General features: G+C 41.7%; 1 protein-coding gene across 1 annotated transcript; it reads left to right on the forward strand.

The window, feature by feature from the left end:
• The first annotated feature begins 27,721 nt into the window (after positions 1 to 27,721).
• Rbbp6 (RB binding protein 6, ubiquitin ligase) lies at positions 27,722 to 59,623 on the forward strand. The gene is given in 18 exon segments (XM_036191356.1): positions 27,722 to 28,994; positions 34,146 to 34,245; positions 36,630 to 36,666; positions 41,035 to 41,079; positions 43,113 to 43,201; positions 43,319 to 43,415; positions 43,759 to 43,898; positions 46,674 to 46,846; positions 47,843 to 48,284; positions 49,660 to 49,756; positions 49,882 to 49,960; positions 50,048 to 50,102; positions 52,253 to 52,321; positions 54,014 to 54,376; positions 54,665 to 54,766; positions 55,575 to 56,469; positions 56,471 to 57,333; positions 57,651 to 59,623. Coding segments are annotated over 18 exon segments (5,373 nt in total). The 5' UTR covers positions 27,722 to 28,828; the 3' UTR covers positions 59,212 to 59,623.
• The last annotated feature ends 1,325 nt before the right edge of the window (positions 59,624 to 60,948 follow it).

A 60,948-nucleotide genomic window follows, 5' to 3' on the forward strand; every position in this document is an offset into this window, starting at 1 on the left:
GGGACAATTCAATATCCACACGCTGATGAATGAAGTTGGAGGCCTGTTTCATACAACACAAAAATTAATTCAGAATGATCAAAGTTATAAAGGGCGAAAACTATGAAATTCTTAGGGCAAAGCACAGGGGTAAAATTTCATGGCCTCGGGTCTGTTAATTGACTCTTTTAGTGTGTATGCCTGTGTGTGTGTGTGTGTGTGTGTGTGTGTGTGTGTGTGTGTGTGTGTCTTCGTGCACATGCCCATGTCCTGGCATGTTTGTTTGCAGATGTGAAGGTCAAAAAATAACTTGGTGCCAGGTGGTGGTGGCACATGCCTTTAATCCCAGCACTCGGGAGGCAGAGCCAGGCGGATCTCTGTGAGTTTGAGGCCAGCCTGGTCTACAAAGTGAGTTCCAGGAAAGGCGCAAAGCTACACAGAGAAACCCTGTCTCGAAAAAAAAAAAAATAAAATAATAATAATAACAACAACAACAACTTGGTGGCATCTGTTGTCTCCTTTGACTAACTTAGTCCCGACTTAGCAGCAAGTGCCTTTACTCTCCCTGCTTGGGCCCTCTCAACAGCCATGTCCATTGATGCTTAGATAACTATGATAACTAAAGCACAAAGCACAACAAAGGAGATAAATTCAACTTTGTCCACATTAAGAACCTCTTCGTATCAAACTGTCTTTAGTCCCAGCACTAGGGAAGCAGAGGCAGGCGGGACTCGCTGGCGGAGGGAGAAAACTAATCCCCACAGGTTTGTGCCCTGACCGCCACACACATGCCAGGACGCATGTCTGCCTGCACATATGTGTAGTTAGAGTTTTCCTGCCTGGCCCACAGTCAGGACAAATCTCTCTCACCCGCCAGTCCCATAGTCGCTCAGACCCAACCAAGTAAACACACAGAAACTTACATTGCTTACAAACTGTATGGCCATGGCAGGCTTCTTGTTATCTCCTTCTTCTATCTTAAATTAACCCATTTCTATTAGTCTATACTTTGCCACATGGCTTGTGGCTTACCGGTGTCTTTACATGTTGCTTCTCATGGCGGCGGCTGGCAGCGTCTCTCCCGCAGCCTTCCACTTCCCAGAATTCTCTTCTCTCTTGTCCCACCTATACTTCCAAACATCACTTTATTTATACAGAGCGATATCCACAGCACATACGCACAGACAGGAATAGTGAATGAAGGAATTTTAGAAGCAGCAAATCCACAGTGAGATAGCAGTGCACACCACGCCCCGTGTATAGATGCCTACCCTAAAACAAAACAGAACAGAGGGTAGCAAGAGCTGTGGAGCTGACAACGAAACCACAGATGGGACTCTAACACAGTACAGCCACCATGGCACTCTAGCCACCATAGAAGGCGGCTTGGTAGTTTCTCAGAGAGGTACACAGAGTCCTTGGCATAGCTCATTTTCTTGTTACCTGTATCAGCTACCACCTAAAGAGGTGGGGCCTCGGGTTGAGGATAAGACTCCATCACTCCAAGCGATATGACGGCTGAACTTCTGTGATGCCCAATATGAGAACCATTAGCCACAGGAGACTGTTTAATATTACTAATTTTTTAAAACAAGGTCTCGCTGTATAGCCCTGGCTGGTCTGAAACTCACTATTTAGATCAGGCTGGCCCCGAACCTGGAATCCCCATGCCTTAGCATCAGTTGTGCTGGGATTACAGCTGTGCACAGCTTGCCCTCACTAAAGAGGTGTATTTTAAGTAAAGAGCAAAATAAGCCACGGTAAACTCCCCAGGAGCCTCATTTCCACAGCTCCATGGAGTTCATCAAGATGCAGAGGTCAGCAAGGCCAGGGACGATGGCACCTGCCTTGAATCCCAGCACTGAGGAGCTAGATGCAAGAGAATCTGTGAGCTTCATACTAGCCATACATATCAAGTTCCAGGCCAACCAGGACTATATTAACAAGACCAATCTCAAAAAAAAAAAAAAAAGGTGCAAATTTGGGCATGGTAGCATGGTAGCATATGCCTTTAATCCCAGCACTTGGGAGGCAGAAATGGGCAGAACCCTGTAGTTTCGTAGCCAGCCTGGTGTACACAATGAGTTCCAGGACAGCCAGAGCTACAAACTATGCAGAGAGACCATGTCATAAAAGAGAGAGACAGAGACAAAGAGAAACAGATAGATAGACAGACAGACAGACAGACAGGGAGGGAGGGAGGGAAGGAGGGATGAAGGGTTGGGGCGGTTGTTTAGTTTTATTTATTTTTTGAGACAGGGTTTCTCTCTCTCTCTTTTTTTTTTTTTTTTCTTTTTTGGTTTTTTGAGACAGGGTTTCTCTGTATAATTTTGCACCTTTCCTGGAACTCACTTTGTAGACCAGGCTGGCCCCGCCTGCCTCTGTCTCCTAAATGCTGGGATTAAAGGCGTGCACCACCACCACCCGCCTGAGACAGGGTTTCTCTATGTAGCCCTAGATGTCCTGGTACCTCGGTCTATTAGATCTGCCTCCCAAGTGCTGGGATTAAAGGCACGAGCCACCCTTGCCTGGCTAAAAGAGTTTGTTTTGTTGTTTGTTTGTTTGTTTGTTTTTAAGATTCAGGGGTCAAAGCTGGGTATGGTAGCACACACCTTTAATCCCAGCACTGGAGAGACAGATGGATCTCTGAATTCAAAGCCAACTTGGTCTCCACAGAGAGTTCCAGGCAGCCAGGGTTCATGAATGCCCATAGTATTTTCTTTTAGGGGCATGAGAATGGGCAGCATCTCTTCGGGAAGGACTTTTAAGTCAACCCTAACCCTAATTTGTACCCTTGTAACTGAAGAGTTAATTCTTCTGGGCTGAGATGGTCTGTCACCACCCTGAATGTGGGTTGCAGATTTAACTCGGAAACCCAGGGTAGGGACAAACCACAGGACAGAACCAAGGAAATGCTTTCCAGCAAGAAAGAACCAGAGATCCAGGAGATCCAAGACCGATGGGAGCAATCTTAAGAGCGTCCACTAGGGGGCATCAACAGCACCCACTTAAGAGCGTCCACTAGGGGGCATCAACAGCACCCACTTGTAAAGGTTACTTAAAATCAAATAGAAAAATGCCAGGAGCCCTGGTCCCCTGTCACCAGGTTACCCATCCTAAAGGGAAATGGAGAGTACCTGGTAAAAGACACAGGCTGCTTTAAAATTTCAGATTTTCCACTTACTCGTGTTGCTCATGAGCACGGCCACACGCAATACAATAGCACCTCCCTGTTGTAGGAATCTTAAAATGGTCTTTTTTTTTTTTTTGCCAGAGCTGAGGACCGAACCCAGAGCCTTGTGCTTGCTAGGCAAGCGCTCTACCACTGAGCTAAATCCCCAGCGCCTTAAAATGGTCTTTTAATAAAAACCTGGAGCCAGATATTGGGGTAAATGCTGAAAGATCAGAGAGACAAAGGAACAAGCTACTAGAGAAATTTCTCACCACTACTGAATCCTCAGGCCAAAATGGAGGTGAGATCTTGTCTCCATGAATGGTCAGACTGAAAAAAGCCTTTGAGTCCTGAGCCGAAAGGCTCCTGCTGAAAAAGCTTTAGATCCTCTCTCTTCATGCTTTATATACCTTTCTCTGCCCAGCCATATCACTGCCTTCCTAGTAATAGCAGGATTAAAGGCATGTGTGCTTCCCAAATACTGGTAGCAGAGGCATGAGATCTCAAGTGCTGGGATTAAAGATCTCACATATAAACCTGAATGACAACAACCCTTGCTTTCTGGGTGTCCTGAAATTTAGTGACGTGGCGCTATGGTGGCCCACATCAACGTGGCATGAGAGGCCTATGAATAAGGCCCATTGTTTCCCGTTCTGTTTGACAGAAAGGCAATGAGTTTGTGTGGTTTGCTCAGTTGCCCTTACAGAGTATGTGGAGGGGTTAAAGACAGGCTGTGGCACGTGTGACCTGTATGGTGGTTATTTTGTGTGGTTTTATTTGTTTAGTCGGTTGATTTGAGTTCTTTGAAACCGAGTCTTGCTATGGAGCCCTGTAGCTGAAGTTTTCTGGTCCTGCTTGGCTCCTGAAGCCCTGCAACCACTTGGATCCAAGTAAACACACAGAGGCTTATATTAATTAAAACTGTTTGGCCATTAGTTCAGGCCTACCACTGACTAGCTCTTACATTTAAACTAACCCATAATTCTTATTTATGTTTAGCCACTTGGCTTGGTACCTTTTCTCAGTTCTGCCTTCACATCTTGCTTTCTCTGTGTCTGGGTGGCGACTCCTGACTCTTCCCAGAATTCTCCTCTCTGTTTATCCTGCCTATTCTATACTTCCTGCCTGAATACTGGCCAATCAGCATTTTATTTATCAACCAAATCAGAGCAACACACATTCACAGCATACAGAAAAACATCCTCAGCAGAACCCGTTGGTCTCAAACCTCTCATCTTCCTGCCTCCACCATCAAGTGTGGGGATTCAGGTGTGTGCCACAGTGCCCAGAAATGGGTGGATTTTTATCCTAGCTGTGTATCAGAATCCCATAAGCATCTCAGCATCTTACAAAGATGGGCTCCCTGGGAGTCTCCCACCTCTGTTTGGAAAAACTGCCACACCTTGGCATGGAGTCCATGCTGAAATACCAGTCTTCCTCTCCTTACCTCTTAGTCAGCCTCTTCTTGACTCATGGGGGAAGATTGCTCACTCTTTCTAACCCCTCTGGGCCCAAGACCAAGTGTCAGGCTGAGCTTGTCAGGGTTGCCTATGACCCAGTCCTGACAAGTCTATGTCACTAGCCTGAATGACAGGTGGAACAGGCTAAGGAAGCTACAGGAAGCCAGCCACAGCTGTCCTTAATGTCATCCTCCTAACTGTCTGAAGCCCTACCCCAGGTCATGTGTTACTGCCAAAGATGCTATGAGCCATGGTGTTTATGTCACCTTGCCTCTGTCTTCTAAATAACCACACCTTGTAATTTGGCACTGCCTTGGCCCCTGTGAGTTCCTGGAGCCTCCTGAGGGTCATTAGAACTCACTGGCAACCTGAATGTCTTGGGAACCCATGGTACAGTAACCAGCTTGGGCAGAGGGGAAATATTCTACAGAGACACATGTGCCCACCTTGACTCTCAGGCTCTTAAACAAAGGACTCTGAAGTCTTAAAATTTCCCCCAAGCATCTCTGGGGAATACTACTAAAGCCTTCCTGCCTACTAGAGAAGGAATTTGCCTCCTAGGAAGAGACTTCCTACAGTTCTGTCAACCTGTCAGACCACCTTGTAGGATAGACCAGAACCAAGACAGAGCTGAAGGGTCAATAACAGGCAGGACCACGCCTCAACCACCACAGCTTAGAGCTGCAAGCCTCTTGCTTTTTATTTAAACCTAAACCTAATGTCAGTGCACAAAAATTAGACTTGTGGGCGTGACTGCTGGACATCTTTGTTTGTTCTTCTTCCTAACATGGCCACAATGAATGAATGGCCGCCATTCTCTGCTTTTTTATTTTGTCTTATTTGTCTTAGAGCTTTTGGGGTTGGGGGTTATTGTTTGTTTGTTTGTTTGTTTGTTTTTGTTTTGTGGATGGGCATTTTCTCTACATGTATGTCTGTGTACCCTTTGCATGACTGGTACCAGAGGAAGCCAGAAGAGAGTGTCAGATCACCTGAAACTGGAGTTACAAACAGTTGTGAGCTGCTGTGTGGATGCTGGGAACCAAACTGGGTCCTGTAGAAGAGTAGCCACTGCTCCTAACTATTGAACTATCCCTCCAGCCCCCAAGGTGATGGTGGTAGTGGTGGTGGTAGTGACTGGTTGGATTTTTGTTCTTGTTTGTGTTTTGTTTTGTTGTTTTGTTTTGTTTGACAAGATCTCACTATGAAACCCTGACTCTCCTGGAGCTCACTATGTGGACCAGGTTGGCCTCAAACTCACAAACTCTGCCTGCAAGTGCTAGGATTAGAAGTGTATGGCAGTCTCTTTAATTAGTGTGATGAAGACAGGTAGCCAAACCTAGCTTACTGGGGATGCTAAGGTTGAGGCTTAACCTAAGCACAGGGGAGGCAGCTCCTGACAGGAGAGTGAGGACTGATTGGAACCCCCGGCTCCCACACTACCAGCTGGGACCTTGGGCTCATTTCTGGGGAGTATAACATGCAATGCTGTTTGTTGAGGCTCCGTGTTCCTCCTCTGTGAAACAAAGAATGAGACCTCTCTCCAAGCACCATCATGGGTATAAATGGATACACTCATCCCTCACTATTGGGGGATTGTTTCCAAGACCCCTCCCCCACACTCAGATCTGCAGATACACAAGAGGCCCTTGGTTTATGGATAGCCAATGTGTACCACCTGCTCTCTAGGCAAGCATTGAACCCTCAGCCCTCTTTTCACTTTTATTTTGAGACAAGGTCCCCACTAAGTGACCCTGGCTGCCCTTAAAATGTCATCCTGCCTCAGCCTCCCAAATAGCTAGGATTACAGGCATGCACCACCAGCTATGGCTCAAACATGACCTATTTCTTTTTATTCTGTTTCTTGGACTGAAGAGACGGGTCAGCAGTGATAGTCACTTGTTGCTCTTGCAGAGGCCCACAGTTTAATCTCCACAACCCACATCCAGCAGCTCACCACCACCTGTAACAACAGTCCCAGGGAGTCTGACTCCTTATTCTGGCCTCTGGGGGCACCTGCACACATGTGAACATCACACACACACACACACACACACACACACACACACACACACACTGTGTTTCATTCCTGCACTTTGGGGATCAACCTGTATGCTAGGCAAGCACTTGACAACCACTGAGCAGAATGCCCAGCTCCCACCTATATTCTGTAAGTGAATTCCAGACAACTCAGAATCTCTCATCCAAGGTAAGGTATCTAAAAACACTTGTTATGCCATATTCCCTAGGGAATGATACTAGAAGAAAAGTTCATACACGTTCCATACTGACACAGTTTCACTCCAAATATTTTCAGTCAGCAGTTGGCTGGATTATGAGTGCAGAACTGCAGCTGGGGAGGGTGGGCCTCAGCAGGCATTGAGCATGGATCTGCAACCCTGAACAGACACAGAGTCGGGGGTGGAGGCTGTGTGTAAAGGTGAATGTCACGAGGAGCATCACACCACACCCACAGCCTAAATAAACCACAATCCCTGTAAACTAAGCGTCCCACCTGCCAGGCCTTGAGGGAGGCTGGGGACGGAGGAGGGAGAGACTCAAAGCCACGGCTTTGCTTTCATCTACCAAGCTCCTCGCTGCTGGAGAAGCCAGGCAGAACCACTTATCAAGAGTTATTTCAGGGTTTCACAAACAATTACCAACAATTATACAAACCTTGCCAGGTGCCTCGGGGCAGACAGATGGCACACACAAGGTCAGTGCCCTCTGGGAAGTTCATCCAAAAGCAGAGACAAGTTTAAAAAAAAAAAAAAAAAAAAACAGTAAAAATAAAAACAAGCAAAGGATTTTCTTCTGGCATATGGCCAGGCTTGCTGTTGGCTCTTCTGCTCCTAGGGATGGGATGTCCCTTCTTAGGGCTCCTCCACAGAACAACTCAAGCCTCCTGTGGGAGCCAGTAAAACATAGTCCATGGTTCTGAGGCTATTCTTCCCAGCCAGGCACACTTCACACCGTGTGAAATCAAGCACGTGACCTCACTCACCTCTCTGAACTTCACTGTCTGGTTTATATAATGGGGATGATATTGAGACCGACTCACAGGGCTGATGATTTAAGGAGCAGATTCAAGAAAAGTATTTGGCATAGGTGTGGTGAGGAAAAAAGACCTGGCCAACACCCCTTGATGCCCTGATGTCTATCTGGGTTACAACTGTGTCCGAAAGATATCTTCCACTGATGGCCACTTATTACAATGCCCCAAATATTACAGGGTTCTTGTGCACCCCAATATTCAGTAACCTTTTCTTTTCTTTTCTTTTTCTTTCTTTTTTTTTTTTTTTCAGAGCTGAGGACTGAACCCAGGGCTGTGCACTTGCTAGGCAAGTGTTCTACCACTGAGCTAAATCCCCAGCCCCTGACTTGAGTTTCTTAAGCATCATTTTACTAGGAGCCAGTGAGATGGCTCCTTGGGTAAAGGACTTGCCTCCAAGTCTAGTGACCTGACTTCCATCCCTGGAATCCAAATGGTAGAAGCAGAGAACTGACTCCCAAAAGTTGTCATCTGACTTCCTCACGTGAATAGTGAAATATGAACAGTCACACAGAAAGAATAAATAAAATGAAAAAAGTAAACATTATTTTACTATTATTTTAGTCATTATAATTTGTCATTTTAATCATTTAAAGTGTACAGTTCAGTAATATTAAGTACAGTTACATTGTTTTGCAATTCTGTGTGTATATGTGTGTGTGTGTGTGTTGTACAACTGTATTCATGTACTGAATGTACATGTGCGCACATTGTCAGAAACGGGGACAAATGGCTGACTGTGGTGCCTATTAGCCTACCAAAGTGCATGCTGGCTGCCAGGCTCACTCAGTACCCATGGCTCCTCTCTGCTCTTCTCACCCTCCAAACCTGCCCACACCCGCCCTCTACATTCAACCTCTCCAGCCTAGGAGCTTCACGTCCCTTTCCCCAGCCTCTGGTTTCTACATAACCCTGCCATTCCAGCCACATGCTCTCTTGGGACTCCCTTGGTCCTCTGCTCTGGGCTCCTGGTCCCCTCTCTTCTCTTCCTTTCTGGCTCCACTCACCCCACCCTATGGCCTGGTCTATTCTGCTGGCCATGTTCAATCTGCTGCTTTCTCTCTCTGCTCTGGACTCTTCCAGATCCCTGTGGCTGAACTCTCCCTCAGATCTGCGATAGAAATCTGCTCAGCCACACCTTGGAGCAGTCATGTCCTCATTTTCATCCCACGAGTGCATGAAGGCCAAAGACTGATGTTGGGTATCTTGCTTTCAGCCTTACTCTTCAAGATAGGATCTCTCAATGAACCTGGACATCATTTATTCAGCTAAACGGATGGACCAATGAGCTTCAGGGATCTGCCTGTCTCTATCTTTTCACCCACCCCTCCCAGCACTAGGATTATAGGTATGTGCCTAGATTTTATCCTACCTGGGTCCTGGGATCAAACTCAGGCCCTCATACTTGTAAGGTGGGCACTTTATTGTTGGGCCATCTCTCCAGCCTGTTTGTCATCTTTTTAAAAACATCAGTGCCTTTTAATATTATTTTGCTATCATTTTTATATATTACATAATTTGACATCTGAAGTGCAATCCTAGTTAGTCTTAACAATAAAAACCCAGAGTCAGATATCGAGGGTGAAAGCTGAAAGATCAGAGAAGCAGAGCAGCAGCCACTAGAGACCTTACCTCTGCGATATCTCAGACTGAATGGGTTGGGGTTGGGGTGAAATCCTGTCTCCACCCACTTTATTGTCATGTCTTCTCCTCCACATGCTGGGATCAAAGACATGAGCCTCCCAAGTGCTAGGATTAAAGGCTTGAGCCTCAGATTTGCTGGGATCAAAGGCAGGATTCTCCCAAGTGCTGGTATCTAAGGTTTGAGACTCCCATGTGCTGGAATTAAAGGTGTGAGCCACCACTGCCTAGCCTCTATGGTTAACTAGTGACTAGCTCTGCCCTCCGATCTCCAGACAAGCTTTACTTGTCAGAACACAAACAAAATACCATACAGCAACCATCTTAACCATTTAAAGTGTACAGCTCAACCAAATGTGGTGGTGCACATATTTAATCCTAGCACTCAGGTGGCAGGGACAGGCAGATCTCTGAGTTCAAGGACAGCCTGGTCTACATAACCAGTTCCAGACCAGCCAGGCCTATACAGTGTGATGCTAAAATTAAAAGAAAAAGGTGCAGACCCATACTATGAAGTATATTCACAGTGTGAATATAGACGGCTAGAAAACTTTCATTTTCATTTTGCAAAAATGAAATTGAGCACCATTTCCTTGTTTCTCCCTTCCCAGCTCCCTGAGGCAGGATAGCAAGGGGAGCAGGTTAAGGAGACATAGAAGGGAAAGATGCCCCTTAACAGAGGCTCTGGCCTGCATTCCTGCTGGCAGAGAGCCAAGAAGCTTCTCGTGCACGATAAAGTCAAAATGGCATACAGAGATAGCAGTTGGCTGCCTAAAGACATCGCAAACATGGTTGGAAAAGCAACCCATGCTGACTCGGGGCCAGGGTGTTGGAGGCCTTGAGTTGAACTGTCTTAACACCCCTCTCCCACTCTTAAGTAGTGTACTCACTTCATAAACCACCTTTCTATTTCACTTACCAAAGGAAACCCTTTAAGAAAAACAAGTAAACCAGGCTGCATTTTTTCTTTTCTTTCTTTTTTTTTCTCCTTTTGCTTAACTTTACTTGTTACTAAGTTTTAAATGTTAATCTCTAAACCGAGTTATAAGTTACAACCTTTGAGCAATGCTACCTAGAAAACCAAAGAATCATACCCGTAGCCATTGAGAAGTCAATTCATGTGTTGTTTTCCCTTGAGAAATCAGACAGCCTGAGTTTGTTTCCCTGGGACACACGAGGTAGGAGAGATCTGACTCCTGTAAGCTGTCCTCTGTTCTTTACACACACACACACACACACACACACACACGGTGTACACGCACTGTGGTACACATAGACATGCACACAAAATAAAATGTTTTAAATGCTAAAAATTAGACAATAGATGCCCATGCTCCTCTTTGAGACATGCCCTGTGCCTTGTCGCTACTTAATCAACTCACTAACTTGGCCTTACTCTGGCTTGTTCTGGATCCTTCTTTTATTTCAAGACAGAATTTCTTTGTGTAGCTCTGGTTGTCTGTAGACCAGGCTAACCTCAAACTCAGAGATTTGCCTGCCTCTGCCTTCTGAGTGCTGCGACTAGGGGCTTGCACCATCGCGCTGGACTTGTCCGGGATTCTTTTCTGCAGCGTAGTCAAGGATCCAAGTTTACTTGAGTGGAGGTCCCTAAGAGGAAAGCAACTCCTCAGGCTGTTGGCAGAAGTGCGGGGCTGCATCTTCCTATCACCACTGACAAGCCCGGCCCTTGGGAACCACCACACTAGTCTCTGTTTCTAAGAAGAGACTATTTTAACCCTACAGTACAAATCCAAAGAACAGGGTCCACAGCCACAGCGGCTGTAACTGCCCCAAGTAGAGCTGCAGGAAATCAAGGCAGTCAAAATCCCAGCATGGGTGGAGGAGGGACTCAGGAAGTTCCACCTTAGATGAGTTGCTATTGGCTGCTGCTGGGGAAGAGAGCATCAGTTTTCTTCTGGGAAGTGCTCCAGTAGACTGTCCTACATCCATGTACATATAGGGAGCACTGAGTGGATTCAGTGGGTTAAAAAATAAGAACATATGAGGTTGGGAAGGAAAAGGGTGTTTGGGGAGGGGCAAGAGAGGAGACAATGGGGATGGATTTGGTCAAAAACATTACATGTATCAATGAAATTCTTAAACAATAAAAACAAAGAAAACCCCAATATTAAGCAATAAAAACAGCCGGGCGGTGGTGGTGCATGCCTTTAATCCCAGCACTCGGGAGGCAGAGGCAGGCAGATCTTTGTGAGTTCGAGGCCAGCCTGGGTTACAGAGCGAGATCCTGGAAAGGCACAAAGCTACACAGAGAAACCCTGAAAAAACAAAAACAAAAACAAAAATTATCATAAAGGAAACCAGGACCCACAACATGGGGCTGGAGATTTGGCTCAGTGGTTAAGAGCATGGACTGCTCTTCCAGAGGACCTGGGTTCAATTGCCAGCACCCACATTGCAAAAAAAGAAAATCATCTAACTTCTTTTTCTTCCTACATTGGCTAATACGAAGCCGCTGATGCTCCAGGTCCCCAGAGGCACTCTGAGCCTCATGGCCAGGTGCTCTTTCTGATTTCACTATAAGCAAATGAGAACCCTCTCTTTTTTTAATTAATTGGTTTTAGTGTTTGCAGAAAATCAAATGGTTAGCTCACAGACGCAGTCTCAGCAGAAGGGATCAGCCACACCTCAGTCCTCCGTAACAACTCTGCTTAACTCTTAGTGTGCCACAGCCCCAAGGCATGGACACCAGGATCACTTTCCAGGGCCATAACTTTCGATCCTGTTTGTGCTTTCATTAAACTGCTGAACTCAGGGACTACCCCCTCCCCTCCAAGTCTTTAAAAGTAGGGCTGTGAACATGATTCAGTGGTTAAAGCCCACAAGTATGAGGTCTGTAGCTTGAATCCCCAGAATCCACATAAATGCGGGACACCACACCCACCCATTATCCCAGCCTCAGCAAATACAGACAAGGGCTCCTGGAGCAAGCTGACTAGAAAGACCAGCCCCATCTTCCAGCTCTGGGTTCTACTGAGAGAGTCTACCTTGCCAGGCGGTGGTGACACACACCATTAATCCCAGCACTCGGGAGGCAGAGCCAGGCAGATCTCTGTGAGTTCGAGGCAACCTGGTTTACAGAGCGAGATCCAGGACAGGCACCAAAACTACACAGAGGAAACCTTGTCTCAAAAAACAGAGAGGAGAGAGAGAGAGAGAGAGAGAGAGAGAGAGAGAGAGAGAGAGAGAAAAGAGAGAGCGAGCCTTAATGAGTAAGGTAGAAGAGCTAGGCAGGGTGATTCCCAACACCAACCTCAGGCCTCTATATATAAACCCACGCAGGGCACCCACTCATGTGCCTACAGACATGCAAACTTGTACACACACATCCATACCGTACTCATATGAAAGAAAAAGAATACAGCCTATAAAAGTATTGGGGTTTTCTTTGTTCTCCAAGTTGTTGGATCTCCTCTCCTAGCTTCTCCTAAGGCGAATGGCCTGCCTTACTAAAAAGGATGTCTCACTTGTCACTAATCTCAGCTCTTCTCTCTATAGAAGCGGGGTGGGGGAGGGATCTTTATTATTTAAAATAAGAACCGTATTTTAGGTCTGGAGAAATGGCTCAGCTGTTAAAAGAGCACATGCTGCTCTTGCAGAGGGGCCAAATTGGGTTCCAGCACCCACATGGCAGCTCACAACTGCCTGGAACTCCAGCACCAGGGAATCGGAGGCCCTCTTCAGAGACACCTGCAGAGAGAGAACTTAAAAGAATCACCTTTTTAAAAAAACTCACTATCAGAGCTTTATTAGGAGGGGACAGAAGAGAGAGACCAGGCCTGTGGAAGACACATGCAGAGAGAGAGAGAGAGAGAGAGAGAGAGAGAGAGAGAGAGAGAACATCACTCTTCACCACTAAGCCATCTCTCCAATACACAATACAAATCTCTCTCTCTCTCTCTCTCTCTCTCTCTCTCTCTCTCTCTCTCTCTCTCTCTCTCTCTCTCAACATCCCTCCTGCTGGATGGGCTTCTAGGAACCGGATGGAAAGTGAGGTGACCTCTATTGATGTTGGTCAGTGTTGAGTAAATCATGGGTTGAGCCAGTAAGGAGTCCATACATCTATGCATGTTCCCTCAGCCCAACCAGACAGTCATTTGTGTATTCAGTGAAGGGAACTTGTGAGCTACGTGACTCGCTCAAGATCCACCGATTGGGCCCCACCCTTACTGCCTAAGGGAAGCCGGCTTTTGTCTCCTAATGGTGTCCGGTCATCCTTGTTCCCTTCATGGCTTCCCAGAGTTTATTTTTCTTTCTCTTTTTTCTTTTTTTGGTTTTTCAAGACAGGGTTTCTCTGTAGTTTTTGTGCCTGTCCTGGAACTCACTTTGTAGTCCAGGCTGGCCTTGAACTCACAGAGATCCTCCTGGCTCTGCCTCCCGAGTGCTGGGATTAAAGGTGTGGGCCACCACCCCGGCCTTATTGTTCATTCTTGATATTCAGTTAAATAATGAATACTTGTGACCCTTCTCATCTGGCCAGGAGCAGAGCCTTGGTGTAACTCAGCTCCTGGAGGTTCCCCCACATCGTTATCATGAAGCTCAAAGGTAATTGCTATCCCAAAATGTTTTTAAAAGTTGTATTGAACGTGAACCCTAGAAAGTAATGCAGCGCTCAGTTTTGTATGTCTTTGGAATTTATAAAATGGTTATTCCGTAACTTGTCGCCTGGGGGCTGGAGAGATATCTCAGCAGTTAAGAGCACTTGCCGCTCTCTTGCACCAACAAGGCAACTCATAACTGTCTTTAACTCTAGTTCCAGGGCATCCAATACCCTCTTCTGGCAATGTCAACACATGCACACGAGTGGTACACATCAGATCACTACACATGCCTGTGTGTGTATACGTGTGCACATAATTTTTAAAAAAATTATCTAGCATCTTTCATGTATTTTTATTATTAGGCTTGTTTTGGTTTTTGTTTGCAGGTTTTATTGCTAGTGTTTTTATTTTGTTTTTGCTGTTTTTTTGTTAACTGTAGCCGGGGCTGGCTTCAGGTTTATAAGAACCTCCCAGCTATATGTTGCTTGTTTTTGGATAGAGGGTTTCACTACATGGCTGGAGGTAGCCTCAAATTTAGCATTCTCACCTCAATCTACTGATCAAAAGCATGTGCCACACCCCACAATATGCCGTCTTTTGATACTTGTTTGCATTTTGTTTCTAACTTAATTAAAGGGCACACACCTTTAATCCCAGCACCTGGGAGGCAAAGGTAGCTGATTTCCGTGAGTTTGAGGCCTGCCTGGTCTGCATGGTGAGTTCCAGGACAGCCAGGTCTAGAGACCCTGTCACACAAAAAAGACAAAAAAGAAAAAAAACTTGCACCATGTTGTGGCATAAAGCTGTATTTTTGTATTATCACAGCAATGTAATATCCCACCATCTGGACAGATCACAATAAGCTCCTCCACTCCTTGTTGATGGATCTTAGGTTGTTTTGGTCTTCTGTTATTAACCAAGGGGAGGGTCCGTAAATTTCTTCAACAGTACATTTTCTTGTATGAACAACCAACAGCAGAATTACTGACTTGTAGAGTACAGAGATGTTCATATTTACTGGAGAGTGCCAATCAATTCAAAGTGATTGATTGTTCGGATGAACACCTACCTGCAATGTATAAAGAACCCTAATATCAATGTTTCATGTATGACACTGTCCAACTTCTAAAATTGTGTTTTAGATTATTTTTGCTATCATGTGTATAAGTGTCCAGCCTGCATGCATGCAAGTATGTATGTATGTATGTATGTATGTATGTATGTATGTATGTATGTACATCACACATGTATCTGGTGCCCAAGGCCAAAGGAAAGCATGAGATCCCTTGGAACTGTAATTACGGATGCTTTGAGCTGCCACGTGGATGCTGGGAACCAAACCCAGGGCCTCTGCAAGAGTAGCAAATGTGCATAACTGCTGAGCCATCTCTCCAGCCCCGGGCTATGAAACTCTAACTTCTCCAGTGGAATGAGTGTTGGATTAATAGAGGATTGGTGAAGCAACAATGGCTCACTCACATCAACTTTTGAAGACTGTCTCTTCACACTGTCACAGGCAGCTTGAAATACAGGCTTGAGGAGGAGCTTCCATCAAGGCCAGCACAGAACCGGAAGTAGAGGGCAAAGACAGTGAGTTTGTGAAGTGAACAGAAAAGCAAGATACGCTGCGGGTGTGACTTCAGGAGAGAATTGTGCCTAAATGCCACAGTGGTAGCTGTAGGTGTGGTTGAGGGTTGGGGGAATCTGAAGCTACTTAACAACAGAGGCTTAGATACTAATGAAAACATGTGATGGCATAGTTATTTTTCCTTTATTAAAAACTGTTGGGGGTTGGGGATTTAGCTCAGTGGTAGAGGCCCTGGGTTCAATCCTCAGCTCCCCCGTCCCCCCGTCCCCCAATTAAGAACTGTTTTAGAGCCGGGCAGTGGTGGAACACGCTTTTAATCCCAGCACTCGGGAGGCAGAGGCAGGCAGATCTCTGAGTTCGAGGCCAGCCTGGGCTACAAAGTGAGTTCCAGGATAGCCAGAGTTGTTACAAAGAGAAACCCTGTCTTGAAAAACAAAACAAACAAACAAACAAAAAACAAAAGCTTAACTGTTTTATTGTTGTTGTTGTTGTTGTTGTTGTTGTTGTTGTTGTTGATGTGTGTGTGCCTATGAATGCAAGTGCACATAGAGGTCAGGTTCTCATAAGGCTGGAGTTTTAGGAGGCTGTGAGCCACTCTACCTGGTTTTGGCAATCAAAGTTGGGTCCTCTGGAAGAGCACTGAGCATTTTTAACCTCTAAGCCATCTCCAGGCCAAGTTTTTTCTGCTTTTTTCAGTTTTAGATTTATTTAATTTATGTGTATGTTTTGCCTGCATATATGACTGTGAACTACATCTGTACCTGGTGTCTATGGAGGACAGAAGAGTGAATCAAGGCTCCTGGAACTCAAGTTACAGACATTTGTAAGCTGCCATGTGAATGCTGGAAATTGAACTCCCGTCCTCTGCAGGAATAGCAAGTGCTCTTAACTCCTGAGCCATCTCTCCAACCTCAAGTTATTTTTCTTATCCACAAAATTCTGTCCTTGAACAGGAGAATGTATTGGTGTATTGTGCAAGTCTGCAGCTGGACAAGGGAATGATGGCAGAGATAAGGCAGACAAAGCAATGCTTTCTTTTTTTCATTGGTTAATTTTTTTTCAGACAGGGTGTCTAAAAGTCTAGGCTGAATTTGAAGTTCTGATCCTCCTGCCTCTACGTCCCAAATGCAGGGGGGTTAGAAGTTTATAATGTTCAAACCTTTCTTTTTTTATTTTATTTTTTTCTATCATCAGCTTGATACAGTACAAATTCTTATCTTAATAGTGTAATGTTTCATTGAGGCTTGCCCAGTGATTGAGTAAAACCAAAACTTATTATAAGCCACAGTCATCCTAGGGTCTCCCCTGCTATATATGTAGCCTGCATGATTCTTTGGGTTGCAATCTGATTGTTCTTTGCTTTATATCTAGTATCCACTTATGAGTGAGAACATACCATGTTTGTCCTTCTGGGTTTGGGTTACCTCACTCAGGATGATTTTTTTCTAGTTCCATCCATTTGCCTGCAAATTTCATGTTGTCACTGTTTTTCTCTGCTGAGCAGTACTCCATTATGTATATGTACCACATTTTCTTAATCCATTCTTCAGTTGACAGGTATCTAGGTTGTTTCCAATTTCTGGCTATTATGAATAATGCTGCTATAAACATAGTTGAGCATGTATCTTTGTGGTATGATTGAGCATTCCTTGGGTATATGCCCAAGAGTGGTATGGCTGGGTCTTGAGGTAGTTTGATTCCCAACTTTCTGAGAAACCGCCATACTGATTTCCACAGTGGTTGTACAAGTTTGCACTCTCACCAACAGTGGAGGAGTGTTCCCTTTGCTCCACATCCTCTCCAACATAGACTGTCATTAGTGTTTTTGATCATAGCCATTCTGACAGGTGTAAGGTGGTGTCTCAGAGTCGTTTTGATTTGCATTTCTCTGATGACTAAGGATGTTGAGCATTTCCTTAAATGTCTTTCAGCCTTTTGAGATTCTTCTTTTAAGAATTCTCGGGGTTGGGGATTTAGCTCAGTGGTAGAGCAAGCACAAGGCCATGGGTTCCACAAAAAGAAAAAGAAAAAAAAAAAAAAAGAATGCTCTGTTTAGCTCTTTAGCCCAGTTTTTAATTGGGTTGTCCAGTGTTTAATTGGATTGGATTTTGATGTCTAGTTTCTTGAGTTCTTTACATACTCTGTCAGAGGTGGGGTTGGTGAAGGTCTTTGCCCATTCTGTAGGCTGTCATTTGGTCTTATTGACCGTGTCTTTTGCCCTACAAAAGCTTCTCAGTTTCAAGAGGTCCCATTTATTAATTGTTGCTCTCAGTGTCTGTGCTACTGGTGTTATATTTAGAAAGTGGTCTCCTGTGCTAATGTGTTCAAGAGTACTTCATACTTTCTTTTCTATCAAGTTCAGTGTAATTGGATTTATGTTGAGGTCTTTGATCTACTTGGAATTGAGTTTTGTGCACGGTGACAGATATGGATCTATTTGTAATCTTTTACATATTGACATCTAATTATGCCAGCATCATTTGTTGAAAATACTTTCTTTTTTCCATTGTACAGTTTTGGCTTCTTTGTCAAAAATCAGGTGTCCATATGTGTGTGGATTAATGTCAGGGTTTTCAAATTGATTCCATTGGTCCATATGTCAGTTTTTATGCCAGTATCAGGCTGTTTTTATTACTATAGCTCTATAGTAGAGCTTGAGGTCAGAGATGGTGATGCCTCCAGAAGTTGCTTTATTATACAGGATTCTTTTAGCTACCCTGGATTTTTTTGTTTGTTTGTTTTTCCATATGAAATTGAGTATTGTTCTTTCTAAGTGTGTGAAGAATTGTGTTGGGATTTTGATGTGAATTGCATTGAATCTGTAGATTGCTTTTGATAAGATTGCATTTTTACTATGTTGATCCTGCCTATCCATGAGCATGGGAGATCTTTCCATTTTCTGGTATCTTCCTCAATTTCTTTCTTCAGAGACTTAAAGTTCTTATCATACAGGTCCTTCACTTGTTTAGTTAGAGTTATCCCAAGGTATTTTATATCATTTGTGGCTATTGTAAAGGGTGTTGTTTCTCTGATTTCTTTCTCAGCCCTATTATCATTTGTGTATAGGAGGGCTACTAATTTTTTTGAGTTGATCTTGTATCCTGCCACTTTGCTGTAGGAGTTTATCAGCTATAGGAGTTCCCTGGTAGAATTTTTGGAGTCACTTATGTATATTACCATATCATCTGCAAATAGTGAAAGTTTGACTTCTTCTTTCCAATTTGTTTCCCCTTGATCTCCTTTTGTTGTCTTATTGCTCTAGCTAGAACTTCAAGTACTATATTGAATAAATATGGGGAGAGTAGACAGCCTTGTTTTGTTCCTGTTTTGTTTGTTTTTTGTTGTTGTTGTTGTTGTTGTTCTTGTTTTGTTTTTCAAGACAGGGTTTCTCTGTGTAGCTTTGTGCCTTTCCTGGAACTTGCTTTGTAAACCAGGCTGGCCTTGAACTCACGGAGATCCGCCTGGCTCTGACTCCCTAATGCTGAGATTAAAGGCGTGCGCCGCCACCACCAGGCTTGTTCCTGATTTTAATGGAATCACTTTGAGTTTCTCTCCGTTTAATCTGATGGTGGCTGTTGGCTTGCTGTAAATTGCCTTAATTATGTTTAGGTATGTTCCCTGTATTCCTGATCTCTCTAATACCTTTATCATGAAGGGATGTTGGATTTTGTCAGAGGCTTTTTCACCATCTAATGAGATGATCATGTGTTGTTGTTTTTTTTCTTTCAGTTTGTTTATATGGTGTATTACATTGACAGATTTTGTATGTTGAACCATGCTTGCATCCCTGGGATGAAACCTACTTGGTCATGGTGGATAATTTTTTTTGATGTATTCTTGGATTCGGTTTGCCAATATTTTGTTGAGTATTTTTGCATCAATGCTCATGAGAGAAATTAATCTATAATTCTCTTTCTTTGTTACATTTTTGTGTGGTTTGGGTATCAGTGTAACTGTAGCCTCATAAAAAGAGTTTGGTAATGTTCCTTCTGTTTCTATTATGTGGAACAATTTGAAGAGTATTGGAATTAGCTCTTCTTTGAATATCTGGTAGAATTCTGCACTGAAACCATCTGGTCCTGGGCTTTTTTTGGCTGGGAGACTTTTAATGACTGTTTCTATTCCTTTAGGGGTTATTGGTCTATTTAAATAGTTTGTCTGGTCTTAATTTAACTTTGGTATGTGGTATCTATCCAGAAAATTGTCCATTTCTTTCAGATTTTCCAATTTTGTGGAGTATAGGTTTTTGAAATATGACCTGAATATTCTCTGGATCTCCTCAATGTCTGTTGTTATTTCTCCCTTTTCATTTCTGATTTTGTTGATTTGTGTTCTTTCCCTTTGCCTTTTAGTTAATTTGGCTAGGGGTCTGTCTATTTTGTTGATTTTTTTTTTCAAAGAACCAACTTTTGTTTCAGTGATTCTTTGTATTGTTCTCTTTATTTCTATTTCATTGATTTCAGCCCTCAATTTGATAATTTCCTGGCGTCTGTTCCTCCTGGGTGTGTTTGCTTCTTCTTGTTCTAGAGCTTTCAGGTGTGCTCTTAAGTCACTAGTGTGAGATTTCTCCAGCTTCTGTATGTGGGCATTTAGTGCTGTGAATTTTCCTCTTAGCACTGCTTTCATAGTGTCCCATAAGTTTGGGTGTAGATGAAATTCTAAATGGTCTTATTAAATAAGAAACACAGAGCCAAATGCAGAGTTAAAAGCCCAAAAGATCAGAGCACTAGGGAAGCCTTTAGCTTAGCAGTCGCTGCCGTTCTCCCACTGAGAGAGAGAGAGAGACCTCCGTGTGTGACCCATCTTTTTATTGCCCTTCTGTTCTACCTTCTTATTGGCTTTAAACTCAACCACATGATTTCCTCATCACTGCCTGTCTATACAGACCTCCAAGTCTCTATGGTTCATACCGAAATTAAAGGTTCCGGTCACCACTTGGCTGTGTCCTTGGACACCCAGAGACTCTGCCTGCCACGTGATTGGATTAACTGCAAGTGCCACCACCTCCGGACTTCTGCTATGGCTTACTTTTAGCTCTGACCCCCAGGCAACTTTATTTATTAACATACAAATAAAATCACATTTCAGCACAAATAAAATATCACCACATTTGGATATGTTGTGCTTTCATTTTTGATGAATTCTAGGAAATCTTTGATTTCTTTCTTTCTTTCTTCCTTGGCCCATTGGTGCTTCCGGTGGGCATTGTTCAGTTTCTATGAGATTTCTGGTGATCTGGTTTGGTGGCTGGGCGTTCTCAGGTCACATTTTGCTGGCTCATCAACTCCTCAGCTGACCTTGTGTCCTCAGACTGCAAGCTGAGGCTTCTGAAACCTCTCCCGAATGGATCTCAGCTGAGCAGGTTGATCAGTAGGGCAATCTCACCGGCACCTCCAAGTTGTTGGGTTCGTCAGGATTGGCAGCTGGGCCCTGGGTTGGCCTTGGGCAGAATGTTCGGGTCCATTCTCATTCACACCTTTCTTATGAACAGGTTGGACTTAGAGATGGTTCATCAGCCATTTTTAAAATCTCATTTGTATGCCCAGCTGTGGTGCTCACACCTTTAATCCAGCATTTGGGAGGCAGAGGCAGGCAGATCTCTGTGAGTTCAAGGCCAGCCTGGTCTACAGTGTGAGTTCCAGAACAGCCAGAGCTACACAGAGAAATCCTGTCTAGAAAAAAAAAATAGATGAGGATCTGCTTCTAATCTGGATCTGGAGGTTGGAAGACCCGCCTTTAATCTGTGTGACACCTTCTGCTGGAAGCCTATGTATATAAGGATGTGAAGAAGGAAACTTGCTCTTTGCCTGCTTGTTCTTGCCTTGTTAGCAAGTCCATTCCTTTGATGACATTAAAGGCTACTTTAGGATTCCTGCATCCCTGAAAACCGGTTGAGACATTGAGCTTTGTGGACTGAGCAACTTCTGGATTCTTGGACTTTCTGTTCATAGCCAGACGGTGTTGGATTAGCTGGACCATAGCCTGTAAGTAATAATAAATACCCTTTGTATATTTTATATTATGTGTGTATGTGTGTGTGTGTGTGTGTGTGTGTGTGTGTGTGTAAAGATAGTAATTAATTCTGTAAGGATTAATTCTGCTGCTCTAGAGAACCCTAATACAATGAATACCCTTGAACTTCTGATCTTCTTGGATTCCACATCCCCAGTGGGATTTACATGTATTTGATACCATACCCAATTTATTAGGTGCTGGATAGGAATCAAACCCAGGATTTTTGCATATTACACAAGCAGTCTACCAATGGGATTACACAGGACACCCCAAACTGAATAGTCTTTCTAAAAATCTAAAAATGAACATCATCTTATCTGATATGAGTCATCATAAAATATAAACACTTAGAACACCCAAATCTAGGGCCATTGAAATCTGTCAGCATGTATAGGCACTTGTTGCTTCCCCTGGCAATCTGGATTTGATACCCAGGACCTATATGGTGTAAAGTGGGAACCATGTCCTATACATTGTCCTCTGACCTCCACATTAGTGTGGAGCCACGCAAACATCACCCAACACACACACAAACACACACACACACACACACAGAGTAAATAAATAAGTAAATGCAAAAGTATTTTAAAAAGAAAACCAAAACTTTGGAGTCATAAACTCAGTTAGTAATCAAAGTTGTGATTGGCACAGGTGTGATGGTGCAGATGTGATGGCACAGGTCAGTAAGCCCAGCACTCAGAGGCTGAAGCAGGAGCATAAAAATTTGAGGCTAGTGTGGGTTATATGATGTGATCCTGTTTCATCAATTAACAAAAAACCAAATCTGAAAGAAAAACTAAAAAGTGTTAGGCTATAGCATAAGGGCATTAGGCCAGGGAAGAATATTTATTTATTATTTCAATATTTTTTCAAAATCATTGGGATGCATTGTACTTTCCTATTTGATGTTTTGATTAGTTTGACATCTGTATACCCTCTGAAATCATAGTCACATCAAGCTAACAAACCTTATTTTTGGGGATTGGGGGCTTGAGACAGGGTTTCTCTGTGTAGTCCTGGACCTTGCTCTGTGGACCAGGCTGGCTTTGAACTTAGAGATCCACCTGCCTCTGACTTCCGAGTGCTGAGATTAGGAACAAAAAAAAAAAAATAATAATGTTTGGACAATTAATAAATGGGACCTCATAAAACTGAGAATCTTTTGTAGGGCAAAAGACGTGGTCAATAAGACAGCCTACAGAATGGGAAAAGGTCTTCACCAACCCCATCTCTGACAGAGTATGTAAAGAACTCAAGAAACTAGACATCAAAATACTGAACAATCCAATTAAAAACTGGGCTAAGGAGCTAAACAGAGGATTCTTAAAGGAAGAATCTCAAAAGGCTGAAAGACATTTAAGGAAATGCTCAACATCCTTAGTCATCAGAGAAATGCAAATCAAAACGACTCTGAGACACCACCTTACACCTGTCAGAATGGCTATGATCAAAAACACTAATGACAGTCTATGTTGGAGAGGATGTGGAGCAAAGGGAACACTACTCCACTGTCGGTGGGAGTGCAAACTTGTACAACCACTGTGGAAATCAGTATGGCGGTTTCTCAGAAAGTTGGGAATCAAACTACCTCAAGACCCAGCCATACCACTCTTGGGCATATACCCAAGGAATGCTCAATCATACCACAAAGATACATGCTCAACTATGTTTATAGCAGCATTATTCATAATAGCCAGAAATTGGAAACAACCTAGATGCCTGTCAACTGAAGAATGGATTAAGAAAATGTGGTACATATACATAATGGAGTACTGCTCAGCAGAGAAAAACAGTGACAGCATGAAATTTGCAGGCAAATGGATGGAACTAGAAAAAATCATCCTGGGTAAGGTAACCCAAACCCAGAAGGACAAACATGGCATGTACTCACTCATAAGTGGATTCTAGACACAAAGCAAAGAGCAATCAGACTGCAACCCACAGAATCATGGAGACTATATATATAGCAGGGGAGACCCTAGGATGACTGTGGCTTATAATAAGTTTTGGTTTTACTCAATCACTGGGCAAGCCTCAATGAATCATTTCACTATTAGGATAAGAATTTGTACTGTAACAAGCTGATAATAGAAAAAAGATAAAATAAAATAAAATAAAATAAAATAAAATGAATGTTTGGGTAAGTGAGATGGCTCAGTGAGTAAAAATACCTGCTACATAAACCAGAACTTCAATCTCCAGAGCCCAATCCAACTGAAAGTTGTTCTCTGACTTCCACACACGTACCAAGGCAGGTGCATGCCTCCTCTCTTTGATTCCACACAAATAATAAATAAATAAAGATTTTGAATACTAACACTTGATAGTGTGAGTAAAAGAGAAATGGAAGCTCCTTGTTTTTCTGGTAACCGATTTAGAAAAATGAAATCCGGGCTGGGGACAAAGCTCAGTTGGCAGTGTGTTTGCCAAGCATACACAAAGTCCTGGGTTCAAGCACCATCTACATCCCAGGTTGTGCCAGCAATTCCAGCACCTGGGAAGTAGAAACTGGAAGATCAAAAGTTCAAGGTCTGCCCAGGTCTTGGTGTCACATGCCTTTAATCCCAGCAATGGGAAGCAGAGGCAAGTGGAGCTCTGTGAGTTCCAGGCCAGCCAGGTCTCCAGAGTGAGTTCCAAGACAGCCAGGGCTACATAGTGAAATCCTGTCTTGAAAAAAAAAAAAAAAAAGTTTAAGGTCAACAGTGGCTCTAAAGCAAGTTGAAGAACAGCCTGGGCTACATGAGACCCTGTCTCAAAAATAAAGTCTGAAAAAATTGTAACAAAAAGTGTTTTCTGTGTTGCTGGGGAGAGACCCAAAGGCCTTACATGTAGGCAAGCACTCTACAACTGACCTACATATCCAGCCAACTTCCCCCCTTTTGGACAATATTCCAGGCTGAAAAGGTTGTATATTGTGTAGTTCTTACTATGTGACATTTTAGAAAAGGCCAGACTATCAAACCAGCAAAAAGATCAATAGCTGCAAGAGTGGTGGGAAGGACAGACTAAAGAGGTACAGTAGAGGGGATTTTGGGGCTGTGAAGGTGGACTATGTCAGCCTTATACTTGTCAAGCCACAGAATGGGGACTGGTGATGAGGCTCAGTGGAACAGAGCCAAGTTGGCATACAGGAGGCCCTGGGTTTGATCCTGTATACAAAACAAACAAAACATTGCCTGTACAATACAGAGTAATGGGGATGTAAATCATGGACTTTCACTAATAATAGTACATTGATAGCAGTTCCTCAGTTGTAACAAATATACCACACTAAAGCAAAATGGTAAAAAACAAAACAAGAAATATATATAAAGAAGAAATGTATGTGGCCGCTCTGTGCTTCCCACTCAGCACATCTGTATTTTTGGTTGTGAGCCTAGCTTTTAACGGCTAAGCCATCTCTCCAGCCCAGCATCTGTAAACCCAGGAAGCTAAGTCTCAGAGGGAGAGTAGATCGGCTGCAGCATATCCTACTGACTGCAAGCTTCCCAGAGGCACAGACTCCTCCTAGGGGGTGGGGCTGGAAAGAGGGCTCTGACGTCAAAAGCACTGGCTGCTCTTCCAAAGGACCCAGGTTCAATTCCCAGTGCCTACATGGCAGCTCACAACTGTCTGTAACTCCAAGATCTGATACCTCCACACAGATATACATGCAGGCAAAACACCAATGCACATAAAATAAAAATAAATACATTAAAAAAATTCTTCCTGATTAGATTCTGACACCTGCAGGTCATGGCCCAAGGTTCAGCTGCTGGATTTGGTAAAAGAATTAACTATAGAGTATAGAGATGGCTTGAGATGTGCCATCTAGGCTAAGTGACTATTAGGATGACCTATTGTCTTTCTTAGTTTTTCTTTCAAGAGTTGTAATTCTTGCCATAACCATACACTTCTCCCTTACCCAGGCTCTTCCTTTCTGGCCTTTTTTGTTTTGTTTGGTTTGAGACAAAGTCTCACTATGTAGCTCTGGTTAGCCTAGAAGACACTATGTAGACTAGGCTGGGCTGGAATTCACAGAGAACTGCCTGCCTCTGCTTCTCAAGGACATGGGTACTACCATACTCGAACATTCACCCAGGCTTTTAAGAAAAAGCCACCTTTTAAGAAAAAGTAAACTGGGTTGGGGATTTAGCTCAGTGGTAGAGCGCTTGCCTAGCAAGCACAAGGCCCTGGGTTCGATCCTCAGCTCAAAAAAAAGAAAAAGAAAGAAAAAGTAAACCATACAGTAAGAAACTTTGAATTATCAAATAGAAGCAAAGGAGGGAGACGCCTATTACTTATAAAATTAATCTATAAGTGACTTTTTTTTGGTTGTTCCAGACAGGGTTTCTTATTTTTAAGCTGTGCTTCTGTCTCTGGGGTTATCCCCGATGGTTCCCTAACATCGTATTGCCACAGTCTTCCTATAGATAAATCAAAATGTATCTAATTGTTCAAAAGTCTATTCACCTAGTATGTACAGTATCCGGATACTCTTTCAAGAAAGTGGCAAAAATCGGGGCAAAATCCATTTTCTCAACTGAAAGAATGGGAAAGACCAATGAACAAAAAAATAAAGCATGCTGGGCTGCGGTGGCGCACACCTTTAATCCCTGCACTGGGAGGCAGAACCAGGCGGATCTCAGTTCCTGGCCGGACTGGTCTACAGAGAGAGAGATCCAGAACAGGAACCAAAACTACACAGAGAAACCCTATATTGAAAAAATCCATAAATAAATAAATAAATAAATAAATAAATAAATAAACCGAAATCCTGGCATTCAGGGACCTGAGGCAAGAAAATTTTGAATACAAGGCCAGTCTTGGCTACAGTGAGACCAGAATAAACAAGTAAAAAAAAATCCTTAATAATAACAATAAAAACCAAAAGATAGCCAGGCGGTGGTGGCACACGCCTATAATCCCAGCACTCCGGAGGCAAAGGCAGGCGGATCTCTGTGAGTTCGAGGCCAGCCTGGTCTACAGAGCTAGTCCAGGACAGGCTCCAAAGCTACACAGAGAAACCCTGTCTCGAAAACAAAACAAAACAAAACAAAACAAAACAAAACAAACAAACAAAAAAACCCCCAAAATCCCAAAAGAACAAATATAAAACTTGTCAGCTACTGATAACTGCCAAGAAAATAAATTAATGACTGAGACTAAATTGATGATTCCGATAAACGGAGACCAACACTGGTGACTATCTTAATTAAATTAGATGGCTTTAGGAGGGATTCTCTGACAAGGTGATTGGTTTAAACCATATTCTGCCATAATTCAGGACATAGGCATTTAGGAAGTTTCTGGAAACTCTGCCACCTCTTGAATGTATGATTTTGTTCTCAGTTGCGCAACTTCTCTGAGCCTAGCCTGTAAAATTCAGAGAAGCTGGGCATCAGACAAGGTAAACTATAGTAATTGTTACGGTTTTAGAGTAATTTTATTATTTATGAATTTATAGATGCAATACGTCCTCATGCCACATGAGAAAACGAATGCCAACCCTTCCAAGGGACTTTTAGACCAAGTTCCTGGCTCCTGTTATTTAAAAAACGGGATTAGGACCCTGCACCGGGGCAATCTCTCCCTTCTTTGAAAACTCAAAAAATACACCGCTGTGGGCTTTGGGCAAATGAATTGGAGATAATTTTTGCTGTTGTTAATTTGCCACCTCTTTTGAGGCACAAATGTGCCAGGAGTGGTCTTAAATATGGAAATATATTCATGGATTTAATCCACGGCTACCCAGCAAATCCTTTATTCTCTCTCCGACAGCGTCTTTGAAGACAGGCGTTACATCAAAGCCCCTGGGCTAACTTCAGACCCAGACAACTGGGCCCCGGAGCTGCAAACGACAGCGGTCCGCGCGGAGCCTAGCACACGGTAAGAGCCGGACACCTCTCTTAGATGCTTTTGGTGATGATGATGATGGTCTATCGTCTCCCTAGCCGCGTTTGAGTAGTTCAGGGCAGGCAGTCCGTCGGGAGGGGAGTTGGCAAGCGCCGGCGCAGCAGCCATCCCAGTGACGAGAGTCGTGGTGGGTGGAATCAGCGGCTCACCCCTGGGTACGCCCCTCAGCAGTTTGAGCGGCGGCTGCGTTTAAGCGCCCCTTCCAGGCTGGCCCAGTAGGACAGTCCGCCTCCCCTCCCTCCGGACGCGCGTAGTTTCTCCCGTTCTCCGCGTTGCTTCGAGTTCCACGCTCCGAGTCACAAAGCGCGAGGTCACGTGGGCGGGCCGGTGCGCTTTGTGACGCCACGGCCCCGCCCCCGGCCCGCCTATCGGCGCACGCCCAAGCCCCGCCTCGCGTGCGCCGCCCGTGCTGTCTCTGCTTAAGAGACCCCGGAGTGGGGGCGCTCGCCCGAAGCCAGGCCGCGTCCGCCATAGTTCCTGGCGCGGAGGTGTCGCCGGCGCTGGGTGCGGGCCGGAGAGCGGCCTGGGGGGGCAGAACAAAAAAGGAAAAGAGGCAATCCAGCGAAGCCCTCGCCGCCGCCCGACCGTTTCCGGGCTTCCCGACGCGGTCGTGGGCTCAGAGGCGACAGGAGCGGGAGCAGCAAGAGGAGCAGCAAGAGGAAGAGTCGGGCAGCCTCGGCAGTGTCCCCGGGGCCTACGAAGCCGTCGGCCGGGGCCCGGGGTGGTGAGGAAGGGCCTCGCGGCCTAGCTGGGCCCCGCACCGGCTTTGTGTCAGGAGGCGGCGCGGCGGCGGGGGGGGAGGCGGAGCCGAACCGGGCGGCCGCTGGAAGGCCTCTCCTCCGCCGATCGCGCGATCTCGGCCTAGGCCGCGGGCCGCTCGTGGCCTCCGGGGAGCAGGCGCCAGGGTGTGTGTGCGGTGGGGGCCTGGGCCTGGGGACGCCGACGCCGGTCGTCCGGAAGCCGGGAGGAGGCGAGAGGCCGCTCGTGGACTCCGGGCCTAGGCCCTCTCCCCGCAACCTTCTCCCGGGGCCTGGGTCACCCCCATCCACGGAGAGAGACCTGCCGGGAGGTGCGGCCGCTATGGACCCCTGACCCCGCGGGGTCATTCGGACTCTAACGTGTGGACTGACCGCTACTGACTGCACCGCCTGCCCTGTCTCCTGCCGGCCCTTAGCATGAGCGAGGGGGACCCAGCCGGGTGACATTGTGCCGGTTGGCGGATCCTCGACTGCCCCTTTTCCCGTCCTGCTCCTCCCACATGAAGCGATTCTGAGTACGGGGGGGGTTCCGGATTATTGTTCTCACGAACCCCCCGCTTGTGGTTGGGGGGTATTTAATTTGAGGCCTTAGGGTCCTTCGTTGTCTTTTGAGTGTTTTGTGTGTGTACATATTTTGCTCTTAAGTTTATAAATATACATATATTGAGAGTGTCCACGTCTCCTCGCTGAACCTTAGGAATCCTTTGCCACAATGTCCTGTGTGCACTATAAATTTTCCTCTAAACTCAACTATGACACCGTCACCTTTGATGGGCTCCATATCTCCCTCTGCGACTTAAAGAAGCAGATTATGGGGAGAGAAAAGCTGAAAGCTGCCGATAGCGATCTGCAGATCACCAACGCGCAGACGAAAGAAGGTAAGAGGCACATGGGCCGCAGATATTTTTTGGGTCGAGGTGGGCATTGTAAGTTGTTTTGTAAGCCTTACTTCCATTCCTGTTCGTTGTAATACACAGCATTTCATTGATAGCCAAGGATTGCAGCTTGGAGTTAACTGGCCTGTTTGCCTTCGGAATGCCGGGGGGTCATCTGCAGCAGGCTAATCCAAAAACGTGTTTAATCTGGTTTTTCTCAAATGTGCCCCCTCCCTTTACTATAGTGGATTTTACCAGTGGGGAGGGATTGAGAAGAGAAAGGATTGTTATCCAAGTCTGTTGAGTTTTTGCCTTGTGGCATTCTCTAACTTGTTTTTTTTTTTTTTTTTTCATCAGGAGAGGAGAGCCTGTGTAAGGTTTCTCATCTGTTCAAGCAGCTGTAGATAGATTTAACTTGTTTTTAACCTAACATTGTTTTGAAGTTAACAGCAAACTGCATGCCCCCTTTTATTTACTTATATGGGATTGCTTGTAGAAGAGGGGTATTTTTGAGAATTTAGTTAGTGTTGGAATCGTTGTTTTGGAATATAAAATGTTCCAATGTAACCACTCTGTGGTGTAATTTCAGAATTATTGATACTTACTCAAAAGTTGAATTCTGTAGCCCAGACTAACCTCCAACCCCAACAGTCCCTCTGCCTGAGCTTCCCAAGTGGAGAATGCAGGTGTTAGACCACTCCCAGAAGTAGGTAAACTCTTAGTTGGTCACATTAACTCTTAGCAATTCTGGAAAGCTTCAGAATGCAAGGCCCTGGGTTGGGTGTGTGTGTGTGTGTGTGTGTGTGTGTGTGTGTGTGATATATATGTATAAAATTAGGTTTCTGAAAAATAATGGAGTGCTGCCATGTGTGAATACAAGTATGCCACTGGTTATAATCCTTGAGTTCTTCATTTTAAAAATAGTATTAGGACTTGTTTTTATTTCTTTTTGAGACAGGGTTTCTCTCCGTACCAGCCTTGGCTGTCCTGGAACTGACTATATACCAGGCTGGTCTCAACTCAGATCTGCCTGCCTCTCCCTCCCTAGTGCTGAGATCAAAGGTGTGCACCACCTTGAACTCACCTCTGCCCCCTGAGTGCTGGAATTAAAGGGGGTATGACACCACCCCTGCAAAAATAATAATATTGGGACTTGAATGGTGGATGTATCTTCTGATTCTGAACTTGTTTTGGTTTCTATTTCTCAGAATAGTAATGCTGATGGGTGGGTTTTAGTAGATCAGACTTCTGACATTTACTGATTAAAAAAAAAAATAGTGTTCTAAATGGGGTTGTTTAATTTGTGACATGGTCTTACTATGTAGCCCTTATTGGCCTGGACTTCTGCACATAGATCAAGCTTTCCTCTGGCTCACAGAAATCACCTTGCCTCTGCCTCCTGAGTGCTGGGATTAAAGGCGTGCTCCACCAAGCTAAATTTGATATAAGGTGTGGCATAGGTTTTTTTAGTTAAAGTTTGGGGGGGGGGGTGTTCTCATCTTATTAGCCCCTAATTGTTAGGTAGACCAAATCTTGTCATGTAGAATACCAGTTTTTCGTTTGTAATGCAGACATGCATCATTATAATGCCAAAAGAATATTGTCTACTATCTTCCCTTTGGGTAACTGTATTTTTCTGTCATTTCTCTCAACTTTGGAAGAGGAAAGGTGTTTGTGGCAATAAACAGCTAAGAAGTCCACCAAAGCAGCCAAAGTATTGAAGTCTACTTTACAAAACAAATGGCTTTTTAAGAATTATTGGCTGCATTGCTATATAAATACATCTTTATGAATTAGAGGAAAGATAAAATTAGGGATATTAACCACTTATAATTATCATCTACTATATAGGTTTCATTTTTATTACAGTATTGCATGGTTGAAACATTTGAAACTAGGCTTTATCCATCTTGCTACCAACCTTTAACTGTTGTTAAAGGCAGCTTTTAGACTAGAGTAAGTTGTGATTTAAGAATTCTTGTCGGGCTAGAGAGATGGCTCAGAGGTTAAGAGCACTGATTGCTCTTCAAGAGGTCCTGAGTTCAATTCCCAGTACCCACATGGTGGCTCACAACCATCTGTAATGAGATCTGGCACAGCCTCTTCCGTGTACATAATAAATAAATAAATCTTTTAAAAAATATGAATTATTGTCCACAAATTGACTTTTTGTGATTTTGTATTTTTTTTTCCCAGTTTAGAACATATAATCCACAACCTGAAATGCAGAGAAGTTATTTGCCCCACAGCATGTTTTCTTCTTAATTCTGCCCTTAACTGGAGAAAGTTTGATGTTAGGTTGGTTAAGAAAGAGTTGAGAGCTTTCTTTGTTTTATGTGCTCACTCAGATTGGGGGTGGCGGGGTTGATAGTGGTACAAAAACTTACAGAGCTGGAGAGATGGTTCAGCTGTCAGGAGTGTTTCCTGTCCTTGCAGAGGAACCCACTTCTGTTCCCCGGGACACATGGGAATTCAAAACTTCTATTCTGAGATCTGAAGCCCTCTGGCTCCAAAGGCACCAGGCATGCTGATAGGGCACAGATAAGGATTCAGTGTTACAAGGCAGTTGATTGAGAATTCTACTTGGTTTAGAACCATCTAGTGAATTAAAGGTTGCGAAATAAATGTTTCTTAGAGAGTGCCCGGATTCTAGACCCAAGAAGAAAGATTAAAGTGGATGATTTTTGGTGTAGTTTTGCGTCTTTCCTGGAACTCACTTTGTAGACCAGGCTGACCTCTCCTGCCTCTGCCTCCCAGTGCTGGGATTAAAGGCATGCACCACCACCACTGCCTGGCTTAAAGTGGATGATTTTTAAATAAGTTTAAATTACTGATCTTCATTGTTTCTGCAAAACATTCCTTTAGTTCTGGAAATCTGTCAAGTATCAAGGAGCATAAACCTTTGGTAAAACTAAAATGCTTGTGTCAGTTTTGTTTAGGACTTAAGCCTGCTTGTTTCTAGACTGTTATTTTGCAATGAATTCCAAATGATCTTTGGAAAAAACTTTTGTTTTTATACTGATCCTCCCATTCACCTGGTAACCTTCATACTAAATGAACTTGATTGATTTGGAAGATGAAATATGAGGGGTTTTCTTGTTTTTATCCTTATTCTGGCTATCCATTCCTTACATACATCTTTTTCATTCCATCCATGACTTTTCTGTTTTTAGACAAAATTTATACCGGTAAGCCTTTTTTTCTTCTCAGAGAGCTGAGGCAAGTGCTCTGCCACTGAGCTAATCTCCATCCCCTGAACCTTTTGAATCTAGAGGAACTGCTTTTTAATGAGTTAAGTGTCAGACTCTTGGGCTTAGGAAACCATCATAAATGCAAATCCTTAATTGTACAGCTAGAAACCTGTATTTGAGGGTATTGGAGCACCTGGCTTTAGTACTATATATAATACAGCACTGTGTTGATCAAATTCTGTTGCCTTTGTTTATTTAACCAGATTTTGTTTTATGGGAGATTAGACTTGAACTCAGTGACAATCCTCTTGCTCAGACTCCTGAGTGCTGGAATGGTAGGCTTGTCACCACCCCACCTTACTAATAAGTTGTTTTTGAAAGGTTTTGTGAAGACACTTAAAGTTTGTTAAGATGTAAAGAAACAGCCAAATGTTTGGCACTTAAATTTGGGTTCTAGAATTGTTAAACTTATTAAAAATCCCCCAATTTCCTGCTTCTGATTTTTCTTACTCACCTTTGGAATTTGGGCACTGTCCAAGATAATGATAGCCTTACGTGCCTACATTTAGGAAATTGCATCACTCTTGGTTGGATGCCTGTGAGACATAGTCAACAACTGAAAACACACTAAAGAACTCTTGGTTGGGCAGTTTGCTGTAGAAAAGGAATACTAAATTTGTGTTAGGTACCTTAAGTGAGGCAAGTGACATTAGGTGTGAACCCTGGCCCAGCCGTGGTGGCACACGTCTTTAATCCCAGCACTGAGGAGGCAGAGGCAGGTGGATCTCTGAGTTCCAGGCCAGCCTGGTCTATGAGTTTCAGGATAGCTAGGACACAGAAAAACCACGTCTCAAAGAAACAAAAAGAAAAATGAACCCTGGTCTTGTTTTGTGGGATCAAGGGAGATTTTTGCATCTCTTAAATTGTGTATGTGTGTGTTTAACTTGATAATTTTACTCCTTCCTTCCTTAAACTCTTACTATACTTAAGACCCCCTTAATTTCATTCTTACAGAACTATTGTAATTATAGAGAAATGGTACTCTTTTTAAAAAGTGACGTCTCTTTGCTAAAAAACTAGAAACCTAGGAGTTCATGTCTGTTCTTCCTCCATTTTTGCAATACTCAGTCCATGAGTGACTGTCCAATGCTGGCTATCAACAGAGGCAGCCTTCTTATGACTCACACTGTTTCTGTTCAGTTTGTCTCCCATGTAGATGCTAGAACAAGTCTTTTTATGACGTAAATTGTCATCGCTTCACGGAAAATACACCAGTGATTTCTCCTTTTTACGTGGCAACAAAGTATAAATCAATATATGGTTTATGCTTTCCTACCTAATTTAATGTAATTCTTTTAATTCTCAACATTGCAGTCGTCTCTGTCATTTATTTTTCCTCATATTGTTCCCCCCCTGAGTAAATACTATTCATTTAGGTTTTGTGTGTGTGGCTGGCTTTTCATTTGCAAACACAAGTTCTTCAGAAGGGCTTTAAAACAATATTTTATTAAAAATAATACCCACTCTCTATTCTTTATTTTAAATAACAATAGATCATAATTTCATGCCTAGCCTTTTCTAGTAATATGTATGCTACATGAGAAGCTCATGCTTATGGACTAGGAAGGTACACACACATTTCAAATACTCCATAGTTTGTATGTTGAGCCTTCCTTGGTTAAATGAGCTGGGAAGCAGCTTAGTCTTTGGAGACCTGAGTTTCCTAAAGTGGAGGCCCTAGAGCCAAGGACTAGACTATTGCTATATTGTATCATTTGAAGGAGCCCACTTAGGACTGGGATATTTCTTCTAACAATACTAGGAACCTAAATTCTAAGAACATAGATTTTGGAGTTTTTGTACTGTAAGCTCACTTACTGTAAAACTGATATTTGGTTGAAGTTTTCTTAATCCTTAGTACTTAGTCAAATCCCTAAATAGAAATTTGACTCTTTGTTTACAGAATATACTGATGATAACGCACTAATTCCTAAAAATTCATCTGTAATTGTCAGAAGAATTCCTATTGGAGGTGTTAAGTCCACAAGCAAGACATATGTTATGTGAGTATTTATAAAGCTCATGCATTTATCAAAATAGGCTTTTTTTTTTTAAGGTTTCAATACATTTTACTAACATTAAAATTTTATCGTGCTGGTCATAAAAGCTGTAGTAGGAGTTTTTTGGTTGCTTTTTTTTCTGATTTTCCCCCCTGGGAAAATGAATATTAAGTAATGCCAATATAAACTTTTTATCAATAAGAGAGGCTTTAGTTTGAAGACCATAGAAACTAGAGTCAGGCTCATTTGACTTCATTTACTGCCTCATTTTGGATAAATGATTGCCTCTGTCTCAGGATTTCTCTAGAGCAGGGTTCTGAGTGCAGCTGGCTCACTTCTTAGAACTTTTATCCACCTGTTCTGTGTGTGCAGTAAGTGCAGAGTAACAGAATTAGAATTGCTTAAAAATCACATTTTCTGGAGATGATTTAAGGTATAGAATATTTATTGTATCATTTATATGAAAGTGAATGCTGTTTTCTATAAATTATTTGCACATCCTTTTGGTATCCACAGTGGGTGGGAGTAAGAATCCTATATCTAGTCCCTCATAAATACCTAGGGATAACTGTCCTCTAACTTATGGAAGTATATTATTAGGAACTAAATAGTTCCTGGCATAGAATGAATACCTGTTATTAAAATAAAATGACAATCCTTGAGAATAATTTACAGCTTCTATTTGTTAAAGAGACAAAACGATATCCTTAATAATTTCTCTTTATTTTTATGCAGTGCTGAGGATTAAACCTAATCCCTTGCTCATATTAGGCAAGAACTCTTATCACTGATCCACATTCATAGACCTCTTCCTTCTTTTAGTATTTCAAAACAGGATCCTATTAAGTTGTTCAGGCTGGTGGTGGAACTGACCCTGTAGATAGACCTAATGGCCTTGAACTTGATACCCTGCTGTTAGCCCCCTGAGAAGCTGAAATTACAGGTCTTCACTGGGCATGGTCATCTGAGAAGTTTTTATATTGATAGCCGAACTGTAATACATGAGTAGGGTAGAATTTATTTTTTATGTTTTAGCATGAAATTACACTTACCGTGTGCTTTTAAAAGACTTGTATCAAGCAGGATGTATCAAGCACATGCCTTTAATCCCAGCACTTTGGAGGTAGAAACAAGTGGATCTACATAGGCTAATCTGGTATATATAGCAAGTACCAGGACACCCAGGGCTTTATAGCTATATTATAAAGGGACTTTGTCTCAAAAAAACAAACACACAAAAATAATAAATAAAACAAGTATAATATATTTCATCTCTGGAATTATTTTTTATATTCAGAAACTCTTGAGAAAAGGATATTTGAAGTTCATGGACATCTTAAGTTGCTTCATATAAAATTGCTTATTTGTATGTAGGATTTTTGTTTATAATGTTTGCCTCATAAAGTGCTTCTTAGTTTGAGCAAATGCTAGAAAGTTCAAGTTGTTCAAAATCACATGAACTTAAAAAATTCATTTTAGGTGCTGTCTAGTATTTCTCTACAGTAATAGACATTTAAAAGCCTGTTACTTAGGACCTCAGTTCTGGTCCCCCTTCTAGTCTATCTAAAATAATGAGATTTTGGGTTTGCTTATATGTTATTCTAGCAACAATTTGTCCAATTATATAAAAATAAAATATATTTTATAAAATATTTTCAGATTATGTTGTATCTTCCAGAGACCTTAAATTTTGTTCAATAATTGGCTATTATTTGAAAATGTTTGTTTGGTTTTTGAAACACAGTCTGTCTATAACTGGAACTCACAGAAATCTGCCTGCCTCTGCCTCCTTAGTGGTGGGATTAAAGGTGTGTACCACCACTGCTTGGCTTTTAAATACTTTCAAAATTATAATCATCACCTTGTCTATCTGGATTTGAAAGCTAATTTTTGAGCACAGCAGATAGAGGTCTGTCATAAATATTACCAGCAGTGATCTGCTTAAGAAATTGGATATGTAGAAATTTTTATCTAGATTTAGCAAAAAAGGAAGGAATACTTACTCAGTTCATTATAAGTAAATCACTATGTTTATAAATATAGTACCTTTCAGAATGCCTCAATAAGAAATGTTGAATGTATTTTAAACCGTTGGCAGTGGCAAATAGTAATCAAAGTTCTTGCTCATTATATCAGAAATTGATTTGTATCAAAAGAAAATTGTATTCCTAAAGATGTGAGATTAGAGATATGTATTAAGATTTATTAACAGTCACACGTGGTGATGCACACACATTAATCTGGCACATGGGGAGGAAGAGACAAGAGGATCTGGCCTTGACTATATGGTGGCCTAGACTAAGTGAGACTAAAAAAAATACACACACATGTATATACATGAAATTCATAAATAGCTAATGTTAGTTTCTGTTTGTTTTGTTTTTTAGAAGTCGAACTGAACCAGTGATGGGAACTACAAAAGCAGTATGTAAAAACACAATCACCCTTTTTCTACACAATTGTTTTTACCTTTATAATGTTTCAGTGAAGTAAATCATTTAGAATACCCAACTGACCATAGCGCACGCTGTAAATAAATTGTATTTTGATGACAGTTCAGTTGAATATGGATATATGTGGCATAATTTGTAGTTACTTTGTAGAAATGGGTAATTGGTACCCTTTACACTGTTTCATATTAAATATGATAGCATTCTCCCTGTATGACACTGTGGTGTACAGTAATGTATGATCCTTTTTAGATGGTGTAGGTTTAACTCTGAAGAACATGACAACATGTTCTACATCTGTCTGTCTATAGTTAGTATTTTGTATGTATGTACAGGCTGTTTTGTGCTTTTTGTTTCTTGCAATAAAAAAAATTGTTTGGAGTGTATATTTTGCCCTTTTCACGTTGTTTCACTTAGTTTACTAGTTTTTTTCCTGCCTGATTAATGGCTTTCAAAAATGGATTAGCAACATGCATTGTTTGATCCTTTATCCAAGTTTGAACACATCCTAGAAGAGAGCTTTTGAGAGGCTTTTGATGCAGCTTTCTTAGTCAGTCTTGCTTTATTTGGCACCTGTGAGCTCCTGTCCTTTGTGTACCCTTGTTCATACAGTGCAAACTGAAACTGCATCTCCACCACCAAGAGTACAGAAACATGCCAGTGATTTTAATGGTTTTATACGGTTCATACACAAGCTAGTCTATTCAAATTGCAATGTTTCCCTTTTTCATAAGATATTAAAGTGCTGCATTAGTTATAGATTATTGGAAGCTGTATCTTTTCAAAAGCAACTCTGGTTAACTAGGGTAACATCTTTTTACATTACAGTTAACCCATAGTATGACACTATTTTGGCTTTGAGCTTTAAAGTAAAAGCATCACTACTAAATTGTGGGACAGGTGCTTCAGAACACAGGGCTATCTTAATTTGGTTCTGTAACTTGATGGTTCTCTAAACATTTGACTGCTCAGGCTGAATACTTGTACACGAAAACACAGTATTGAAATTTCCGTTTAGAAATCAGGGGTATTGCTTGCTGTTTCATTTTATTCTTTTTAAGTACTACTGATACTTGTGTATGAGGCATTTCACTGACCTTGGATCATTGGATCTTAACCATGATAAGTAGAATCTATCAACTTTGAACTTGTTCTCTAAAGTGTATGGCCTTTATTTAGTTGCTGTCTAAACACAGTGATTCAAAGATAAAGTCAGTGTTTGGGGGTCTTCTCCCACATTTGGATATATGGGTGGGTCTTTTGAGGGTTTTTTGTTTGGTTTTTTTGTTTTTGGGTTTTTTGTTTTTGGGTTTTTTGTTTTTTTTAAAGCATAATGCTGTAAAACTGTCCAAGTTTCTGTTTTGCTGGTGATTGGTTTAAAACTGATTTTTGTGTATCCAAATGCTAGCACAAATTAGAAAAACTGTCCGGGTGACTGTAGTAGTAAATGTAACACATTTGTATAAACTATTTTTATATAGTATTTAAATTAATTCAGATGAAGTTTTATTTCTTGAAGACAATTATTTCCTTTTTGTTTATTAGCATGTGTATAAACACAAATCACATGTTCATAAATAAAGTTAACATTCTTTTAGCCTTGTGTGTTCCCTGGCATGTCTGTATTACATTTATAAGAAATTTATTGTAAGCTTATTCAGATTTCTTTCTTTTAATGCTTTAAACAGTTTTAATTTTTAGGTAGAATTAAGTGAGATAGAGACATAACATAATCTGTTGTCTCTATCTTTTATTTGCTTGGATGCTTTGTTGACATTTAGAATCACAGAAACATGTTCATTGACTAATTAGTATTTATAACTTAAGAATAAGGATTGTTTGGCTATACACATAAACAAGCAAAATAGAGACCGTGGGCAAAATTTAAAAATTCTGATTATGAAAAGTCTGTCCGTATACATTTTGGTTTTGTATTTTGAGACAGAATCTCATAGCTCAGGCTATCCTCTGTATGGGAGGTTGCCTCTGAGTACTTGAGTGTTGCCTCACCTGCCATGTGCTGAGATTGCAGACTTAGGACATCACAAGCAACTTGGCTTTTTGTTTTCTTTTTGAAGACATCAAGTCTTGCTGTATAACAACTGTAGCTGGTCTGGTATTTGCTGTGTAGCCCAGGCCAGCCTTGAACTCATGGCAGTCCTCCTGCCTCAGCTTCTCAAGTGCTGGTATAACAAGTGTGGACTACCACATACCAGTGTATTTTTGGTAATTTAAGCCAAGTCTGGTCAAAGATGACTGTTTATTCCCCAAAGCCGTTAGTCATCCTTCCATGTTGGTCTGGTACTCCAAAGCTAGATGTTCTGCTAACTAAACATTGGGAGTGCATTGTAGGTTCTTTCAGTTTCATTCAAGTATAACTGACGTAAAACGATGTCCAGTACCTATTCCAGAAGCAAGGCCCTAATATAAAGGAGAGCTAACCTTAGTGATGTCTGTAGTACACATCATTTTTAAATTTGGCACATTTAACAGTACTTTAACCAGAAGTCACTTTTTTTTTTTTTTTTTGATGGTTTAGGAAATATAAATTCCTCATAATTTTTCAGCCATTCTTGTGGACATTTTTTCTCATCTCTTAATGCCCTGCTTAATGTAGAATTGGGTGCCTTTCTAAATTTTTGGTATCTTTGACCTCTTAGACAGTATAGAGATATATTTGGTGGGAAAAACCATAATTAAAATGTAATTTGTGGGAAACCACTTTGAACTCAAGAAGTCCATGATAAAAAGAAGTAGAAGAAAGCAAAACAATGATAGCATTAGTTACTTGAGTGGATTTGATTGGAATAGCAACAATTTAGACAGACCTTTGTCACCTGTTACAATAATTCCTGGTGATTTAAAATGTAGCCCTTTTAAAAATAAATCTGAGCGGGTTAGACTTTCTTCTGGATAAGAATATTTATATATTTTTTTCTAATTTCTTTTTTCTGCTTCTTGAGATTAGTCTTTAAGTAAAAAATTCTTAAGAGCTAAGGAAGAGAGCTCTTGCTTATGCATTAGTGGTTATGCATTAGAAATGTGGGGTTAGCACATGATGAACTCTACTGTCCCTACGTGTGGAACAAAGAGCCATTTGTCTAAATAAACATCTCAGTAATAGTACCCATCAGTCTAAACCAAAGGTATTTGTCAGATTTATTTTTATGAAACAGATTCTTGCCACAGAGGTCAGGCTGACCTCAACCCACTGTGTAGCCCAATTCTGAAACTTGTGGTCCTCCTGCCTCAGCATCATAGACAGGTGTCATCATGGCTAGCTAAGATCTATCTTCAATTTAGCAAATGTAATTCTTGTATTTATCAAATTTTTTCTATAGTGGACATTGGTGACTTCATATTGAAGCCTGTTACATTTTTAGTTTTGTGTTTTCAACACTTTTAGAAGGATATTTGAAGACATTTTCTTTGAGCCAGATGTCCTGCCTTAAAGTCTGTCCATTCCAAAGAATCCTGACCAGTATCATACAAGAATTATAACATTGAATAGGAATCTAAGGAGCTTTAGGGAAATCTTGTTGAGAAGCTGATTACTAAAAACTCCTTTGTGTACATACAGATGAACATCTTTTTAAAACTGTATCATTTAATGGGATCAAGTGAAAAAAAAAAATACATTCTTAAAGCCTTCTTATATCCTTGCCCTGTTTGGTTAAATTGACTTTTCTCCAAATGCTAAAATCCTTCACTTTGTAGGACAGCTCTTTGACTGTTTCCCAGGTTACCTTTTGTGTTTATTTCCCCCCTTTTCTCTTTGTTTTTGTTTTGTTTTGTTTTTGTTTTTTTGAAGGGGTGTTTTGGGGTGACATCAGCTTAGCAACTGCTTTGATAAGGAAACCTGTGGTTTCTTGACAAGAGGAGCTAGGAATTGCCTGGGAGCTGTTATGTTTACAGCAATTATCTGAGACCTAAAGAGCTGCTTGTTCTTATAATGTTGTTTAATGGCGTTGGGGAAATTAGATTTTTTTTTTTAGTTCTCTCTTGCAGGGTACATTGTTGTGAGCATTATCAAATTTAGAGACTATTGAGAGACATGGATTCACATTGTAGTATTGAGTCACCACTCTTCAGTAGAGGAGTTTCCTACCCTCTCATTTTTCACTGCAGGAAGTCCTCCCCATACATCATAGCCTTTAGAACTGGGTATGAAATGAGACAAAAGATAAATAGCTTGAATATATTTTCAGGCTTCAAACAAAACATTCTTTAGAAAAGTAAGAAAATGCCCAATATTTAACATTAAGTGACTTTAGGGGCTAGTAATCACTTTCAGATGTTTTCAGTGTGGAACTTGAATGTGTGTTTAATTTTTTGTGAACAGATTGATGACTCTTCTGCATCTATTTCTCTGGCCCAGCTTACAAAGGTATATATATATATTCTTGACACTATAAGTCTAACATTTTAAAAATGTGAAGCAGTACTATTTTAAGGTGGGTGGGGGAGGATGGATTTGTGAATGCATTGTACATACTATTACTGCCCTGGAAAGAGTAGTTGCTGTCTGAGAAGATAGGGGAGTAACTTGGTCAGCGGCCCCCCCGCATAATGTTCGTCTTCAAGACTGAAGAAACACAGGAAGCTACACTTAACTGTTTTTCCCCCTTACACAATTTTAATTAGACACTGGAAACTAACACAATTCTGGAGGAATTTCCTGGTTTTGGCTGTGAATTATGTGGACTTCTTTAAAATAGCCAAAACAGAAGATTTCCTTTACATGGACAATTGTGTGGTTAATTCTTGAAATTTTGAATTGATCCCACCAAGGTCATTATTTTAAATGTGATACAGTTGTTTCCTTATGCTTTAGACTTGTAGTCTGTCTGAATTAGAAAAATTTTAAACAGCCTAATTTGTTTGAACACAGACTACATGAATTGTGTAAGTGTATATTAAAAAGCTGTTTGTAGGAATATGAGTGTGTATGTTTTTGGCAGAGGGCCAAATTGTTACCTCCTGAAATCACTGTGTATACCATGTTGTTTGACAAGGTTGCTTGCATTTATTCTCAACAATGTGTATCTTCTATTTGGAAAAGCACTAGTGATGGATTTTTTTTTAAGACAGTATTTTAGATTGCAGATTTGTGTCTTTAGAACAGAGCAGGTAGGCTTGAGGACTCAGAAGGGAGCTGCCCAGCTTCCCAAAAGTCTTTTCCCTGCTCTCAGAAATGTAAAGTATACTTTAACAGCTAACAAAAGTGAAAATGAAAAGGCATATTTGACAGTGCTATCCCTATTTTGTTCTTGGCTTCGTTTTGGGTTGTGTTCTTTTCCTAGGGTATATCCTTCAAAGATGTCCTGTTAACAAATTGCTACTTAAGCTCTAGTACTTAAGTTTTCTAGTCCTGAGAAAACAAAACACTAAAATTAATGATCCTAAGCAAAGTGGATGAACCATCCTATTATATCATTTTCTAATGCAAAGTGGTTTAGCATAGAGTTCACATCTTTGGCAGGTTATAGTATATACTGTTTATCTTCTGTACTGTAAGGACCAGATTTGAGTTCTGGTCTATTTCTACCATTGTTACTTGGCTGGGAGGGATTGGGAAGTTTTGGAGGTTTGGGGTTTTCTTTTTTTCTTTTATTTTGTTTTGTTGTTTTTTGTTTTTTGTTTTTTTAATCTATTTGTAAAATAATGTTTGGGTTCAAACAAATTAGTTGTTAAACATCTGTAATCAGTTTTCTGTAAATGTTATTGTTGTTTCAAGCTCTGTTAATGTTAAGCATTCTTTGTATATAAAATTACAATAAAGTGTTAAAACTGGTTGCTTGTTTTGTGGATGAATGTAAAGATGAAACTTTGAGTGACTGATGTGAGTGGTAGGTGTTTGAAGATCCAGGTTATTAGAAAATCACTCCCTTAGACCCTGTTTATATCTAGACTGTTAGATTTGTTAAGTTCGTAAAATTTATGTGGACTTTAAATTTTAAAAGCATACCTTTGAACTAATTAGAAACTGACACCACTAGCCAGAGCCTTGTGACTTGTGTGTAGTAATGCTGTCGTTTACCCACCCCTGTCTTCCAAGTTCTAAATGTAAATTACAATCTCAATGCTGGGACACTTGAAATGTTTTAAAGATTTGACACATCAAGTGTTTCTTTTAATTTTATCTCACTTGGCTTTGAGTTCCTCGAACAGTCATGTGTATAGATCCTAATGTAAGGTACAGACAAGGTCTAAGGTCTGAGTGCTCCCAGAAAGACTTCCTCAGCCTCCCAAGCTCCCTTAGACATAGAGTGCTGTAAGAGTTCCCAGTGCTTCTCCAGGTAGCCATGGAAAGCACAGCTCATTTGGATGTTGCTCTGTGTAGGATGAGTGTGTTGTCTTTGCTGTGTGTGGTCTTAATGTGTTTCTAATGTGTGTGTCAAATAATTACCTGTTAAACAGACTGCCAATCTGGCTGAAGCCAATGCTTCTGAGGAAGATAAAATTAAAGCAATGATGTCGCAATCTGGCCATGAATACGACCCAATCAAGTAAGTTCATAAATACTGTTATGCTAATGGGAATTTTGGGGTGTGTTTGCCCCCACAATTAGAAGCCTTGTTTTTTCTTAAATCTCCATGTACATATTAATTCTTTTTCCTTTTCAGTTACATGAAGAAACCTCTAGGTCCACCACCTCCATCTTATACCTGTTTTCGTTGTGGTAAACCTGGTCATTATATTAAGAATTGCCCAACAAATGGGGTAAGTTCATGTAGAAACTGATAGATCTAGTTTTTCCTAGAATTATTTCTTAACCATATTTGCCATGGTAAAAATCTCCATGTAAATGGCAGATGAGCACAGCTTTTGAAGTCTAGGTTGCTAGGTCCCAAATTTTGGCTATCTTGTTGAGTAGAACATGTTGCTTGTCTCCAAGTTTTGTTTTCTCTGAAGTAGTGGTGATTAGTTCACATAGCAAATTCTGAGAACTAAGTTGAGTTCCTGTGTGTGAAGCGTCACAGATCGTGATGAGCATTGCATGAGGTGTGTAGACATTTACCAAAGAAGACTGTTTCGTCTTTCTCTCCTTTCTTTCTCCAAATAGGATAAGAACTTTGAATCTGGCCCTAGAATCAAAAAGAGCACTGGAATTCCTAGAAGTTTTATGATGGAAGTGAAAGACCCTAACATGAAAGGTGCAATGCTTACAAACACTGGGAAATACGCAATACCTACTATAGATGCGTAAGTATGCAGGTTAGGTGTGACCTGTGGGGACCAGGCAGTCCCAGGGTATAGTGTTTCAGTCTTGGGCTTGTAACTTGGATTCCTTGGGAAGTTTCCATTCCAGAATTGTTCATTTCCATGTGTTACATTTCTGTGTTAATTCTGAGAGGCTGCAGTCTGCTCCATTTATGCAAATTTTAAATGAATTTGGGGATTTTTGTCATTAGTGAGTGCCACTTCCCTTGTAGTCTTCTAATTTTCTTTCTGTCATTCCTTTCTTCCTCATTCACATATATGCTCCCACATTATCTTACATATGCTATTTCTGTTTCCTAAGTGAGTAAAACAGGTATAATCATTTTGAGAAGCAAACTTTTAAGAATAAAAGTGCAGCAAGTTGCCAAGGCAACCGTCAATGCTGGACATAAGTGAATACTGAGGATTGCTGGCTAGCTTTAGATAGATGACATTATCTGAAGACTAGAGGAGGGCTTGTCTTACCACCCATTATTAGCTCAGTTCAGCCCAGCCAGCTCTCTAAAATGTCTGGGTTTTTTTGGGGGGGGAGGGGGTTGTTATTGTTGTTGTTGGTGGTGGGTTTTATTTTTGTTTGTTGAGGCAAGACTTTGTAGTTCAAGCTCGCCCTTCCTCAAGCTTCCTCCTGTTGTGTATTACAGATGTATGCACCTCAGTACATGGCTCTGTGTGTGTGTGTGTGTGTGTGTGTGTGTGTGTGTGAGTGAGAGAGAGAGAGAGAGAGAGAGAGATTGATTAGAGATTGATTGTGCACATGTGGAGGTCAGTACAACTTTGTGGAATTGCTTTTCTCCTTGCAACTTTCCATGGAAGCCTGGAAAGCAGTTCACCTGCTGACTTATTTTGTAGGCCCTTAGAAGATAGATTTTAACAAAGGAACAAACACTGTCTAGTGGTCTGATTCAGCTTAGTCTGCCATGGATCTGCTCTTAATAGTGTACTTAGCTGTCTTCTTTTGCTCTCTCCTATAGTATAAACACTCATAGTTATGTTGTAAGTGTTCCTCTAGACTGTGATTCCAGATTCTCTGCCCTCAACCTCATTTTTTTATTTAGAAGCTATGGTAAGATCCTGATTCTGTATGTTTTAGCTAGCCTTCCAAAAGATTTTGAAGTTGAGATCCTAGAACACCCTTTGATTAACACCAGTTTAGATGCCAGGTGTCCATGTTCTCAGGGACAGATGAGTTTCCCCGGCTTCCTACACAAATGTTGAAGTAGTGGGATTGATACTGAAAGGATATCCATTCAGGGATGTGCATGTTGGTAGACAGATGGTTTGCTGCAGAGAACTGATGCTCCCTCCACTCCAGCCCTGCTCACATGCTCTGCCTCACCCCTCCGCTTTCCTCAGCCTCCATCCTGAGTTTGTGATTCATCTACGCAGTCTGTTGTTACACTGTAGCTAGTCCAGAGACATTTCATAAATGCTATGCAACAATTTTCAATTGGAATTGATTTTTTTGCAGTCAATTTAAGAGCAGACTGCTTCATCTGTATTATGTAAAAGTTGTTGAAAAAGTTAACATCACCTGTGAGCTCTAACTAATAATTCATTGCTTTTGAGTCCTGGGGGAGAAAAGCTCGTTTCTGTCAGACGCACAGTTCATAATGGGGAGAGATGGGAGCCCTAATATATTTAAATAAAACATTCACCCTCCCACTAACACCACTGATAAGCAACTCAGACTCTTCTTCTGTTTCTTTTTCTATCCTGTTCTCTTCCCCTCCCCCTTTTTTTGTTTTTTCCCTTTTTCTTTTCTCTTGGGCAGTGGGAGACTCCTCTTTCACAAATTGGGAACAATGGGGCATAAGCAAATTGATACTTATTTGTGGAATCGTGGTGATGTCTATGGAGCAGCTGCAACACAAATAACACACCTAAGGTACCCTCCTCCATCCAGCTGAGACTATTTCATTTCAGCATTGAGATGAGCACATCCTGTTCCTAAATGAAACAGGTTTTTGCTTAAGAATTCCTGTGGTTTACAACTTTGTCTGAGTATAGAGAAGTGGGGACTTAGGAAACAGTAGAGGCAAGTCTAAGAATAACTTTTGTATGTCTTTAGATGTATTTAACTCCTACCATTCCTGAAAAATTCATTTCTGCAAAAATCTACAAAAAATTTATAATATGTTCTTTCATATTTGTGTAATGCATTAAGTCATGGTTAATTGACAGGTAGATTAATCTTTTCAAGTAGTTACAAGAGATCATTAGTTCATTAGTTACCTAGTCTGGTTGATGGCCTGGTTATAAATATTATAAATAGTACAGTTTCCATCCTGTGGCATTCAGTTGATGTCTGCATGGGTGTGACAGAATCCTGGAATGTGGGAGGGGACTTTTGTTACTTTTTTTTTTTTTTTTTTTTTTTAAAGAAATACCTGGCTAAAGAGAAATTGTGATTTAGGGTATCTGCCAAGTTCAAATTCTGTTTTTGTCTGACACTTACATAGGGCATTCTGGTGTCTTAACATGTTTTACCTCCTGACCTTTAGTTCCAAGAGTTAAGGATTCTAAGATCCTTTTAGTTGCTTTTAAAGTGTTTCTTTACTTTTGTTCACTTATTTGGAGTTCTGAGTTGTGTCTGTTGAGGATAGACGTAACTGCCCCTGTATGTTGGAAGATATGTTTGTCTAAACTCAGTGTCATTGTCCTGAAGTTACATGTTCTGTTATAATACAGTATGCTGAGTATAGAGCATGACTACTCTGCCTTCTGGCAATCCTAAAATGCAGAAACTATCTTTTACAGAGAGGCCTATGCCATCGGGAAGAAAGAGAAACCACCCTTCTTACCAGAGGAACCCTCATCATCTTCAGAAGAAGACGATCCTATCCCAGATGAGCTCTTGTGCCTCATCTGCAAGGATATTATGACTGATGCTGTTGTCATTCCCTGCTGTGGAAACAGCTACTGTGATGAATGTAAGAGAGTGGGACCCTTTAGAGATAGTTATTTCAGAATATTTGTATTTGTTGGTAAATTACAGGGTGGAGTGGTTTGGGTGGATGGTTAGTTGTTTTTAATAATGTTCTTTTGAGCCTTTGTTCATTTACTTAGTTTTTGAACTTCAGCTGGCTTTGAATCTAATATCCCCCCCCACCACCACCACCACCTTCATCCTTGGGATCTAGGGTTTTCCTTGGGTGTGTGATTGCTTTGCCGTCATGTGTGCTGTGCCTGGTGACCAGAGAGGCTAGAGGAGGGTATTGGATACCCTGGAACTGAGTTAGAGACACAACCCCAGTCCTCTGTAAGAGTAGTAAGTGCTCTTAACCACTGAGCCATCTTTCCAGCCCCATTTATTTTCTTGTTTTACTTTGTTTTGTTTTTTGATGCTAATTTTTGTTAAGCGTCTTTGTTTCAAAGACTCTAAAAGTATGTAAAATGTTTGGCACTCTTTTCTAGACTTAGATCTATTTTTTTTTTTTACAATATTTTCTTTGCTAGCTAAATATGGATGAGTATTTGATAATGCATTTTCTGTCTGTTTAAACTTTTTTTTTTTTTGAGGTCCAGGTGTGGTGGCATATGCTTTTAACTCAAACACTTGGGAGGTAGAGGCAGGTGGATAATCGTGAGTTCAAGGCCAGCCTGGATTACACAGTAAGATCTTGTCTCAATAAAACATAATTTGGGACTGGAGAGATGGCTGTTAAGAGGACTGCCTGCTGTTCCAGTGGACCCTGGGTTCAGTTCCCAGCATCCATGTGGCAGCTCACAATCATCTGTAACTCGAGTTCCAGAAGATCAGACCCGTTCTTCTGGCTTCCACTAAGTTGCTTTCCTTCTTTTTGTTCTTTTGTTTTTTGCATTTTAGACAAGAGTCTCATGATTTAGCCCTGTGAGGTATAGGCTGTCTTTAATTCATTATGTGAACCTACCACACCACCTCATGCTTAACATCTTATCATACATAGGTATTAGGACAGCACTCCTGGAATCAGATGAACATACATGTCCAACATGTCATCAGAACGATGTTTCTCCTGATGCTTTAATTGCCAACAAGTTTTTACGACAGGCTGTTAATAACTTCAAAAATGAAACTGGCTATACAAAAAGACTACGAAAACAGTTACCTCCACCGCCACCCCCAATACCACCACCAAGACCACTCATTCAGCGGAACCTGCAGCCTCTGATGAGATCTCCAATATCAAGACAGCAGGATCCTCTGATGATTCCAGTTACTTCTTCCTCAGCTCACCCAACTCCTTCTATATCTTCATTAACTTCAAATCCGTCTTCCTTGGCTCCTTCTGTGCCTGGAAATCCATCTTCTGGCCCAGCTCCGGTACCCGATATAACTGCAACAGTGTCTATATCAGTCCATTCGGAAAAGTCAGACGGCCCTTTTCGGTGAGTCGCTATCTTATTATTGAGGACAGATAGAGATTTGCCTCTGAGTGCCTCCTGGTTGCTAGCTAGGATTAAAGTTCATGGTTGTTTTTTGGTTTTTGCTTTTTTTTTTTTCTAATTTTTAATTTTTATTTTATGTATATGAGTGTTTTGCCTGTGTGTATGACTATTTCTGCAATGGCAAAGAGGGTGTTTGATCTCCTAGAACGTAGTTATCCATAATTGTGAGAATGTTGAATGGGTGCTGGGAATCAGACCTGGGTTTCTAGAATAGCTGGTGCTCTTAACCACTGGGTCATCTCTTCACCCCCTAAAGTAACAACTTCTTTAATGGACCCCTGAGCTTAGTGAAATAACTAAATTGCAGCCTGGTGGTGATGACTCACACTTTCAGTCCCAGCACTCAGGAGGCAGCAGCAGGTAGACTCTTGAGTGTGAGGCCTGCTTGGTCTACAAAGTGAGTTCCAGGACAGCCAGGGCTCCACAGAAAAACCCTGTCTAGAAAGACCAAAAACAAGAAAAAGAAAAAAGAGTAAGTTGTGATGACATGTAACCTTCTGAAAGCAACCTAGGACTTTGTGGTCTACCGACACATGCAACATGGATGTCAGGTCCTGTTTCATACATACTGAAGGAAAATCTTAAGGGTGAAATATTTACATATATAGGGTATCCCACTGTTCTGGTTTAGCCTTTATTTAATCAGTAAAGGAAATAAGCCAGACGGTGGTGGTGCATACCTTTAATCCCAGCACTCAGGAGGCAAAGGCAGAGGCTGGCGGATCTCTGTGAGTTCGAGGACAGCCTGGTCTACAGAGCGAGATCCAGGACAGGCACCAAAACTACACAGAGAACCCTGTCTCAAAAAACATTAAAAACAAATAAGGTAATAACGGAGAATTCTCATAGAATATTGTCCTCTCATAAAGTGCCCTCTTTGACTTCTTATTTTGAAGTCTTAAATTTTTGCACTGATTTTCTATCATATGTATCATTTCTTTAGGCAATTTTTTTCTCTCTTTTTTTTTTTTTAAATGTGTATATGTATCTGTGGGCATGCAGGCGTGTGGCTGCCCCAGCCATATGTGTAGAGATGGAAAACAGCTGTAAGAATTTGTTTTCTAATGCCAGCTTATAGGCCCTGAGGATCTAATTCCAGTTAGGCCTTTATGTACCTGTACTGCTAAAGCATCTCACTGGCCCAGACTTTTACATTATGCATAGAGAGTGCTTTACAGCTGTCCTTTAACTTTTTCAGGAATTGTCATTAACTCATTTTAATGCAGGATATAGATGAGCAAGATTAGTGATTGTTATCATTTTACTCATTATCGTCCACCCTGGTGACGTCTGGTTATGTTCTGTTGTTGTCTAGGGATTCGGATAATAAATTATTACCAGCTGCTGCCCTCGCATCGGAACATTCTAAGGGAGCCTCCTCGATTGCAATTACTGCTCTTATGGAGGAAAAGGTAGATTTCGCTGGCTTTAGAATTTTTTACAGGTGGTTTGTTTTGTTTTTGTTTTGATTTTTGATTTTTGCTTTGACTTGTAAAACTTAAATACTGTTCCTGTTTTTTTGTGATTATTCCTAAAGGGTTACCAAGTGCCTGTCCTTGGAACTCCATCTTTGTTGGGACAGTCATTATTACATGGGCAGTTGATCCCCACAACTGGTAAGTAACATTATTTTGATTTGGACCCTTATCCCTTTAGGAAATAATTAACAGTGAGTCTCACATTCATTCTTTTTTGTTTATAAGGTCCAGTAAGAATAAATGCTGCTCGTCCAGGTGGTGGTCGACCAGGTTGGGAACAGTAAGTACATCTCAAAATAACCTTCAGAACTAAAAAGTAGAGACTACAAATTAGACAGGAGCTTATATGTCCAATTATTACCTGAATGAATAAATGTATTTGACACTTAAAAAACCTGGAAACTTGAGACATTGACATTCATAACGAGTGTGTGTGTGTGTGTGTGTGTGTAACTTTGCCCACAGCCCGTCACATTTGACTCCCCAAACTTTACTCATATTTTCTTTCTTTCTTCTTCTTTTTTTTTGGTAAGATTTATTTCATTATTATGTATATAGTGTTCTGTCTGCAGGCCAGAAGAGGGCACCAGCTCACATTACAGATAGTTGTGAGCCGCCATGTGGTTGCTAGGAATTGAACTCAGGACCTCTGGAAGAGCAGCCAGGGCTCTTAACCTCCAAGCCATCTCACTAGCCCCTACTCATAGTCTCTTGACTGACCTTCCCCTAGTAACATACTGATTGACTCCTTACATGTACTATATGTGGTGAAAAATGTATGATACACAATTTAGCAAGGGCAAACTGCACATGGAGATCATTAGCACTGCCCAACACTTTAAGTAATGCTTATAGTGGAATCTTAGAGGCGCTGTGTGCGCAGTGATTATCCAGTTTTGATCTATTATTGAGTCTTTGACTTCTCTTGGCTGGATTGTGGTGTGTACAGTCTATAAGTTTAGTAAATTTTAACTTCATAAGGTTACATGTTTTGTGGTTTAAAAAAAGTAAAAAGATTTTTAGCAACATTTAATGCATTCATAACACCCTTTTCTTAATTCTTTCAGTATTTTCAGGCTACCTGGTTTGTCTATAGATTTTTTTTAAGTTGTCATAAGTCTCAAAAAAAAAAAATCCACATTAAGTGTGCTCATAAAGTTAGAACCCATTTCAAAGTTCACCTTGTAATTCTTTTCCAAAATAGTAAAATACACACTGATAAATCCTTTTCTTCCTTAGAACATAGGGATCTTGTCAGGACCTCACATTAGTAAGTTGATCCCATATTCAAGTTTTCTAGATTTTTATTTTTCTAAAAGGTTCAACTCTCTCCTGTTTATTTGGATGATCAAAATTGAATGTAGTAAGTAAACATTGTAAGATAAATGTCTACCACACAGAGTTCCTTATTTTTTTTTCCTGACTTAATAGTCATTGAAATCTACAAGATCTGATTTTTCTGCCTGACACACAAGAATATCGATGTCTGTAGGGTGCTTTATGGCATTAAAAATTAGTAGATTTGAACTGGAGAGATGGCTCAGTGATTAAGAGTACTTGATCTTCCAGTGGACCTGGTTTCAATTCCCAGCACCCACAGCCATCTGTTACTCAACTACAGGGGATCTAATGTTCTCTTCTCAAACTTCTAAAGCTACCAGGCATGCACCTGGTATGCAGATACGCACGTAGGAAAAATACTCATACACATAAAATTAAATGTTTTTTTAATAATGAGTTTATTTAATATTCTAATTTATGTAGATATTTCTATGGGACTTATATCCTAAAATCTTTGACCTTTTCGTTTGATGGATAAACCATATATATATATATATTAGTTGTTGTTTTGTTTTTCAAGACAGGGTTTCTCTGTGTAGCTTTGGAACCTGTCCTGGAACTCACTTTATAGACCAGGCTGGCCCTGAACTTACAGAAATTCACCTGCCTCTGCCTCCCAAGTGCTGAGTTTAAAGGCGTGCACCACTGCCGCCTGGCTAGCCTATATTTCTCATAGAGAAAGTAGACTGATGAGAGATTAGCAGACTATATCAGTGTGTCTCTAGAACATGAAATCTAGAGACAGACACACCTGAATTGGCATCCGTTCACTGGGTACAGAACTGTGAGATGTAGGTTTCACCTCAGCCTCCATTGTTTCCATTTGTAGCACTCCAAGTATTCAAGCATGTAAAATACCTACATAGAGCCTTGCAAATTAAAGGGCCCTTTTCTAAACAGTAAGTTTGTAGAGTGCTGATGAAAATACAGAATACAGATCTCTTCTGGAACAACTTTAAGAGTTCACTTTAGGAAAACATTTTCAAAACATTTAAAATAGAGAGTTTCAAGTATGTGCACTGATAGGTAGTACATTATATCTAAGGAGAAATATTCAATTCTGTTTCTCTCTTTCTACACCTTGCACAGTTCCAACAAGCTTGGGTACCTGGTTTCTCCACCACAGCAAATTAGAAGAGGGGAAAGAAGTTGTTACAGGTAAGCGTTCAAACAGTCTTGGAAAATAACCCGTGGCACACTGGGTAAAGAAGTCACACACGGAAGTGCTGAGGAGAAGGAGACGCCATTGTTCTCCTTCTTACTCTTAGGAAGAATTCAGCAGTTGTCCTTAAGTGATCTGGGAACTGGGGGTTAGAGTTCAGTGCTAATGGCTTGCCTGGCCTGTGTAAGGCCCTGGGTTCAGTCCCCAGCAGATGCAGAATAAAATCTCATTTGAAGGTAACATGTACAAAAACTGCTTATTGCTAAGTGTAGTGCGCGCCTATAATCCTAGCATTTGGGAGGCCGAGGCAGGCAGATTGTAAGTTGGAAGCCAGCCTGGATGACAAGACCTGTCTGGGGAGGAAGGAGGAAATACAGGACAGTATAATAGAGGGAAGATGAATTAGCATGATGACTTAGGTCTCCATCTGTGGTATATATGTGAGCATACATGCTTACAGAGGCCAATGGAGGATGTCAGGTACCTTGCTCTATTCTTCCCTGCCTTGGTCTTTTGAGAAAAGGTAGCTCACTGAGATTGGAGCTAGACTGGTAGGAAGCAAGCCCCAGCAGTCCTCCTGTCGGCCTCTGCCAACACTGGGCTTAAATGTAGGCATGCATGGCCACACTTGGCCTTTTAGGTGGGTGCTGGGTGTTTGGGCTCAGCTCCTTGCACTTGTGCAAACACTCTTAACCCACTCGTTGAGCTGTCTCTGGCCCTTCAGGCCCTGTCCTTTGTGTTTCTTCCAGTGATTACTTGGTCTGTTATCAGTACATGGAGAATACCACTTACGAGAAAGTTACCCAGCTCAGCTCCCAGATGGGAAAAAGAATTGTGCTTCTTTCTGTCCCAGGCTTTCCTCACCTTCTCTTTTCCAAAAGAAAAGGCCAGGAGACTCAGTTGAGGGGTTCTCACCCCTGCAGTGTTAAGAAGCCATAGGTTTTACTATGGTGTTTGTTATTTAAATAAGGGTCCAAAGACTTCCAGATCTGTTAAGACTATGACTGACCTTCTAGTGCTCCGTTCAGAATTGCTAATCGTAGGATCTGTGGCTGCTGTTTTGACTAGATTGCATTAAAAGAAGGTGATTTGTTTTTTTGTTTTTTGTTTTTTTGTTTTTGAGCTGAGGATAGAACCTCAGGCCTTGCGCTTGCTAGGCAAACGCTCTACCACTGAGCTAAATCCCCAACTCCGTTAAGATGGTTTTTAATGTGAACTTTGGGTCTAGAAATGCATTTGGGGGAGAACTAGGTCACAGCCATGTTAACCTGTCACTTCCTTCAAAGTACGTTTCCTGTCAGCTGCTAAGTGGCCTTAAAAATTGGAATCTTGGGGCTGGAGAGGTAGTTTAGTGGCTAAGAACCCTTGGCACTGTTGCAGAGGACTCAGGATTTTGAAATACACTTGAGAGGTTTTTATTCTGGGCAAGTTCTTGCTATGTTAACCAAGCTGGTTTCAGATTCTAGTGATTGTCCAGCCTCTTAGTAGTTGGGACTATGTAGACCCATGTCACCATATCTGGCCTGTAGAGTTAAGGTATACAAATACATCTTAATTGCATTTGTGCTAGAGTAGTTGATTCTATTTTTTTGTACTCTAGAAAATAATTAAGAACAGAAAAAGACAACTTCATTTGTCTCAGATGAATTTAATTTAAAGGTATAATACCTTGGAATTTATTTCTCCAGAAGTATAAACCGCGGGCGACACCACAGCGAAAGATCGCAGAGGACTCAAGGCCCGTCACTCCCAGCAACGCCGGTCTTTGTGCCTGTTCCTCCACCTCCTTTGTACCCGCCGCCTCCCCATACGCTTCCTCTTCCTCCAGGTGTACCTCCCCCACAGTTCTCTCCTCAGTTTCCTCCTGGCCAGCCCCCACCTGCAGGCTATAGTGTCCCTCCTCCAGGGTTTCCACCTGCTCCTGCCAATATGTCAACACCTTGGGTGTCATCAGGAGTGCAGACTGCTCATTCAAACACCATCCCTACAACGCAAGCACCGCCTTTGTCCAGGGAAGAGTTCTATAGAGAGCAGCGGCGGCTGAAGGAAGAGTGAGTCTTTTCATTTGAAGTTACCATACACTTCTCATTTTCTGATACAACATTCAATAGGTGTTTGGGAAACATTTTCCAGTGTTTCCAGTTAGTAAAGAAAATTCACCTAGAATTTAAACCAAAGCCATACAAGCAACTTCCTCAGGGATACCTAGTTATTTATAGTTTTAAAGTAGAAAACTAATGGCAATTTCATTCATTTCATTCATGATCTAATTACATTTGTCTTGTTAGTTTTCTTAAATGGTTTTTGTTAACTTTCACTCTTTAACTTTATTTTACTAGGGAAAAGAAAAAGTCCAAGCTAGATGAGTTTACAAATGATTTTGCTAAGGAATTGATGGAATACAAAAAGATTCAAAAGGAGCGTAGGCGCTCATTTTCCAGGTTAGTGTTTTGCAAGCCTTCACAACAGAATTACAAATGGGACTTTGAATATCCAGGGATTACCTATGGATATGAATAACACTGCACTTATGAGATTTTTCTGATTCGGTCTAGTTTTACAGAATGGAGATGTAGCTTATTCCCCAATATGTCCATTAAAATAATGTCTCAGTGTAAATTCTATTGTGTAGAACTAGCATTTATGGGGACTAAATTGTCCTTGTCCCTTGAAGTTTATTTATAATATGAAATTAAGGGGAAATGTTTACAGAAGGAAAGACTTAGGGAACTAGCCAGAGAGCATTCAGAGGACCTTTGCCATAAGGCTACAGCTTCTTGCTGGAACATTAACCTGTGTGATTAAAAAGCAGTGGTAGAGTACACGTCGTTGTATTGATAGAAAAAAAAACTGAATTATAGAAGTCCCCTGGAAGTTTGTTTTTTAGATTTACATTTAAAATGTGGTTCCTTTTAAAGCTAGACTATTGACTAGTGTAAGATAAAAATAGACTCCTAGCTTAAATAATCAGACAGGAAATTTCAATTTAATTGGCATTTGTTTAATGTTAAGAAGCTCATAAAACTCGCGGTACATTAATGCACTCCACTCTGATTGTCAAGACTTGCCTTTTGTTTTGTAACAAGTGATTTATGTACTTTATTCCATTCCAATAGAGGTCATTGTACCTCTTTAATCATCTAAGATGAAACTTGATGCAAAGAAAGATAAAACCGCGAGAAAAGAATGCTAGACTCTGTTTTTACTTTGTATAGATTTCTCAACCATCAACTGTGTTTTTGTTTTTAGGTCTAAATCTCCCTATAGTGGTTCATCGTATTCAAGAAGTTCATACACTTACTCAAAGTCAAGATCTGGCTCAACACGGTCACGCTCTTACTCTCGATCCTTCAGCCGCTCACACTCTCGATCCTATTCACGATCACCCCCATACCCCAGGAGAGGCAGAGGCAAGAGCCGTAATTACCGTTCACGGTCCAGATCTCATGGATATCACCGATCTAGGTCGAGGTCACCTCCATATAGACGTTATCATTCACGGTCAAGGTCTCCTCAAGCATTTAGGGGACAGTCTCCCACTAAACGTAATGTACCTCAAGGAGAAACAGAGCGTGAGTATTTTAATAGATACAGAGAAGTTCCACCCCCTTATGACATCAAAGCCTATTACGGGCGGAGTGTCGACTTTAGAGACCCGTTTGAGAAGGAACGCTACCGGGAGTGGGAGAGGAAGTACCGGGAGTGGTACGAGAAGTACTACAAAGGGTATGCTGTAGGGGCGCAGCCTAGACCCTCAGCTCCCAGAGACGACTTCTCTCCAGAGAGACTCTTGCCTCTTAATATCAGTAATTCACCCTTCACAAGAAGATCCACAGAAGACTATGGTGCTGGAAAAAGTCATAGAAATAGAAATCCAGGTGGCAACTATCCAGAAAAGCTTTCAACAAGAGATAGTCACAATCAGAAAGATAACACAAAATCAAAAGAGAAGGAGAGTGAGAGCATTCCCGGAGACAATAAAGGGAATAAGCATAAGAAACACAGGAAACGAAGAAAGGGGGAGGAGGGTGAGAGCTTCCTGAGCTCTGAGCTGTTAGAGACGTCCAGGAAATCCAGGGAATCGTCAGGTGTTGATGACACTAAGGCAGATTCACTGTTTCTTCTCCCAAGGAGAGATCATGCTTCCTACACCTGTTGGGAATGAACTGATGGACTCAGAACCTATCACTTTCAAATCAGTGTCTGAAAAGGACAAGAGAGAAAAAGATAAGCCAAAAGTAAAAAGTGACAAGACTAAATGGAAAAGGGACGTGTCTACTGCAGCCAAGAAAGAATTTGTTTTCAAATCTTCTAAAGGACCCCAAGAATAGGTGGGTGGGGAGCGTGAAAACTCTCCTAGGTCTGAACCTCCACTTGAAAAAGCCAAGGAGGAGGCTGCCAAGACCGACTCTGTAAAGCCTTCCTCACTGTCTCAGAAGGATGACAAGGTGGCTGGGACGCCCAGAAAAGCCCACTCTAAATCTGCCAAAGAACACCAGGAGACAAAGACAGCCAAGGAGGAGAAGGGGAAGAAGGACTGTTCCAAAGATGGCAGGTCAGAAAAGCCGGCCAGCAAGGATGAAAAGGCCAAGAAGCCGGAGAAGAATAAACTACTTGATAGCAAGGGGGAGAAAAGGAAGAGAAAAACTGAAGAAAAGAATGTAGATAAAGATTTTGAGTCATCGTCAATGAAAATCTCTAAAGTGGAAGGAGCTGAAGTAGTGAAACCATCCCCAAAGCGCAAAATGGAAGGTGATGGTGAGAAGCTAGAAAGGACCCCAGAGAAAGACAAGATTGTGTCGTCAACTGCCCCAGCCAAGAAAATCAAACTCAACAGAGAAACTGGGAAAAAAATTGGAAATGCAGAAAATCCATCTACTGCAAAAGAACCCTCTGAAAAAATGGAGTCAACGTCTAGCAAAATTAAACAGGAAAAAGTCAAGGGAAAGGCCAAGCGGAAAGTAGCTGGGACTGAAGGCTCCGGCTCCACGCTTGTGGATTACACCAGGTAGGGGCCAGGGGCCAGGTGTTCTTTTGGGGAGATGTCCTTTGATCTTACAGGCTTAGGTTCTGAGAGTCGGGGTCATGGGAATTCCACAGACTAGCCTAGTTGCAGCAGTGTTTCAGGCTAGATTATAAGAAGGTGGGGGAGAGGTGAGCCACGGTAATCTTTATAGTTTGGTCATGTGTATGTTTCCTAGAGCATAATTTAATCTTAAGGCTAAAAAGACATCTTCTTAAGCTAGCTTTTTAAAAATTTACTTATCCAAGTCTTATCACTAGTAAATTTTTCATTAATTAAATTTATTCATTTATTCATTTCAGTACAAGCTCAACTGGAGGCAGTCCTGTGCGGAAATCTGAAGAAAAGACAGATACAAAGAGAACAGTCATTAAAACTATGGAGGAATATAATAATGATAATACAGCTCCTGCTGAAGATGTTATAATTATGATCCAGGTTCCTCAGTCCAAATGGGATAAAGATGACTTTGAATCTGAAGAAGAAGATGTTAAATCCACACAACCTATCCAGAGTGTAGGGAAACCATCTAGTATTATAAAAAATGTTACTACTAGGCCATCAGCTACAGTCAAGTACACTGAGAAAGAAAGTGAGCAGTCAGAGAAAATTCAAAAGCTCACCAAGGAGGTGAGCCACGAAATGCTGCAGCATGAGGTCCGAGGCTCCAAGGGCTCTGCATCCAGCGAGAAGGGGAGAGCCAAAGACAGGGATCCCTCGGTGCTAGAGAAGGAGATCCTGGACAAGAGGAAGAGCAGCACCCAGCCGGAGAAGGAGAGCACCACGGACCGTCTGAGTGAACAGGGAAATTCTAAGAGTCTGTCTCAGTCTTCCAAGGAGACCAGGACTTCAGATAAGTATGAATCTGTCCGTGGTTCCTCCACGAAAGACTCCACTCCCGGGAGAGACAAGAAAACGGACTGTGACAGTAGAGAGCACTCCGGTTCCAGGCGAAGAGATGAGCGAAGCGAGTTAGCAAGGAGGAAGGACTCTCCTCCTCGGAGGAAAGATTCTTCGTCCGGACAGAAAAGTAAGCCAAGGGAGGAGAGGGATTTGCCTAAAAAGGGGACAGAGTCCAAAAAAGGTAATTCTAGTCCCCCAAGAGACAAAAAGCCTCATGATCATAAAGCCCCCTATGATACCAAACGCTCATGTGAAGAGACAAAATCTGTAGATAAAAACCCTGGGAAGGACCGGGAGAAGCATGCTGCTGAGGCTCGAAACGGGAAGGAGTCCAGTGGTGGCAAGTTGCCGTATGTACCTAACCTACCAGATCCTCCAGTTGAGAAAGAGCTGCTTGCTGGACAGGTTGATAAGGGCACCATCAAGCCAAAACCCCAGCTGAGCCACTCCTCTCGGCTCTCCTCTGATCTAACTAGAGAGACTGATGAGGCTGCTTTTGAACCAGACTATAACGAGAGCGACAGTGAGAGTAATGTGTCTGTGAAGGAAGAGGAAGCTGTCGCCAGTGTCTCCAAGGACTTGAAAGAGAAAACCACAGAGAAAGCAAAGGAGAGCTTGAGTGTAGCCGCAGCCAGCCAGCCAGGTGCAGACAGGAACCAGAGTCAGAGCAGCCCCAGTGTTAGTCCAAGTAGAAGTCACAGCCCTTCCGGTAGCCAGACCCGAAGCCACAGCAGCAGTGCCAGCTCAGCAGGAAGCCAGGACAGCAAGAAGAAGAAGAAGAAGAAAGAGAAGAAGAAGCACAAGAAACATAAAAAGCACAAGAAGCATAAGAAGCACGCGGGTGTGGACGGGGAGGCCGAGAAGAGCCAGAAACACAAACACAAGAAGAAGAAAGCCAAGAAGAGCAAGGACAAGGAGAAGGAGAAAGATGACCAAAAAGCGAAATCTGTCACTGTGTGAAGGACGGATGTGTTCATTGACTTAATTACTAAGTCATCTGTATTAAACTCTGTTATAATGTAAAGAGATTCCAGCCTTGTAAATAATGAATGGAAGACCTGTGCTGCACTTAAAGTATTTGCTGCTTGATTATTTCATTTTTACATCAGAGCTTTATAACGAACTTTTGTACAGAATTGTGAGTTGTGACCATGGAACATGAGAGCTTTTGCTAGGGCCTATTATTTTTAACCACCATTAATTAGTTGGGGTGGAGTTTACTGTACTGTGAAATTTTCACATTTGAATTTTTTTAATTGCCTGGCAAATGCTGGTATCAGTTCAAAAATATCAGCAGAATGATTTGCTGAACTCATTACAGCCCCGTTATGTCACTTTTTGATTACAATAAAAGTTTTCAGTCAACTTTTCACATGTTGAAGATGTACATTATTTAAAGACAGTAGTGTCTCATTTCCTCTCTTTCCAACATCCTTCCATCCTGTAAGTCCAACTGAATAGACAGAATTCTAAACATTAAAAATATACTTCAGAGGAGGCTGGGAGAAGATCTTCATTTCCAGTAATTCTGTGAGAAGTAGGGTTTCTAGAAAGGGGATGGGATGCTTAAATCTTAGAGATGAGGAATTAGGCCTCTTTTCTAGCCATTGGTTTTTCTTAGAATTCTGCTAGGTTGATACTAACTTCCTTGGAGAAACATTATTTAAGCCGAGAGGTTGTGCCTGTCCTCTGCCCCACTGACAAAAGGAAATGGTAGTGAGCCTGGCAGGGATCTCTCCTTCACTGCTCTTCAGGAACCCAGTGATGGCACTGGACGGATCTGGGGATGGTTTTAGAAGACATGGCATGAACAGGGCTCTTCATAATTCATAGTTAAGAAACTGCTGGTCTGTTGTCCTAAGGTGCTGTGCGGGAGCCAAGGACTTTGGTAGTAGAAGCAAAAGGAAGGTTTGCTTACTTGTACAGCAAGGTGCTTCCAACTTGTGTATTGTACTCCTTATAACTGCTGGTTCACAGCTTTGACTGTGATATTGAAAGCAACATGTACCATTTCAAATTCTAAGTGATACTCTTTTTTTTTTCTGTATGTGTGTGTGTCTGTGTGTCCATCCATGGAGGCAGAAGAGGGCATTGGAGTCCTCCAACCAGCTGGAGTTAAAAGTAGTGAGTTGCCTGATGTGGGTGGTGGGAGCCAAATTCTGGTCCTGCGCAAGAGCAGCAGGCACTTTTCACCACCGCACCATCTCTCCAGCTCCTGAGGCTGGTGTAAAGAGAAGTAACAAGTGCTGAGGGTGTGAACATCATCCAGGCCCAAGTTCATTTTGGAGATGCTCTCTTTGAGCCCAAATAGTTTTGTTGTGATGGCTCTGCCCTGCCTTGATGCCAGTTGCACAGCTGTGTGTCCCCTCTTAGGCTTGCTGTCAGGAGCAGGGTGTCCTGACCATTCCAGCCCACATGCAGCATACTACCACTTCTGCTTTGAGACAGTCCAGATAGATTATACTCTTTATTTTATTTTTTATTTTTTGAGCTGAGGATCGAACCCAGGCCTTGAGCTTGCTAGGCAAGCGCTCTACCACTGAGCTAAATCCCCAACCCCTAGATGATACTCTTAATTCCTGCTGATCAGATCTATAACTCTAGATCCCATTTCCCATATCACTGAAGATTTGGTACACAGAACTATCCAATCTTGCTCACACTGGGCTCATTTTTTTAAGTTTAGCTGACCTTCTC

Source organism: Onychomys torridus, chromosome 1, assembly GCF_903995425.1.
Source record: "Onychomys torridus chromosome 1, mOncTor1.1, whole genome shotgun sequence".
Taxonomy (NCBI): domain Eukaryota; kingdom Metazoa; phylum Chordata; class Mammalia; order Rodentia; family Cricetidae; genus Onychomys; species Onychomys torridus.